The sequence below is a fragment of the Hylobates moloch genome, unplaced genomic scaffold, assembly GCF_009828535.3.
Source record: "Hylobates moloch isolate HMO894 unplaced genomic scaffold, HMol_V3 SCAFFOLD_13, whole genome shotgun sequence".
NCBI lineage: Eukaryota > Metazoa > Chordata > Mammalia > Primates > Hylobatidae > Hylobates > Hylobates moloch.
In genome coordinates this window covers 101,050,187-101,122,275 of record NW_026652288.1, presented here as the reverse complement: position 1 = coordinate 101,122,275, position 72,089 = coordinate 101,050,187, and the positions used below count along the sequence as shown (strand labels likewise).

At 36.9% G+C, this 72,089-nt stretch overlaps 2 long non-coding RNA genes and 1 pseudogene across 2 annotated transcripts in view; all 3 read right to left on the bottom strand.

Moving 5' to 3' along the window:
* Positions 1-10,701: 10,701 nt before the first annotated feature.
* LOC131381007 (uncharacterized) lies at positions 10,702-11,785 on the bottom strand (annotated as a pseudogene).
* An 8,957-nt stretch (positions 11,786-20,742) lies between these two features.
* On the bottom strand, positions 20,743-56,517 carry LOC116480355 (uncharacterized). The gene is made up of 3 exons (XR_004251265.2): positions 56,326-56,517; positions 33,227-33,317; positions 20,743-22,271 (listed from the first exon to the last, which is right to left on the bottom strand). It is a non-coding gene; the product is annotated as an uncharacterized LOC116480355 (long non-coding RNA).
* Positions 56,518-69,607: 13,090 nt separating this feature from the next.
* Positions 69,608-72,089, bottom strand: part of LOC131381061 (uncharacterized) — a 12,743-nt gene continuing 10,261 nt past the window's right edge. Inside the window, exon 5 of the long non-coding RNA XR_009209495.1 lies at positions 69,608-70,205. This is a non-coding gene — a long non-coding RNA (uncharacterized LOC131381061). The remainder of the gene's footprint in view (positions 70,206-72,089) is intronic.

Here is a 72,089-nt window from a genome sequence, read left to right as displayed (position 1 = left end):
ACAAACAAACAAAAAACTTAAAATATAGGGGAAGAGGCATTCAATATTCTTTCTCCAAGGCAAAGGTCTACTGCTTCTGATGGAAGGGTAAAAACAAAATCTGTTGAAGAATAGGGATTCTTCCAATCTATATCCCGGAAATAGGCAAAGATCCACTACTTCTGAAGAGATTTGTTGAAGCAAAAGTGCTCCGCTCTAGAAAGGAACTGAAAATCACCTGCTACAAGAATAATGCACTAGCACAATTTAGAAATCTGGCACTAGTGATGGAAGAAAAGGACGCTCCCCAGCCAAAGTCCTGCCACAAATATAAGGCAGAGTTTGGCTGACAAGGGTGTCAATTTATCACGAAGATATTATAATCCTTTTGTATTGATCCAACTGCATAGCTTCAAAGAACATTTTTAAAAAATGGTAGAAATGAGAAATAGACAGATCCACAATTACAACTGGAATCTTTAATACTCCTCTCTCAGTACTTGATGGGAAAAGTAGACAGGAAGTATTTAAGACTATTAATGACTTGAAAAACATTATGAAGATATTTGACTTAATAGACATCTATAGGACATTCTACCTATCTACAATTGCACATGGAATACTCACAAAGATAGATGATATTCTGTGTCAGAAAAACAAACCACAACAAATTTAAAATAATGGAAACAATACAAAATGCTTTTTTAACCATAACATAATTAAACTAGATACCAAGTATAAAAAGACATCTGGAAAATATCCAAATATTTATAAACACTGACAAAAAAAAGCACCAACACTTCAAAAAATTTTTCTGAGAATTAAATAATTGGGAAAGTTTTTTAGTGAATTTTACGAGGCAAGCATTAGCTTGATTCCCAAACTAGCCAGAGACACTTAAGAAAAGGAATCTGCGGACCAATATCCCTCATAAATATGGAAATATAAACCATAATAAGACATTAGTAAGTCAAAGGCTGGTATACACAGACAGAATGATCCATCATGAACAATTAGTGTTATCCAAAAAGTCAAAGTTAAATATAGCATTAAAAAATCAGTGGAATTCACCATGTGAACACACCAAAAAGAACAGCCAAATGATCACCTCAAGGAATGCAGAAAAAGAGGTATTTAATATCCACCATTCATTCCTGAATAAAACTCTCGGTAAGCTGGCAATAGAAGGGAACACCTTCCATGACAAAGAGTATATATGAAAAACCTGCAACTAACATCATATTTAGTGGTGAAAGACTGAATACTTTCTCCCTAAGATAGGGGAAAATGCAAGAATGCATTATCTGGCTGGGCACAAGGCTCATGCCTGTATCCTAACACTTTGGGAGGCTGAGGTGGGAAGATCGCTTGAGCCTAGGAGTTTGACACCAGCCTGGACAACATAGAAATACCCCATCTCTATCTTTGTTAAAAACTAAATTTAAAAAAATGGGCCAGGCACAGTGGCTCACACTTGTAATCCCAACTTTGGGAGGCCAAGGCAGGAGGACAGCTTGAGTTCAGGAGCTCAAGACTAGCATGGGCAACATAGAGAACCTGACTAAAAAAAATTTTTTAAATTAGCCAGGTGTGGTGGCACACTTGTGTAGTCCCAGCTACTTGGGAGGCTTAGGCAGGAGAATTGCTTGAGCCCAGAAAGTTGAGGTTGCCATGAGCTGTGATCACACCACTGCACTCTACTCTGGGTAGGTGACAGAGTGAGACTTTCTCTCAAAAAAAGGAAATAAGGCCAGGCGCGGTGGCTCACGCTTGTAATCCCAGCACTTTGGGAGGCCGAGGCGGGTGGATCATGAGGTCAGGAGATCGAGACCACGGTGAAACCCCGTCTCTACTAAAAATACAAAAAAAAATTAGCCGGGCGTGGTGGCGGGCGCCTGTAGTCCCAGCTACTTGGAGAGGCTGAGGCAGGAGAATGGCGTGAACCCGGGAGGCGGAGCTTGCAGTGAGCCGAGATTGCGCCACTGCACTCCAGCCTGCACGACAGAGCGAGACTCCGTCTCAACAAAAAAAAAAAAAAAAAAAAAAGGAAATAAATATATAAAGTATCATCTTATCACTCCTATTATCTGGCATCACACTAAAGTCCTATCCAGTGCAATAAGGCAAAAGAAAACAAAACAAAACCTACACACCTAAACAACAACAAAAAGTGGTTAAGACAAACAAAACTATCTCTATTCACACATGATATGTCTACATAGAAAACTCTAAGGAATCTATAAAAGAAGCTACTGAATCCATTGTCTGATCTTAGTGGTTAACAGAATACAAAGCCAATATACTAAATCTAGTTGTTTTGCTAATTACTAGAAATAAAAAGTTTGAAGATTAAATTTAAAAATATAATTTATTCCAGACACAATGGCTCACACCTGTAATCCTGGTGCTTCAGGAGGCTGATGCAGGAAGATCACTTGAGGCCAGAAGTTTGAAAATAGCCTGGACAATACAGTGAGACATCATCTTTACAAATAATTTAAAAATTAACAAGGCATGGTGGCATATGCATGTAGTTCTAGCTACTCAGGTGCCTGAGGCAGTGGGATCACTTAAGCTCAAGAGTTGAAGGCTGCAGTGAGCTATGATTGTGCCACTGTACTCTAGTTTGGGTGACAGAGTGAAATCCTGTCCTCCCAAATATATATATATATACATATATATACATACATATATATGTATATATATATACACATACATATACACAGATAGATGGATACAGATATATAATTTCAGTACATATATCACTATATATGTAAATTATATATATATACTGTATATATGATATATATACTGCAATTATATGTAGATATATACTGATTATTATATATACTATATATAGAGAACAATTATATACATAATTACATATGATCTATAGAAAGAGAACAATTACATATATAATTGCAGTATACTATATATAATTGTATACTGTATATACTGCAATTATATAAAGATATATACTGTAAATTATATGGTTTATAACTCGATTATAGAGATATAGTATATATAATTACAGTATATATGATTTACAATAGCATCACATCTATAAATACTTAATAATAAATATAAGAAAATATGTGAAATATTTGTGTGCTGAAAACTACAAAGCATCGATTAAAGAAATTTGAGGAACTTTAAAAGACATAAATTAGTGCAGAGATATGCCATGAATAAAGGTCCAAAGGCCCGTTATTGTTAAAATGTGAATTCTTCTCAAATTGATCTATAGATTCAAAACAATCTCTATCATAATCTCATCTGTTTCATTTTTGGGAGAAATTGACAAGCTTACTCTAAAATTTATGTGGGAAATGTAATGATCTTGAACAGGAAAAGTCATATTGAAAGAGATAAACAAAGTTGGAGAACTCACACCGCCTGATGCCAAAATTAACTGCAGTAAATGGTATAGTCATCAAGGGAATATGATCTTACTGTGAAAACATTAATATATATCAATGGAATATAATAGAGGGTATAAAAATAGACTCACATCTATGTGCTTAATTGGTGTTTGACAGAGGTACAAATCAATTCAATGGAAAAAAGATAGCCCTCCAACAAAAAAATTCCTGGAAATTTTTGACCGCGTATTTAATGATAAAAATATTGTTGAATCATCTCTCTTACCATATTAAAAAAATTTTGAAATAAGTCATTGACCTAAATATAAAGAGTTAAAATCATAAAAGTCCTAGAAGAAAGCAAAGAAGAAAATACTTGTGTCAGGGTTAAGCAAAAATTTTTAGGACACAAAAATCATGAATCATAGAAGAAAAAATAGATGAATTGGGTTTCATCAAAATTATAATCTTATGCCCTACAGAGATATGTAGAAAATGTAAGGAGAAGCTACATATTGGAAGAAAATATTTGCAAGACAAGTATATAGTAAAGAAATAAAGACATAGTTCAAAAAGGATCCTTATAATTCAATGCTAACATTATAAACTAATAAATAGGTAAAGGATTATGATTTGAACAACTATTTTAATAAAGATGGATACAAATGACAAGCACATTTGAAGAGATGCTCAATATAATTAGTCATCAGGGAAACGTAAATTAAATTTAAACTAAAATGAGATACCTGATAGAGTAAACTGAAAAAGAAAAGACAGTATAAAGTGCTGAGAAAGATACACAGCACTTTGACTTTTCATACGTGACTTGTGGGAATGCAGCATCTTTGGAAAACAGTTTGGCAAGTTTTTATAAAGTTAAATCCTAGGATGCAACAATGCTGCTTCTTAATATGTACCCAGGAGATATGAAAACATAGGTTCATGCAAAGGGCTGTACAAAACTTTTATAGCAGTTTTATTCATAATAGCTGAAACCTACAAAAACAAAACAGAACAAATAGCAAAAACTCAAAGTTCATCAACTGATGAATGGATAGATTGAGGTGCATTCTTACAATGAAATACTGTTCCTCGTGTAAAAGAATTGAATTACTGACACGTGCAACACCTTCATTAATATAAAAAAGAATTCCACTAAATGAGAGAAACTAGATACCAAGGGATACATAATGTGTGAAGCCTATGGCATTCTGAAGAAGGTAAAACTATAGGCATAAAAACAAGATCAGAGATTGCCTAGGGCCAGATGGAGAACAGAGCATAGTGGAACTCTCCAGTGTTGTAAATATTCTGTATCTTGATTGTGGTGGTGGTTACATGACTGTATATGCTTGTCAAAACTCTGCACTGAGCATTTAACTAAAAAAGAGTGAATGCTAATGTATTTAAGTTCTACATCAATACACATGACCTATAAATGAAATGTGGATTTAAGTTGTTTTCTTTTATGTAGCTATCTGACCCTGGGAAATCTATTACATTTTTTTTAAAGTCTCTGAATCTTAGATTCTTCACAAGTAAAATAATGGTTTTAAACTAAGTATGCCTAAATGTTCCATCTGATAATGGCAATTACATTAACTCTTACTCAGTGAATCAGCCGGATTAATTAAGCACACTTCACTGCTTTTTAACTTATTGATTGAATGTTTTTATCCAAAATTTCCATAGCCCTTGTAGTTCAGAGACAATATGCAAAGGAAATACCTTGAAGGTACATCCCCAATTGCTCAATTACTGAGAACAAGAAACACTCTTATCTTAAAGTCTAGATCCAAAAACAAACTGGCTTTACTCTAAAGACTATTGTTGGCCGGGCGCGGTGGCTCACGCCTGTAATCCCAGCACTTTGGGAGGCGGAGACGTGCGGATCACGAGGTCAGGACATCGAGACCATCCTGGCTAACACGGTGAAACCCCGTCTCTACTAAAAATACAAAAAAATTAGCGGGGCATGGTGGCGGGCGCCTGTAGTCCCAGCTACTGGGGAGGCTGAGGCAGGAGAATGGCGGGAACCCAGGAGGTGGAGCTTGCAGTGAGCCGAGATCGCACCACTGCACTCCAGCCTGGGCGACAGCGAGACTGTCTCAAAAAAAAAAAAAAAAAAGAAGAAAAAAATAAAAGACTATTGTCAAAGAGATTGAATCACATCCTTATCATGAAGAGAAAGTGCTCAGAACTTGGCTAAGTACACATCTTTCTAGTTTGGGAATGTTCCACAAAAATATAGTAAGAGAATGAAACATTATAAAGAAAATACATAAATTGGTCTTACTCTGGTTACTGGCAGCAGTGATTTCTATTAACATATAAAATCATATTTCATGTCACATGAATAATTCAAAAATTGATAATTGAAAATACTAAAAGAAATAAAACTTTCAAGGGGATGCAGACTGTTATCTAAGCAATAGCATATTTCTGAGGATAAATTTGTATTTTATGGTTAGATGTGGGTGAAAACATACTATTTTCTGTGAGGAGCAAAATCATAGCATCTCATAGAAAGTATTTTTTAATATAATAAATCATCCCTGTTTAATCTGTGCAGCAAACCACCATGGCACACATTTACCTATGTAACAAACCTGCACATCCAGCACATGTACCCCTGAACTTCAAATAAAATAAAATAAATCACCCACCTTTAAAAATCCACCTTTCAGCTAAAACAACTCTTTGTCATCAGGGATTGTATATTTATTTCTTCTCTGCCTCCTCAGCATATAGCACAGTGTCTAACACTGTGTATACTGTATGTATACTATATACTGTATAGATTCATATTGACATTCTTAAATAGTAAAGTGTGGACTGTTTAAATAACTATTAATCACTTACTAACATCACATTCACCTATCTTAAGCATACAGCAGCCCTTGTATTTAAAGGCAAATGAAAGCAATAGGCTACATTTGTAGGTAAAACTAAAAATGAGTTTTTAATATAAAAGAGCTTCAGACAGGACTGTGATGCTTAATTTTGATGAAGGTAATATTTCCGAACATTAACTATCTTCTTCATTGCTTAAAAGATCTGAAATTTTGCCCTGGCTTTAAATTGCTCTGTGGTAATTGTCTTGATTTCTGGAAGTACCAAGCTTCTTTTCTCCTGACTGATGATACTAATTTCTAGTTCATGTATTAAATTTGAAGTATAGAAGATAATTTTGCACAGTCATTCACCTCATCTCCCAAGATGTCAGTAGGGGGCTTATCCTCGTCCCTCCCATTTCCAAATAACCATGTAGCTCTGATTTTATTGACTAAATATCATATTTCCCAAATCTATTTCCTCCTCTCATTTCCTATCATCATTCTCATTATCATTCACGTGCTTACTGCAAATGTTCTGAAGGCTTTCAGTCTTGTCCATTTCAAGCCATTCTCCATATCCCTTCCAGAATTATCTGTCTATAGTCCAACATTTAACTATTTGACTCTACCACTGATTGCTCATCAGTGACTCTAAATTGGCTACAAGTTCAGGAAAAGGTTGTAATATACATTGTAGGCTCTACCTAATCTGGCCTTGCCTATTGCTAGCCTTATTCCTACCTGCTCTCTGCCTCGAATGATACACACCAACAGGTGATTATATGTACAATTCTTTGCACAAACTTTGTATTTTCTTGCCTCTTTGCCACTGTTTATACTATTCTTCTTCTTGGAACACCTTTCGCCTATAATGCATAATCTATGAAAGAGCTTGAACTTATTTACTTTTTTTTTTTTTTTTTTTTGCAGTTGCAAGATTTAATAGAGTGAAATAGAGTGAAAACAGCTCCCATACAAGGGAATGGGACCCAAAGGGGGTTGCCGGCTGGAATGCCTGGGTTTATATCCCAATCCTTGTCCCTCCCGCTGTACTCTCAGGCAATAGATGATTGGCTATTTCTTTACCTCCTGTTTTTGCCTAATTAGCATTTTAGTGAGCTCTCTGATTGGTTGGGTGTGAGCTAAGTTGCAAGCCCCGTGTTTAAAGGTGGATGTGGTCACCTTCTCAGCTAGCCTTAGGGCTTCTTAGTTGGCCTAGGAAATCCAGCTAGTCCTGTCTCTCAGTCCCCCCTCTCAACAGGAAAACCCAAGTGCTGTTGGGGAGGTTGGCCAATGACCGCTGTAACTGCTTCCTGCTGAATTGGGGCATAGTAGGGGTTGTGCAGTTGAGATTTCCTCGGGAGGGGTGCCTTTGATGTCATTAACATCGGAGCATTGGCTAGCAGGCCAGTCCAGGAGTCCATGGTGGATCTTAGTCATGGACTGCATCTGGGGCTCCATTTGAAGAATCATATGTAGTTTTACAGTTTTGATTCTGGAGGAGACAAACTTAACAAGGAGGTAAAAGATACAGGGATTGAAATGTATGGCCTGCAGTGTAGGGGATTATTTCTTTGGCACACTTCACAGGCCCAGACTATCTGCTTGATAGTTTTGAAAAGGCCTGGTCCAGTAAATAATAATTTGGCCATCTGATGGGTGCTATCAATGCCTAATGGAAGGTTTGGCAAAGGGTTTTAACTAATTTCTATTTGTTAGCTGCAGGCAAAACTATTTTTCGTTCTTCGGTGGCTAGCCATCTGGAGGGGAGGGAAGTATGTCCTTGTGAGGTTCCCTATTCTATTTTTTCTGCTGAGTACTGGGGCTTGGTTTCCTGGAAGGGATTACCCTATACTAGGGGTCCTTCTATTAGCATTTCTAATGAAGGGTCCTGCCTTGCGGCTTTTTTGACTTCAATATCCCCTTGGCGGTTCCCTTCTATTTTCCTTTCCTTTCCTTTTTGATGACCCTGGCAGTGTAAGACTGTCACCTCTTTAGGTTTCTGTACAGCCAATAATAATCTCCTAATGGCTTCCTGATGTTTGATAGGTGTTCCCTCGGAAGTTAGGAATTCCATTTCTCTCCATATTGCTGCATGGGCATGGAGGACTAGGTAAGCACACTTAGAGTCTGTATATATATTTACCCTTTTTCCTTCTCCTAATTCTAGTGCCCGAATGAGAGCTATTAGTTCTGCCAGCTGACCACTAGTTCCTGGAGTGAGGCGATTACTTTAAATATTCCATTATCACTGACCACTGGCATACCCCACTTTTTGAGGTCCTTTTTCTACAAAGGAGCTTCCATCGGTATACAAGTTGAGGTCGGGATCAGTCAAGGGAACCTCTAAAATGTCCCCTCTAGTGGCACAGGTTTGAGCAATTACTTGTTGACAGTTATGTTCTATCTTTTCTTCATTGTCTGAAAGAAACGTGGCTGGGTTAAGAGTTGCACAAGTGTGCAGTTGCCGCACTGGCCCTTCAAGTAATAGAGCCTGATATTTAAGTAAACGGTTGTCTGACAGCCACAAGTCTCCTTTAGTACTGAGTATGCCATTCACATCGTGAGATGTCCACACAGTAAGATTTCTTCCCTGTATTATCTTAACTGCTTCAGATACTAAGACTGCTGCTGCAGCCACTACCTGTAAACAATGAGGCCAACGTTTTATCACTACATCTATTTCCTTACTCTGGTATGCCACAGGTTGCAAGCTCATCCTTTGGACCTGTGTAAGGACTCCTAGAGCTATTCCTGTTTTTTTTCTGTGACACATAAAGAAAAGTCTTGCCCCGTTGGCAAGCTTAACACTGGGGCTTGGGTTAGGGCCTTCTTTAGGGCCTGGAAAGCCACTTCTGCTTCAGGTGTCCATCTTACTAAATGGGTATTTGCTTTCTGAGTTTCCTTAATTAGTGTGTATAATGGCCTGGCTATTTCACCATACCCGGGCATCCTTATTTGGCAGAAGCCTGTTATGCCAAGGAACTCTCTTAGTTGCTTTGGAGTTTTGGGATGAGGATAAGCCAGTATAGGCTGGATATGTTCCTCACTGATGGCCCTGGTGGCTTTGGATAATTTTAGCTCTAAGTATTTAACCTGCTGTGAGCAGCGCTGAGCCTTTCCTTTGGAAACCTTGTAGCCACATGTAGCGAGGAAATTTAAGACTGCTTGGGTGGCTTGATGGCACAAGGTTTCTGAACGGGTGGCTAAAATTAAATCATCCCCGTACTGAAGGACAAGAGTGTCCAGGTATGAGAACTGGCTCAAGTCTTGGGCTAATGCCTGGCCAAATAGATGGGGGCTATCCTTGAACCCTTGGGGTAAAACAGTCCAGGTGACTTGAGATGTTAGGTTAGAAGGATCTTCAAAGGCGAACAAGAATTGAGAGTCAGGATGTACAGGGATACAGAAAAAGGCACCCTTAAGGTTGAGGACTGTAAACCACTGCTTCCTCTGGTATTTGGAAAAGCAGAGTATAAGGGTTAGGTACAGCTGGCTATAGAGGAACAACAGTCTCATTGATAATCCTGAGATCTTGTACTAAGCTCCACTGTCCGTTGGGTCTCTGTACTCCTAAAATTGGAGGATTGCAGGGGCTACTGCATGGTTTTACTAGGCTTTGGGCTTTTAGGTCCCTAACAGTCTTTTGGAGTCCTCAGATCTAAGGGGGTACTACCTTCGGTGGGGAAAGGAGGCGGAATCCTTTAACTTGAACAGGATGGGCATTTTTTGCTCATCTATATTGTCCTTCCATTGCCTAGACTTTAGGATTAATTCCTTCCTCACGCAGGGGACAACAAACAGGTGTTCCTTCTCCTATGTTCAGGTATATAATGGCCCCTGCTTTTGCTAGAATGTCCCTCCCTAACAAGGTAGTGGGGCTTTCAGGCATAATTAAAAAAGCATGTGAAAAGAGTAAAGCTCCCCAGTCACAGCTTCGTGGCTGGGAGAAGTATCTAGTGACTGGGTGTTCTAGGACCCCTTGGATAGTGACAGATCTGGAGGACAGTTGTCTGGAACAGGAGAGTAAGACTGAGAAGGCTGCACCAGTGTCCAGGAGACAGTTAGCCTCCTGGCCCTCAATGGTCAACCATATCTGGGGCTCTGTGAGGGTGATGGCATGGGCTGGCACTTGCCCTGGGCACCCTCAGTCCTGCTGCTGGATCATCTGGTTAGTGGCTTCTGACTCAGAGGACCTTCGTCCCCTGGGGCAGTGGGCCTTCCAGTGATTCCCTTGACATAAGGGACATGGACGAGGGGGCAGCTTACTTCGACTTGGACAATCTTTTTTAAAGTGTCCTTGTAGACCACACTGGAAGAAAGCCCTATTAGGCATTTGATTTGCCCAGCTTTTCCCTTTTCCAGAGCCTCCAAAGTCTGCTTGCCTGAGGGCCATGACTAAGGCGGTGCCCCCCCCCTTTTTTTTTAATCCCATTTGTCCCATTCCGCCTGCTCCTCCTGATCTCTATTATAAAAAACCGAGGTTGCCAAGTTCAATAGGGTTTCTAAGTTTTGCTCCAGGCCTAAGGTGGACTTCTGAAGTTTTTTCTAATGTCTGCAGCTGACTGAGTGATAAACTTATCCTTTAAGATTAGTTGGCCTTCAATAGAGTCAGATGACAGAGAGGTTTGCTTCCTCAATGCCCCCCTTTGTCTCTCCAGAAAGGCAGTAGGATTTTCTTCCTTTCCTTGTGTTAAAGTGGACATCATTGAATAATTCATAGGCTTCTTCCTAGTTTTCCTTAGTACTTCTAGCACGCAAGTTAGCAAATGTCTGCAGCACCAATCTCTATGTTCTGATTCTGTGTCCCAGTGAGGGTCTACAATGGGAACTGCATGCTGGCCTGTGGGGAATCGTTCTCTTTCCTCTGTTGTCATCCTATCATTGACCTGACTGAGACACCAGAGATCGCCAAACTCTCGGGCTGCAGTTATGGCAGCACTTCTCTCATTTGGGGTTAGTGTCTGATTTAGCAGTAACATTATATCTCTCCATGTCAGATCAAGGATTGTCCTAACACCTGTAAAACATCAATATAGCCATCAGGGTTACCTGAGAATTTACCTAGGTCTATTTTAATTTGCTTTAAGTCTGAGAGAGAAAAAGGTACATACACTCTGGCTGGGCCGAATTTTCCTCCTCCCACTGCTTGGAAGGGGCATAATCGCGGAATACTGGCATCTTTGGTTCATTGTTTACCCCTTTGTCTACTCCTTTTGGACCGTTTGCGTTGAAGGGGGGGTCCTTATTAGTTGGGGTCAGGGGGGCTGGGGTAGGGAGGTAGACTCTGAGGGCTTTCTGTAGGGCATAAATCACACGCTTTACATAATTACGAGTTGTCTCTTAATGAAAAAAAAGTTTGAACATATGGCGCTTCCCTCCATTTGCCTTTTTTTTTTTTTTTTTTTTACAAATTCTAGTTGTAAGATGGCGTTATAATTTATACTTCCCTCAGGAGGCCAGGTTTCTCCCCTTTGAAGAGAATATTGTGGCCAGGTGGTACTGCAGAAGTACTCATTTCTTTCTTAGCATCTGAGGGTCAAATTGGTCCCAGTTCTCCAGAATACATCTTAGGGGCGTTTTTGCCTTGGGGGCAACATTTCCCATCTAAAAAAAGAACATAGGGATGCCGGCACCCCTAGTCATTTTCCGATGAGCATTAGTCCTAGAGCGCCCCTACGGTCCTAATGCTTATTCTTTTCCAGGGTGTGTAACCACCCATGGACCTCTGCTTATCGGATTAGTTATGCTCACTTATGTAGCAGTCCTGCACCTGTTTTCCCGCCTCTCTTGACCACAGAGAAAGGGGTCTGGGCTGCTGGATTCTAGTGGTCCTTTACCAGCGTGCCCAACATTGCCTTTGCGCTCAGAGGTGAGTTCCTTTCCCGGGTGCGTAACCACCCACAGACCTCTGCTTATCGGATTAGTTACGCTCACCGATGTAGCAGTCCTGCATCTGTTTTCCCGCCTCTCTTGACCACAGAGAAAGGGGTCCAGCCTGCTGAATTCTAATCCTTTACCAGTGTGCCCAACATTGCCTTTGCGCTCAGGTGTGAGTCCTAGAGCTGGGCTGGGTTCCTGAGTATTTCATAACAACCCAGCTACCCCATTAAGATGCATTCCTATAAAAGCAGTTCTTATGCAAATTCATTTCAGAGAGCGTGTAGGTAACCTTTTGAGTCAGGATTGAGAGTCTTTTTGATTCTGTAAGTACTTTAAGGCTTGGCTGAGTGCAAACAGCTCGCACATTTAAGAAGACCAGTTATTTGGCAGTTTTTCTAACTGCTTCCACAAGAGTCTCCATATCAATTACTGAATACCCACTGTGGTTTTTTCCTCAATCACCTAGGAGGAACCATCTATCGTCCTGTCCTGAAGGGAGTTCCTCCTAGCTCTAGTCAGACCTTTGTATGGTAATTAAATTTTAAATCCCCTCTTAGGAAATCTGCTGGGTTAAGGGAATTATCAGTGGTTGGAGTTACATTACCCTTTTCTAACAGAATAGCCCCATACTTTAAGATTTTTGAGTTAGTAAGCTACCTTTTTGCCTTTTTTTTTTTTTTGACTTAAAATAACTCTGAACTGGTGAGGTGTGCTCACAATGAGATTTCCTCTAAAAGTTACTTTTCTACTTATAGTAAAGCAGTTGTCACTACAGACTGAATGCATTTGGCCCATCCATGGGTTACTGGGTTAAGGATTTGCTACACCCTTATTTACACTGACAACAAAGTGGCAATTACCAATTACAAGTTGTAAATTTACCCTGGCTTTTAAAGGAATAGGGCACACTTTTTTTTTTAACCATTTCTATCTTTTCCTTTCTCTCTTTGACTCCCTCTTTGTCTCTCTCTCCGTCTCTGTCTCTCTCCATCTCTCTTAGCCATTACAAACTTGGGGCCCTGGCAAGAGTGATAGGGGACAGGTCCTACGTAACTGCCCATGTCAATAGCCTCACACTCAGATAGCCTCACACCTGTCAGAAATCCGGCGGCCACACTAATCGTTTTTAACTGGCTGACAAGTGCCCGGTATTTTCCTCCATTTCTAAGGAAGGATAGGACAGAATAGCAAGTGAAAGTGATCCAATATTACTCACCGCTTTGGATGTCCCTTCGTGGTCGCCAAAATGTTACTGGGGGGTCCTTGCTCCCAGAGCTCCCAAGATGGTGGTGGGCCACTTCCAAAATGGCGGCGGGCTACTTCCAAGATGGCGGCAAGCCTCGTTTTCTCTGACTTGGGGTTCTTGGCCTCACGGATTCCAAGGAATGGAATCTTGGGCCATGCAGTGAGTGTTATAGCTCTATTAGAAGTCATGGGTCACGGAAGAGAACCATGGAACCCAGTGACTAGTGTTCAGCTCAATTAGGACGAACCCAGGCACTTAGCCGTACAGGAACAATGGCAAGCCTTTAGCCCAATTAGGAGCGGCAATGGGTGCCTCGCTGGATCACAAGCACAGCAGACACCCTGCTGGATCCGGAGGGACGGAAGTCAGCAGCGGGTCTGCAATGGTGGCAAAACAGCAGTGGTGGACTGCGAGCAAAAGCTCAGCTAAAGCCGTAACAAACAAGGACCAGAAGAGTGCAGCTGCAAGATTTAATAGAGTGAAATAGAGTGAAAACAGAGCTACCATATAACGGGAGGGGACCCAAAGGGGGTTTCCCTTATTTAAAATTTTCAAGAATTCTCTTCTACAAATTTCTCTTGCTAGCCATAACCTCCAAATTTGGATTAGCTATTTGACCATTCTATTTCTATAATATTCTGTGCTGATCTTTATCATTACATTTTCCAGAGTGTAGTACAATCATCTTTCTATTATTGTTTCCCTCATTCTGTTTAGACTGATGGAATCTCAAGGTTATACACTTCATTTTACTTCCCTTATATTCACAGTGCCTAGAATAAAGTTTGGCACGTGACAAGTACCCAATAAATGCTTATAGAAGAAATGAATACACCAGTGTTTAAAGTGCCAGTTAACCACTTGGGAAATCAATTTCTTCACATCTTTATGAATTCATCTTAACTAGAACACATTAAAAAGAGTGACATTTAGATATCTGGAACAACGCAATAGAATGTACTGATTTCTAATTTATAGAACAGCCTCCTATGACATAAGGCAGCAATTATATTTAAATCCATATAATAGCCTAGAATGACTGCAATAATCTACGTTTGTAAAATAAATTTGATTTTTTTCTAATATACTAGATCCTCAGCCAGAATTTTAATGCTTACTTTGGATAAAATTGTTAATCAACCTAAAATTAACTACCTGCTTAATTACCTAAAAGATCTGAAACTTTTCCTTGACTTTAAATCAATTTCTATTGGAATGTATCATGTTGATTTCAGAAAATGGTTTAGTTTTTTGTTTATTTTTGGTAAAGCAAAGAAAACAAACAGAAACTAACTGTGTAGAAATACACGATTAAATGTGCTCCTAATTCAGAAGTTACTGGGCCACTCCCCCAAAATTGTGCTATTCAAGGTTAAATTATATATAAAGAAGAGAAATATTGCAAGTAATTTTTAAAGGTAGAAATTAGATATAACATGTACTGTGTTAATTACATCTAAAAATATTCCAAGGATTTTTCCTTTAACACATAAACATCTCTTGGCATGTGCATAGATTCTCTTGGATTCCACAAAAAATTAAATGTTTTCCTTGAAGAGGGTCTAGAATATGACAATAGACTACTAAGATAGTTGTTTAAAAAATGTTAATATCTGCCAGCAAATTGCTTTGGTATTTATCAATGCTTTAGCATTTGTATTTTTTGTCTTGACATCAATATTTATTTTTATGACCTCTAAATGAAAGATACAGACTATCAATAAAAAATTGTTTAAAATCTAACTTTAATATCAACCATCCACACACTGACCAAAATTATTTTGTGGTGCTAATGCACCACAAAAGACCAGATTCTTTCAAAGAGATATGTGGCATTAACATAAGTATAACTATATAATTATCTGTCTTCTTAATTGCTGTATATTGAAAAGTAGTTTACTAAGAAACCATCTATAATATCAGAGCAATAGATTATGTTACAGTCAATCATCATAACACATAATTTAGTTTCTTCAAACTACTCCTATCTACTATTGCCAGGCACTGTGCTAAACAGTAAAGGAAGATAAATAATTAGAATGCGATCTTTGCTCAAAGAAACTCAGTTTTGCAAACCAATAGATTTAGAAGAAAGAATTTTGAAGAATATTAATTTTAATTCAGCCAACACAGACTAAGCATTCAGAGCAATTACAATAATAAAGGTAACCATATAATAGTAGGAGAAAGAAAAAAGCACAAAAACCTATACTACAATGTGTTTTTAGAATGTAAAAATATTTCAAAAGTTTATCATTAATCAAATATGTAACAAAAATGATCAATTGTACTGTGTATCAGTTTGGCAGGAGTAACCTTACTATTTGTGAGGCAGGCATACTTAAATGTAAGTGAAATAGGCATATCTGTGTAGTCCTATTTGATAAACCCCTAAAAAGGCCCGTCCTCCTTGTCGGACCCCCAACTTCCTGAGTTTCAGCCTTAAAGATATATTCCCCAGGACAAACGTTGCTACTTCACCTGAACTTTTGTAAACTACACGCACAAGAGGGAGAAGGAGAGAAGGAGCACTACAAATTTGTCTTCCAATTTTTTGTGTGTTTTATTGAGATGTAAATTATTTTCCCTCATTGTTGAATATAGAGGTTGGCCATACTCCCTGAGAGTAGTTTATTAATGGTAAAAGTAGGAATAGACTACCAGTTCTTTTTTTTTTTTTTTTTTTTTTTTTTGAGACGGAGTCTCGCTCTGTCGCCCAGGCTGGAGTGCAGTGGCGCGATCTCGGCTCACTGCAAGCTCCGCCTCCCGGGTTCACGCCATTCTCCTGCCTCAGCCTCTCCAAGTAGCTGGGACTACAGGCGCCCGCCACCACGCCCGGCTAATTTTTTGTATTTTTAGTAGAGACGGGGTTTCACCGTGGTCTCGATCTCCTGACCTCGTGATCCGCCCGCCTCGGCCTCCCAAAGTGCTGGGATTACAAGCGTGAGCCACCGCACCCAGCCTAGACTACCAGTTCTGTATGAATTGATTATCCTACCTCATAGAGAAGGCACAGTATCTTTGTACCAATTGTTGGGTTTCAATTTTAAGAAATTGTTGATTTAGACAACATACTGAAGCTCTGATATAAATTTTTAGGCTCTTACTTCCTAAGCTGGCATCATGCATCTAAATGTGGGGAAATTATTATTTCTTCCTTTCTTGTATTTATATGGAAATATTTGAGAAAACTTTGGAAAAGCTGGAGTTTAACAGGCAGAAATCATTTTGAACTGGAGGTAATTGATTTGATTTTGCACACTAACAATTTTGTCTGTTATTCAGTTTATCCATATCCTTATGCCTTTTTTCTGCAATTGATAGAGATGCTGAAATTTCCTATTGATTGTTGATAAGTCTATTTCAATTTTATTTCTGTTCATTTTATGAAGCTATCTTTTTAAGTACATGAAATTTTAAATTATTATATTTTCTTGAGGGATTTAATCTTCTATCATTATGTAGCATCCCTGTTTATCTCTGGTAATGCTTCTTTTTTATAGGATACATTGTATAGTATAGTTACACCAGATTTTTAGAGGTCAGTTTTTCTATAATATATCTTTTCACTTTCAATTTTTTTGTTTTTGCTTGTAAGAAACATAGAGTGGATAGTTTTAAAATTAACATGACAATTGTTTTCTTTTAATTATATGTTCCATTTACATTTAATGCAGTTACTGATCTATTTTAATTTATATCTACCATCTTGCTATTTTTTATCCCATGTATTTTCTGTCTTGCCATCTATAGAAATAATCAATATTCCATTTTAGCCTAATTTGTTATTTATATTTTTTACTAAACATTTAGTGAATATACAAAGAATACCAATATCATTCTTGACTTATCACAGTCTAATAAAAGATTAGTACTAGTTTATAAAATACTTTGCAAACAATGCTAAGACCTTAATGCTTCAATTTTATTTATGAATTCTCACCTTTTGAGTTACTGTAGTCAGGCATTTAAATTTTATATATAACTGAAAACACATATGACATTATCATGCTTGAGTTTTAAAAAATCTTAATATTTACTTTTGCCTATATTTTTGTATTTCTATTGTTCATATGTACTTTCTATATTTCTGTGATGCTACCTGGGATCACTTTCTATTGTCTGAAATGCTCCCTTTAGTATTTTATTTTAATGCAGCTTTCCTAGTGACAAATTCTCTTAGTTATTTGCCTAGAAATCTCATTAATTTGCCCTCTTTTATGAAACATTATGTTTGCTTAGTATAAAATTTAGGGTTGACAGTTACATTTTCGGCAATTTAAAGATGCCATTCCATTGCATTGTAGCGTCCATTATTTATGTTGAGAAGTGAACCATAAGTCTATTGTGGCTTAAAGTCTTTTTATTTTACCTGCTTATAACTGTTGATTCTATAAATTTGAGAAAATACTTAGCCATCATCTATTCAAGTAATACTTCTACATCATTCTTCTCTCTCTTCCTTGAAGATATCCAATTATATGCATTTTTGACATGTATTTCCTGTCGAGCAGTGCTGCCCAGTACTACTGCAGTGTCAGTGGCAGAGGGCCTATCAGTTGCCTCTAAGAACTCCACCCCAGAGTGACAGAGAGCTGTTGCCAATGGGAATGTTCAACTAGGGGGAAAGTTGCTGTGCTCTGGGACCAATGGACATGGCGACAAGGGCCTGTGTGTTGAAGGGCAGAAGGTGGGGGCTCACAGGCAAGAGGGACTGCCCCTCTCTGTATGGTGGCTGTAGCATGCTGGAGGTGCCAGCAAAGTGATGAGGATCTTTATTCTTTTCCAAGCCCAACGGCCAGAAAGAGCGGTACCACCGCAGAAGCAATGGCAGAGGGTCTGTGGGTTGTCTCTGGAATTTCCTTCCCAAAGAAACGCAGAGCCATCACTGACTGAACTGACCAGGCGGGCTCAGGGCAACTGTGCCGGGGACCCAGGTTAGGAGGCCTTGTCTAGAGAGGAAAGCAGAGTCAGGGACTCACGTGAATAACAATTTGGCTGCTTTTCTACATGGCAGCTGTGGTGTGCTGGAGGCCCACAATAGTTCTTGGGCTCTCTGCTCCCTCCCTAGCCTGAGGACAGTAGGGGCAGAAGCGGCAAAAGCTGTGGGTCTGTCAGTTACCTCTAGGTGCTCCATCCTAGAGAAATGCAGAGCTGCATCTGGCCCAAGCGCTCTGTCAGAGAAGGGGTGGCTGCACTGGGGTCCCAGGCTTGTGGGGTTTGCCTGATGAATTGTAGTGGAGGTGAGGCCAGTAGTCTGACCACTCCTCAGCACATGGATGGGGCTTCTATTCTGGGGGCATGCAAGAGAACCTGGCCTCCCTTGGAGAATCTACAACAGGTAGTGACAGTGTGCTCAGGAGTCCAAAGCCCTTGGGCTTCATGTGAGCCTGAGTGGCGGCTCTGGTCAGGCCCCATGCAGCTCTCTGTGTTAGTTTGGAGGCCCCAGAGGGATGGATCGGGGAGATCACCAGTGCTCAGAATTGCAAAGCTCTGTAGCAAAAGTGTAGGACCCCAGGCGCTCTTGCCCACTCACCATTTCCTTGTGATGGGGAGCCTCCCTTGCTTTCATGCCAATCCTGAGTGCGCAGCTGTCCTGCCTCACTCTTCTCTGCTCTCCACGGGTCATGGTGCTTCCTTTATGAATACCAACCAGTGTGTCTTCCTGGATAATCCAGTTGAAGAGTTACTGTTTACTGCCCACTGTGTCTCCTCTCCATGAGAGTAGCATGCACCAGCTGCTTCTAGTCAGGCATTTTGGCATCTCCCTCTCCTATGTATTTACGTAATATATATAATAATATTTACTGTGTCTAGTCCAGTTGCAGTGGTGATTCCAACTGATTAGTCGCAACGAGTTACAGATTTCTTTGTTCTTTCTCCACTCTCAATGCTTCACTTGACATTTTATATATATATATAATATATATGCACACACATATATATATTGTTCATCATATATAAAGTTCATCACATATATAATATTCGTCATATATTATATATATATATCTATAATGCTCATCAAGTGAAGAAGTGAGAGTGGAGAAGTAACAAAGAAATCTGTAACTGGCTGTGACTAATCAGTTGTAAACACCACTGCATTTGGAGGAGACACAGTAAATATTATTGAAATCAAATGTAAAACATTGTATTTTTAGCACTCTTATTTCAGCCACTAGTTGACTACAGTGTTCATTTCTCCTCTTCCCTCATTCAGTTTTAAATATTTGTTAAAATAATGTGGGATTTAAAATTCTTTTGTAAATGTTTTGTCTGTAAGTTGCACATGTACACACCATTGTTATTAGCGATTACACCATCCCTATCTTGGGCTCTTAAATTTGCTTTGTTAGTTATTTGGAGTGCATTTTCTGGTTTGTTTAAGAAGGACATGCAATTGTCATTTTTTTCTGGTGAATACATTTTTCAGTCGTTCTGTTTCCTTAATTCCAAAAGAACTACTTGGCAGCATATGAAAAATCTAGGATGACAATAGTTTTCCTCAAAACTGATTATTTCGCCTAGATGTTATTAATATTGCTGAAAATCAGAGGATACACTTACACATTTCTAATTTCATTCTTTTAAAATTATGAATGTATATAAAATTTTTATGTATTGGCATAAACAGCTTTCCCATTGTTTAACCTTCAAGATATTATTATTTTTTGATCTGCATTGTCAGATCTTAGGTCAAAGAAACTACTTTTCTGCTATTGTTTTCAATTCATTTATTTCAGACTTTCATTCAAAAATTACCAAAATCTGTGCATTAGTTTTCCAAAATAAAATTTCTACAATTGTGATCTTCTTTTTCATAACTTTAATATCACTTTTTCAGTATATTCTGAAATCCCCAAATTTGCCCTTCATGCTGTTGATACATATGCCCTCAGAATAAATTTTGATTTTTTTTTACCATGTCCAATACTAGCTTATTTCTTTTACTACATTTTACTTTCTTTTCAAGCCGTTTCCTATGTCATCCATTTATCTTTTGTGTAACATTGAGGTGCCCTTTTAGTTCAGACCTTTTTTTATGTCTGTTTCTAATTCATGGAGTTATATATCCTAGTGCTATATTCTGAAAACCACAATGAGATACCATCTTACGCCAGTTTGAATGGTGATTATTAAAGGGTCAAGAATCAACAGATGCTGGTGAAGCTGTGGAGAGATAGGAACACTTTTTTTGTTTGTTTGTTCTCATTTTTTATTTTATTATTATTATACTTTAAGTTTTAGGGTACATGTGCACAATGTGCAGGTTTGTTACATATGTATACATGTGCCATGTTGGTGTGCTGCACCCATTAACTCGTCATTTAGCATTAGGTGTATCTCCAAATGCTATCCCTCCCCCCTCCCCTCACCCCACAGCAGTCCCCGGAGTGTGATGTTCCCCTTCCTGTGTCCATGTGTTCTCATTGTTCAATTCCCACCTATGAGTGAGAACATGTGGTGGTTGGTTTTTTGTCCTTGTGATAGTTTGCTGAGAATGATGGTTTCCAGTTTCATTCATGTCCCTACAAAGGACACGAACTCATCATTTTTTATGGCTGCATAGTATTCCATGGTGTATATGTGCCACATTTTCTTAATCCAGTCTATTGTTGTTGGACATTTGGGTTGGTTCCAAGTCTTTGCTATTGTGAATAGTGCCACAATAAACATAAGTGTGCATGTGTCTTTATAGCAGCATGATTTATAGTCCTTTGGGTATATACCCAGTAATGGGATGGCTGGGTCAAATGGTATTTCTAGTTCGAGATCCCTGAGGAATCGCCACACTGACTTCCACAATGGTTGAACTAGTTTACAGTCCCACCAACAATGTAAAAATGTTCCTATTTCTCCACATCCTCTCCAGCACCTGTTGTTTCCTGACTTTTTAATGATGGCCATTCTAATTGGTGTGAGATGGTATCTCATTGTGGTTTTGATTTGCATTTCTCTGATGGCCAGTGATGATGAGCATTTTTTCATGTGTTTTTTGGCTGCATAAATGTCTTCTTTTGAAAAGTGTCTGCTCGTATACTTCGCCCACTTTTTGATGGGGTTGTTTGTTTTTTTCTTGTAAATTTGTTTGAGTTCATTGTAGATTCTGGATATTTGCCCTTTGTCAGATGAGTAGGTTGTGAACATTTTCTTCCATTTTGTAGGTTGCCTGTTCACTCTGATGGTAGTTTCTTTTGCTGTGCAGAAGCTCTTTAGTTTAATTAGATCCCATTTGTCAATTTTGGCTTTTGTTGCCATTGCTTTTGGTGTTTTAGACATGAAGTCCTTGCCCATGCCTGTGTCCTGAATGGTATTGCCTAGGTTTTATTCTAGGGTTTTTATGGTTTTAGGTCTAACATGTAAGTCTTTAATCCATCTTGAATTAATTTTTGTATAAGGTGTAAGGAAGGAATCCAGTTTCAGCTTTCTACATATGGCTAGCCAGTTTCCCCAGCACCATTTATTAAATAGGGAATCCTTTCCCCATTTCTTGTTTTTGTCAGGTTTTTCAAAGATCAGATGGTTGTAGAAGTGTGGTATTATTTCTGAGGGCTCTGTTCTGTTCCGTTGATCTATATCTCTGTTTTGGTACCAGTACCATGCTGTTTTGGTTACTGTAGCCTTGTAGTATAGTTTGAAGTGTTTGTTTGTTTGTTTGTTTGTTTGTTTTGAGATGGAGGCTCCCTCTGTCACCCAGGCTGGAGTGCAGTGGTGCGATCTTGGCTCACTGCAAGCTTCGCCTCTGGGGTTCACGCCATTCTTCTGCCTCAGCCTCCCAAGTAGCTGGGACTACAGGCACCTGCCACCACGCTTGGCTAATTTTTTGTATTTTTAGTAGAGATGGGGTTTCACCGTGTGAACCAGGATGGTCTGGAACTCCTGACTTCGTGATCCGTCCTCCTCGGCCTCCCAAAGTGCTGGGATTACAGGTGTGAGCCACCACGCTGGGCCAGGAATGCTTTTACACTGTTGGTGGAAATGTAAATTAGCTCAACCATTGTGGAAGACAGTGGGACAATTCCTCAAAGACCTAGAACCAGAAATACCATTTGACTCAGCAATCCCATTACTGGGTATATGCCCAAAGGAATATAAATCATTCTATTATAAAGATACATGCACACATATTCATTGTCACACTATTCACAATAGCAAAGACATGGAATCAACCCAAATGTCCATCAGTGATAGACTGGTAGACTGGATAAAGAAAATATGGTGCATATACACCATGGAATACTACGCAGTCATAAAAAGGAATTAGATCATGTCCTTTGCAGGGACATGGATGGAGTCGGAAGCTGTTATCCTCAGCAAACTATTGCAGGAACAGAAAAACAAACACTGCATCTTTTCATCTTAAATGGGAGCTGAACAATGAGAACACATGGACACAAGGAGGGGAACAACACACACTGGGGCCTGTTGCAGGGGCAGGGGAAGGGAGAGCATCAGTGAAAAATAACTAATTCATGCTGGGCTTACTACCTAGGTGATGGGTTGATAGGTGCAGCAAACCACTATGGCACACGTTTATCTATGCAACAAACCTACATATTCTGCACATGTACCCCAGAACTAAAGTAAAATAAAATAAATTTTGTTTAGCTTATAAATTATTTTCAGAAGAATTCTGTAATTGTGAATCTTCATTTTTCTTGTTCTGTAGTTTTTAATTGACCCCTTTAAAAAAATCTTTATATATCCTCAGAGAATATGGAATCTGTACGGATGTCCTATTTTTAAACAAATGGGGTAGTGGATTGCTTTTGTCTCACTCTCGGTCTATTGATATGGCTGCTAAATGCAATTTACAGATCTCCAATGGAGAACAGATTAAAATGTACACCTCCAAGTTTCCAGCAGCCTTCTATCCAGGTTATGTCTGCTCTTCGGTAGTACTATCTTCCTCTTGTCTTCACAGCATGACTTTCTAGTACTCTGGAACAGCCCTAATTCCTAGTGGCTATTCCTGCCAGGGCTCTTTCTGTTTCTGCCTTTCCCTATAGTGCTTGTTTGATACCCAATAAATATTCCACAAATATATAATTTAATTGTCTACTGTGTGCCAAGTATTCTGCTTGGTGCCAACATATAGTGGTGATCAAAATAAACACAGAGTACATCATGTCCATAACCCCATAAAGAATACTGACCAAAGGGGGATGTAATCAAATAACTACACATAGAAACATAAACACAACTAATAAGGCTCTGATGAATGCCATGTAATCATTAATTCATTTAGTCAATGAATATTCACTAAATGCCTTCTTAAAGATAACCACTCTTCCGGGTTTCGTGGCTAGATTACTGAAGAAACACAAGTTTCCTGCTCCCATTATAAGGGTTTTCTTTTTGGACTAGCTCATTGTTAAAACATAAAAAGTTATCCGATCTACTTTAGTCCTTAGCAAAGGCTTCTCTAAGGATATGACTTTTGTACCTAGATATGAAGAATCAAATCAGTCAAACCATCAATCTGTTGAAAGTGAGTAGGGTAAAAGGAAGAATATTCCAGGCAGGAAAACAACAAATGCAAAGGTCGTGAGGAAGATTGGAGCAGAAAGCTATGTAGCAATATTTTTTTTATTCTGAGTTGAAATATCTATTATTTCCTCTCAGATTCAATAGTTTCTTATCAATCTTTGTTTTCAGCATTATAAAAATAGTTATTTATAAACTTTTCAGTAAAAAATTGAGCAAAATCTATTAAGGTTCTTCTAGCCAGATGACATTTTAAACCACAGATGCTAAGCCCCTTTGTGATAGCAATTTTAGTTTCTTCACAGTGTTTCTTATCTCATGTGGTTCTCTCTTTATTTCTGCCTCTCAGCCAGCTGCCTTTTCATCTCAGTCTGTTTTCTCAGATTGTTGTTTTATCTCATCTTTGAACTCGTTTCATAGATTCTATGCTTATTGAATTATATTGGCAGCAAAAACCAGAAGTTGTGTTAAATTGATTTGTTTCCTAATGTAAATCTACAAATAAATGCTCTTCTTCTATCTCCCTTTAGTATTACATGTGTCTCATTCTTTTAGATTGCAGAATTTTTTCATAAATGCCTATCAGTTGTACCAGTTCAATCAATCTCTAACCATTTAGAAAAACAAATAATTCAACCTGGAATTGAATAATTGAGGACCAGAGAATCTGATTCTCTTGGAATCTGAGTTTTAGGCTAGCTCTAGATCCCACACCATGAGCTAAAGTAAAACAAGCAAACAAGGGGATTCACATACCCCCCTGAAATTGAAATTGATACACACACACATACACACACACACACACAAACACACACAGAAAAGATTTTATTTATGTATATCTGCCAAGTGGTTACAACTCTAGGCACTGCAAAGAGGTATTTAAAATTTCACTTCATTTGATGTTGCATGTGTTAAGCCACATCAAACCATTTTTAACAAAAACAAAACAACAAATAATATGTATAAACGCAGATAACAAAGTATGTGTGCATAATGTATCTATATGGGAAGAAGCCTCATTCTTGTCCATCTACCAAACCTAGAAAGATAATTTTCAAGTCATCCGAATACTCTGATCAACTCTCAAAAAGTAGATATTAAGATGAGTAATCTTATTTCCCAGGTACCTCAAATACCAAATCTTGAATACCAAAATATAACCTTCTAGTCATTGAAAAGTTAATTTCCCACATATACTTGGCTTCTCTCAATTTCAACTAATTATGATTAATGTGAATCAATTTCCAAAAACTGATAGCTTTTGATGGAGCCCATAGATAAACTATTTGCACTTGTAAAATTAGAAGTAAAACTCTGGGCCATCATGACCTCAGAGAAGAATTGCTCCTGAGAGGAAAACCAGACTTGTTCTCCTTATCATCCTTTTAGCTATAATACCTCTAGCCAGAGCCAGCTTAAGCACTGCTAAAATCTGCAGCATTGCTAAAATCTGCAGCTCCCGACACATTGACAACCCTTTAACTCCCAAATATCTTTCTCTCTAAAATCACCATTGTGCTCAAAATGCCACTTTTCAAAACTAATTGATTTTTCTCCCAAGAAATCTCCATTAAAAAAAAAAAAGAATAGATCTGGAAACTATGTTCCTACTTTAAATCAATCTCAGTTAATAATGGGAGCACATGCACTCAGTAATTCCAATGAGTAATAAGATGCTTAACTCAAAATAATAGTCACTTATCATAGAATTTTAGGAAAGGTGTAGTAATATTTTAATATATGTCTAAAAATGTTTGTTGAATGAATTTTAGGAGAAGCAGTATTTTGGTTCCAGGCCAGACATATTCAGGCAGAAGGAACAGAATCGATAATTCCACACATAAGCAGCTTTTGTTCAAGTAGATAAAATATATGGATTTCTAAATAATCATATTAAGATAGTAACAACTTATTTTAATAAATTATAATCTGTTGGTTCCTACCTTAAGATGTTGAATATTAATTTATAGGTGATAAACAAGCCCTGTTTTCATTCATGGAAGAAGTAATATTAGGAAGGGATCTGATTTCTTATAATTGAATTATGTTCCAATGAAAGTTAAAAGTATACTATTTACAGATGCCTGTAAATTTTTATATTACATTTTTCACAGTCATATTCCATTCGATGTATCTTTTATGTCCATGACATTCCACTCTACAATGTAATAAAATTGCTATGAAAAATTAAGTAATCACATTTATCTATTTTATGACTAAATATACTATAAATTAGATTTTATTAAAATTCCCCCTTTTAGGTCTTTAAAAATATGAATATTTTGTTGCTGTAAGAATGATTAATTTGGTTTGGGTGTTTATAAGAATATTCTTATGCACAAATAAAAGACTTCAGGTTTATATTCATTGCATTCTTTCCTTTAAACGTTTACAAAAATATAAACTTGGTTTTACAAATCTTTTAATTAATAGAAGTCTAAATTTAAAACTGTATGCTTTTCATTTTCATAATCGAAATATCAGGAACAAAAAAATGCGGTATCTTCTTCTATTTCACAAGGTTTGCATTAAAAAGGGAAAATATAAGAATGCAGCATCCTATTTTGTTTAACGAGCACATGATACGTTCAATGAACTCTGCTGATATTCTCAGTCACAAAACTGGGAGCAAGGGACTAAAAGAAAGATGAGGGGATTTCATCAGAGGAAAGAATCTCTCTTCATCACAGCTGTCAGCCTAGGTGATCTTTTGAATTCTATTTAGTAATTCCCTCCTGAAACACCCTCACTCCAAATGACTTCAGTAAAATTTCTCATCAAGCTGTTTTGCCTTGACGAGATTCTCCTGCAGCGTGAAGGCGTCTTGCTGCTACACTACCTGGGGCGGCCACTTCTTTGTCATACTTCAAAGCTGCAGTGAGGAGGGTTTGCTTGGATGGCTGCCCAGGAAACCAAATAGGAATTATGCTTCTTTCTCTCTTTCTCTCCGAATCACATTTCTGCTTGACCCTTAAAGTCGGGCTGGGTTGTAGGTGGGGGAAATATAAAGTCTAAATTTCCAATTACTTGCACAGATACATAAGAGATTTTAGTCTTTGGTACGTCATCAATAAGATGTAAAAAGTAGCTTTCATATTAGATTCCATAGGCAATAATTACTGGATTACTGCTCAGTTTCCTAAAACTTAATAAGTCATCAATATGGCCAACACTTTCATCACTGCTTATCTGCCACTAAAGACCATACAATATTAATATTTATCTCTTCTCATTTTAATGATATACTCATTTTACTTGGTACTATTATCTTGATTGGGCTTGCTTATCACAACCAGCTTTGGAAAACCAAAACAATTAGCCGTAATGCAATAGAATAAACATAGAGGGACACTTTATTAGAGCATGTAGATGCATCCAGTTAGGACAGAATGGCTAAACAAATGAACAAGCAAAACAATAAATTGCATACTGAAATGCTAAAATTGTACATTACTGATACATATTGCCCTGTGCTGAACAAATGTACAACCACCACTACAGGTAGTTAAGAATGCATGCTCAATGTGTCTGTGTGTATGTGTCAGTATTTCTATGCTCCTTAACACTTAAATCTGCCTAATATTAGATCTTGCATGATCCAGTGTTTCAGCTCATTACTTTCGCAGGCAGAGGAAGACATGGAAGTTAAACATTTTCACAAAGAACATCAAATGAAATTTTTCAATTATGGCAAAATAACCAGAGGAAGAAAAATAGGACTGGATTAACTTATTATTATTTTTATTAGCACTGTGTAAGAAAGGCAGGGAAAATCTTTGTATGTGTTATTAATACACAAGGTACACCAATGGTGAACCTTTGATGGAACAAATAAATATTGTATTTTCAGTTTCATAATCACTTCAAATAGAAAATGCTTCTGGCTATAAAGGCCTGCTCAGCTCCGACAGCTCCAGTTCTTCTTGGTAGATATTACTTTCTCTATCATAAGATCTAGAACATTAGCTTCATAAAAAGGAGTAGTGTCCACCAGTGGGGATTTATCCATGCTGCCTTGTTGTGCTCTACCTTGTTAGGAATCTGCTAGTTTTCTGTTAAAAACAAAAAGTCTGTGAGAGTTGACCCAGCTTTCTTAACAGCAGAGGTACCAGAAATCTTTTGATGACTCTCACTAATTTAATGGATCCATAACCCTAAAAGTTTGGTGATTTTCTCCCATTAAATTTGAACTGGAACCAAGATCTCCCCAACTAATACTATTTCATTTATATCTTGCAGCATCTTCCAGAAAAAACTTTTGAGTCGGGAATAGAGATCTAACACATTGTGATTCTGATAACCATAGATTTAAAATCTTAAATCCTGGGAGATTCTAAGAGACAGGAGTGCTATGATATGGCGAAATGATCAGGGAAATAAGTTCCAACCAAAAGTCTCAGCTTCTCTACTTATTTATGGCAGATCATTTTATCATTCTCTAAATTTGTTTCCTCACCTATATAATGGAAATAAAAATCTGTGTTTTACAATCCTCCAGGATTGTTGAAAGGATTAAGTAAAGTAATCACATGAAGACATTTTGCACATCTATGAAACACTAAGTACGATGAACTGTTGCCTTGTAGGAAACACTACAAACTATTAGTGACTGTTTTATTAGCAGATTTTTTTCTCTGCATAAAAACAAATCATCTTCATTAAAAAATAAATAAATAAATAAGGAAGGGCCGGCGCGATGGCTCACGCCTGTAATCCCAGCACTTTGGGAGGCCAAGGCAGATGGATCACGAGGTCAGGAGATTGAGACCATCCTGGCTAACATGGTGAAACCCTGTCTCCACTAAAAATACAAAAAATTAGCCGGGCGGGGTGCCGGGCGCCTGTAGTGCCAGCTACTCGGGAGGCTGAGGCAGGAGAATGGCGTGAACCCGGGAGGCAGAGCTTACAGTGAGCCGAGATTGCGCCACGGCACTCCAGCCTGGGCAACAGAGCGAGAAAACAAAAGGAAAAAACTACCTATTGAAAATAAACTTGATTCACCACCATCCTTTCAAATTCATGATGCTCAAAGGTAATTGTAAAATGATAATACTCTGTTTGTCTGCATTAATGTTCTTTTCATTCTGCTGTGCTACAGTGCCTGTTAATACGGTTGATGTATCAATTAACTTTTAGCCCAAGGCTTATTTTTTTGAAAATATTATTAAAAAGAAAAGATTCTTTTTCAAGCTTAATCATGAGGATATGTCTAATGATTCAGTACACCCATTATAAAGTGACAGCCGTATGAAGATCTGGACCATTAGAAGTAACAGCACAAAGAAAGGCCCCGAGGGGCCTATAATTTATGTCTGTAATTAAATTTCTAAAGAACTAGAAAAACAGTTCTCCTATTTTTCATGAAAAAATCCTGACGTTTCTGTTATCTCATGAGATAAAATTTAATATCTATAGAATAACTAATATCTGTATTTTAATAGGATTTGTTTCCATGAAGAATTTTTAAGTATTTCATCCTTTACTGAAATATAGACTATGGCATTCTGATATTCAATTTCTGAAGAAAATGAACACTTTCTTTTTGTTTTTTTTGTTGTTGTTGTTTGTTTGTTTTTTTGAGATGGATTCTCGTTCTGTCCCCAGGCTGGAGTGCAATGGCACAAGCTCAGCTAACTGTAACCTCTACCTCCTGGGTTCAAGTGATTCTCCTACCTCAGCCTCCCAAGTAGCTGGGACTACAGGTGTGTGCCACAATGCCCAGCTAATTTTTTTTTTTTTGTACTTTGTTGTTGTTGTTGTTGTTGTTGTTGTTGTTGTTGTTTTTTGAGATGGAGTCTGGCTCTGTCGCCCAGGCTGGAGTGCAGTGGCGCGTTGTCGGCTCACTGCAAGCCCCCCCTCCCGGGTTCATGCCATTTTCCTGCCTCAGCCTCCCGAGTAGCTGGGACTACAGGCACCCGCCAACACGCCCGGCTAATTTTTTTGTATTTTTAGTAGAGACGGGGTTTCACTGTGTTAGCCAGGATGGTCTCGATCTCCTGACCTCGTGATCTGCCCGCCTCGGCCTCCCAAAGTGCTGGGATTACAGGTGTGAGCCACCGCGCCCGGCCTGTACTTTTTTAGTAGAGACAGGATTTCACTGTGTTGGCCAGGAAGGTCTCGATCTCCTGACCTCGTGATCTGCCTGCCTCGGCCTCCCAAAGTGCTGGGATTACAGGCTTGAGCCACCACGCCTGGCTGAAAATGAAGACTTTCTAAGGAAAAAGGGGAATCAGGGAAAATGAGCCTTATGAACAGTAGCAGAGCTGATTCTTATCCTGACATATCACCAGCTTGCTATGGGACCTTGAGAAGTCCCTTATTTCTGGATATTAGTTGCCTCATTTGTAAAATGGGCAGCTTAAAATGCATGATTCTAAGTTAAGTGAGTTCTAAAGCCAGTTAAAGTTCTAAGTTTTACTTCATGTCTTTTATGATTCTAAAGTATTTGAGGAAAAGTATGCAAAAAGCAAAATTATTCTGCATATATTGTGCGAAGTGCAGAAGAAACACTTTTTTCTTCCTCTTTTAGACAACTATCTTGTGGTTTCAGTAGTTTCTTTTCAACCGTCAGCATTTAAGTATGAAAATTAATAGTTGCATTATTTTTATGTGCAAGAGCTAATAGCCTCTTAGTTGTTTTTAATGGAACATTTTAGAAGCGCTCTATGTTTTCTACATTGTAGTATATTTTTCACCATAGGACCTCTGATTTAACACAGTGCAGCGTCAGCCAGAAAAAAAGAGATTACTTTTAAAATACTGAACTATTTAAATCAAGCAAATGTGTAATTATTTCACCATGTATTAGGTTGGTGCAAACGTAGTTCCAAAAACTGCAACCAGGTTTGCACCAGCCTAACAACTTTGACTCAACTGTGGATGACATTCAGACTGCAGTTGATAGACTTGTGTTCTTCCCAAAGGGACGGTTTCATACCAGGACTGGGTAAGACTTTTCTAAGTAGGTAGGCCAAAATATTGCTACCTTATTTTTAGTGAATAGCCTGTAATGTGGAAAGAAAGGCACTAAAATCTACTGAAAATTCAAGATGATCAGAGAAGATTGGTAAAAATGTCATTTATTTTATGCATTTCTAAACGTAAGTAGCCTCTCTGAATGAGCCACAGCATCAATAAGGGCCAGAAAGCATAATGGAGAGACCTGGGAAAGCTTTAGTTAACCATAATGAGGATTGTGTTGGGAATAGAATAGACCTGAAAATTAGGTTGCCTCATTTCCATCCCTTTTTCATTTATACAAAGAGTTGTATGGAAAATCACCTCCTTTATTAATGCTGTTTCCTCAACTGGTAAGAAAAATATTGACTTCCTACATCTTATCCCATAGCCTTACCACCAGAATCTACTCTCCAGCAAGCATTTAGCATCTCAGGAAACAACACAACCATGTACAATTACCAGGCACGACAAGGCCCTATGTCCTGTGACCCTCTATCACCTCCTTGCTATCCACCTGCCTATGTCTTGCATTTGTTATGCCAACCTCAGCACCATCATTTCCATTTCTTGAACTTCCTAATCTGACTCTAATCTCAAAGCTTTATCGCTTGTTCTTTTTGCTTAGAACACTCTTCCCTAGTAGAAAACATCACTGCCATCTTCTTATTATTTTGGTTTTAATTCAAATATCTCTTATTTTATTTTATTTATTTATTTATTTATTTATTTTGAGATGGAGTCTCGCTCTGTCGCCAAGGCTAGAGTGCAGTGGCGCGATCTCGGCTCACTGCAAGCTCCGCCTCCCAGATTCTCGCCATTCTCCTGCCTCAGCTTCCCAAGTAGCTGGGACTACAGGTGCCTGCCACCATGCCCAGCTTATTTTTTGTATTTTTAGTAGAGACGGGGTTTCACCATGTTAGCCAGGATGGTCTCAATCTCCTGACCTCATGATCCGCCTGCCTCGGCCTCCCAAAATGCTGAGATTACAGGCATGAGCCACCGTGCCTGGCCTCAAATGTCTCTTATTAAAGAAGCTTTTTTAGCCTAATTTAACTACTTCTTCAGGATTAAAAGTTACATGCAATTATTTATTTTAAAAACCTGTTTGGTGTCTCTCTGCACTCAAAAAGTATAAACCCCATAGGAACTAGAACTCTCCCTATCTTGTTCACTACCGGATATCAATATCAAAAAACACCACCCAACACATAGTAGAAAATCAATAAATATTTTTGATTGACTAAGGAAGATGAGCTGAGTAACCTGTAAGGTTTTATCTGGATCTGACATTTTGTAAATGCTTGACATTTATGTAAAAAGGGGAACTCATGTAAATGGCAATGCTTTTTCTACACATATCCACTCCTTGAGGCGTCATTCAGGTCTCCAATTCTATAATTGTGAAAACTTGCAATTGTTCTTTGGTTGTGTTTTTTTTTTTTTTTTTGAGACAGAGTCTCGCTGTTGCCCAGGCTGGAGTGCAGTGGCGCCATCTTGGCTCACTGCAACCTCTGCCTCCCGAATTCAAACCGATTCTTCTGCCTCAGCCTCCCAAGTAGCTGGGACTACAGGTGCCCGCCACCATGCCCGGCTAGTTTTTTGTATTTTTAGTAGAGACGGGGTTTCACCGTGTTAGCCAGGATGGTCTCGATCTCCTGACCTCGTGATCTGCCTGCCTCGGCCTCTCAAAATGCTGGGATTACAGGCGTGAGCCACCACGCCCAGCTGGTTGTCTTTTTTACTGTCATTATGCTTATCCCATTTTATTGCTGTTTTAATAATGAATCCAACAAATACTGTAGTAGAAATTGCAGGAATACCAAGAGGAAGAAAGGCCATAAAAAGATAAAGTGAGGATGGGAATCACTTCCTTTCTGAAGAAGGGAAGGACATCAGAAAAGAAAGTGGAATTCCAAACCACAATAAGGTAGCAGCCACTGGTGAAAGGACTTAAGAGAGTTGATATAATTCTATTAAGCCTACAATTGCTATGCCTTGGAAGACCAGAGGAAACTAAGTATGGCTGCTAGCTTTCACAAGGTAAAACTGAATCCAAAACAGTCCAGGGAAGCTAAAAGGCAGAAGTAAAATTGACTATTTGACTGGAATAGAGCTTCAGGATGCATTCTACCTCCCTCCAAGTCACACTTCAAAACATAGTGTGCTGAAGAAAATATATAAATCCTAAGCCATGAATCTAATGCATCTCAGAATGTTATGTGCCATATAGGAAAAATAAATAAAATGATTTAGCTGAATAGATTCACAGCCAAAGTTTACCCTGGATCATCACTCTCCATATGCAAACTACATAATTAAAATTGATGTTTGTGACTATCCTGTTCATCAAAGGATTATATCATTAAGTGAACACATTCAGAAGTTTAGAAAAAGGGGACAACACTGCCTGGCAACATCTCAGGGAACAGTTTCCTGGAAGGAATTATGAAATATGACAGGACTTAGTACACTACCTTGTTAAAGAAATCTTAAAGAGAATGCAAGTCACAAGGCTGCCGGCAGATCCACAGACAGATCATCAAACACTAATCATGGAGGGTTTTCCTGAGAAAAGAACAAAATAACAGTTTACTGAGGAGTGAAAAGAAATATGGGTCACATCTTATCTTTTAGGCTTAAGGTTCCATTTTAAGCTTGAGAGCTTTCATGTTCCCACTCACTGTCAAAATGTTCTATGCTTTGTATAGAAACATCTTTGTCATCCAGAAGCTTATACCTTTATAACCCATTAGAGGTCCAGAAACAATTACAATGCTGAATGCTTATATATTTCTCATATGAACTAGCAGTTTCTGAGAGGTAACTATATATGGATACTCTTTTAAGTAATATACACATATGAACCTATTTAATTCTTTAAAAAAACTCTTATATGTAGGAATATTATTTTTCCCACATTGTGGATGAGAACACTTAAGCTCAAAATGTGAATTACCTATTATTTACAAAGCTCTCTAAGGCTTTCCGTGTAACTCTTTAACACTTGTCAGAGTTTCTAGCTCATTTTTATACGAGAATATGACAATATTTTCCCATAATCCTTACAATATTCCTATGAGGGAACCAAAGTGGGTTTGATGCAGGGCAGGCAAGACCCAAGACTGGGCAAGCAGTGGTGTTATCAGCAACTTTTATGGAAGTAGCAGTGCTCAGCCAGCAGAGGTACCGTTCCTTGTGGAGTAGGACTATCCCATAAGCAGGGTGCCCAGAGAAGCAGCTCAGGGGTGGTTCTGCACTCATATTTATACCCACTTTTAATTACATACAAATTAAGGGGTGGATTATGCAAAACTCTTTAGAAAAAGAGAGGTAACTTCTGGGTTGTTGCCATGGAAAGAGGCAGTAACTTCCAGACGTTGCCATGGCAATGGTAAACTGCTATGGCACTGATGGGTGTGTCTTACGGAAAGGTGCTTTCACCTCTTTCCTGTTCCAGCTAGTCTTCAATGTGGTACAGAGTCTGAGCCTCACCTCTGGAGTTGAGTCCCATCTCTTACCTTGGGTGTATTCCCATTTCACAGCTGAGAAGATAAATTCATAGACTGGAGAACAATATTACTCCCTCCTTCCCGAGGTATGTTTACTGGTATAGCTAGAAATCAGAAGTTTTAACTGAATAGTTTAAATTTTCTTTTTTCACTACATTCAGTTATAACATCTAGAAACCTGCTTTTCCTATTAAGAAAGTCAGCTAGGTCAATGTCATGGAATTCAGTGAGGAAAACTAATAGGGTATGATTGTAAAATCCCAGAGAATTGCTGAACGATGCAGTCTGCAGTGCTTTCCCTTCCTGGCATGCATTATAGAAATAAATAAATCAAAGAGGCATCCTGTGTTTGCGGAGGGGAGAGAGAGAGAGAGGCAGAAGTGGTGATCCATTATGCATTGTTTCCCAGAGTGGGACACGGATCAGCCAGCAGTGCCAGAGCCAGAACGTAAATATTCATGAGGATGTGGGTGGCTACCCAGAATAGGTCGCACTCCAGGGAAAGCCATCCCACAGCTTCTTGTCACAAGATGCACTATGCAGTCACAGAGAACAGAACACCCTCCGAAGGGGAAAACCCTGGGTCCTCTTAGAACAATCTTTGGTAGCTTCTACTCAGGCATAGTAGCAAAGTCTGGGAGAGATGGTCTGATGGAATCTGCAAAGAAATTTCCTTTGCAGAAAGCTGGAGAAATGATGGAATTAGTGTTTCACATGGGCTTTATGCCTATGATTCTCATCATTCGCTTTGCCTCTAAATCTGATACGGCTCTTACAAAACAGCTTCAGTAATAGAGCCAACATTCATGACAGTTTCTCAACCATAACAGTAGAAAATACAGTCTGTGATTATTGTGATCTTGTTATTTTAAAAAAGAAATTACATCTCTAAAATCATGCACTTGGGTCCAAATACCAATATTTATGATTTCATGAGAAAAAGACATAATTATTTTATAGGAACTCAGAGAATTCCAATTTTCTCAAATAAGGTTGATTGGGCTTAAATAAACACATATTCTAAGACATGTGAATAAGGAAGAAGATTACAAAATAATCCTGTAATATACTATTAATAGCTGTCCAAAGGCATATTAAATATCTTACATTTGTTTTTACATTTGTTGTGTACAACAAACAGTTTTAAAATCACTTAAATCTAAACGAAAGAGAGAGAAAGAGAAAAGACCACAGAGAGAGAGAAAAAAAGAGAGGGAGAGAGAAATAGGCAGAGGGAAGGGAAGGGAGAGAAGAAAATACATTTTTTTTCACCAAACAATACTACTATTATTAAGTGTAATGCATGCTGATGTTTTCTACTCTATTCCATTTTGTTCTATTTGATTCTATTTCCTAAAATATGATTCATGACACCTTAAACTGACCATATGACCCACCATTCAGTACCTTTACATCTCAGTAAAGAGATATGAAAAACTCTCTCAACTAAAATGATTAAATTGCTGAATCACATATTAAACATATGTCTATATTTCTTTATGTGATATATATTCCTGAAAAAGTAGCAAGTGCCAAAGTTTGCCTCCATTTTGAATACATCTGTGTAACTATGGAGAATTGAGATTTCATTTATGCAACTGTTCAGTGTGTGGATTTCAGGAAATAAAGCTATGTGCCAGAAAAGGGTATCATATAATAGGAAATGCCCACAATTAGATGAGACTGCAAGAAGTTATAAGCAAAATAATGGTGACTGAGAACTAAGCAATGGAGCTCAGTAAAGCAAAGCAAGACATATTCATCAGTTACTAGAACAAAAAAATCTTCCTTGAAAAGTCAGAATCATAGACAATCCTCAATCAGTATTCCAGTCTGAATTCAGGTACTCACATAGATAAATAAGCCTCTAAAAGATGATTTAAAGTGTTTTAGGTTTTTAATTACTCTCTCCTCACAAGCAACCGGCAAATGCAACTGTAATTCTTAACTTCAATCTACGACTCAAATCATTTCCTCAGAAAAAATTCCTAGGTAAATAAACAGCTCAAGAGTCAAGAATTACGAAACACAATACAAAGAAACAAGCCACTATAGGTGAAAACAGAAAAGCAAACAAACAAATAATACACAGCTAAAATAAACCCAAAAGATCCTAAAATACTGACTTTTTTTTTTTCAAATAACATGGAAGACAGAATTAGCTAACTAAATGTTATATCCAAAGAGACAGGATCCGGAATGCAGCCAGAGAGTAAAAAATTGCACAGAAATTATGATAAATTAAGAGCTATGGAGGTTAGAGTAAGGGAATCTAATGAATATAATCAGAATTTCAGAAAAAAAAGATGAATGAAAGAATGGGAAAGAGGCAAAACTGAAAGAATTAGTGGCTGATTATTTTCCACTGATGAAAAACACCAATAGATCCAAGAACCCCAAGAAAGATATATAAAATGAAATCCACACCTAAATACAGCAAAGTAAAATTATACATACATAAAAATATATACATATACATAATGGAAATAATTGGTTATATAATTGGTTGTATCAAATTATGGTTATATTGTTTAATTTTGAGGAAAAGCAGGCTAAAACCAAAATTCTTAATAATGGCAGAATGTAAATTGGAAAAGGGTAATTGAACTTGCAGTTTCCTTGGGCATTTAATATGTTTACAAGGACTGGCTTTATCTTTGCTAAATCTGATAGATACATGGAAAGGACTGAAGTAATTTCTAAGATAATAAGCAGGAAGTGAAATTTCTAAAAATAGACAAGGATTCAAGCATTTCAAGCAAGAAAAAAGGTAGAAAAAGAATTCAAAGTAAGACATGTAAGAATAGTATGTGGAAATTTGGTATAAATTAATCCAGATATATGAGAATTATTATACATTTAAACCAGTTTGTGGTGGATAAAATATTACTGCAAATTCTTTATTACTCTCCTTTTGAAAGGTAGCATTTATTTCCTTTCTTATTAAATCTGGGCTGGCTCTGAGGCTGCTTAATAAATAGAATGCAGTAGAAATGACACTGGGAAATTTCCAAGCTTAGCCTTTAAGAGGACCATCAGCTTTCACTTTCTTCTCCTTGGAATATTCACAATTGGAATGTTCCCGGGCAGAGCCCAGCAACTGCATGGAGAGGCCCCACGTAGGCAACAGTGGTTGAGAGTCCCAAAAAATTCCTGCCTGACAATCATGTCAAAGAGTCATTTTGGATATTACAGCCCAGTGGTGTCCCCAAGTGATCGTGTACAATCAATGCCATACAGAACAGAAGAGCTGCCTAGCTGAGCCCAGTAAACCCAGGCAATCATAAAAGATGATAAAATGTTAACTCATTAGATTTCAGCATGATTTGTTTCACATCACAGATAATTGAAATAGGACCAAAATCTCCAGTTATTATACCAAGATTATAACATTGAAGTAATAAAAGCAACTCCAAAAATAGACAATATTTTAAAAACAAGTTTAAAACTATACACTATTCTTAACACTTATTTGTATCATTCATTCCACACAGCACCTCTATGGTGTAAAGGTATTATTATTCTGTTTTACCGACGAGAAAAACAAGAACTGAAAACTTGTTTAACTTGTCCAAGATCACCTGGATCACAGTTTCAAAGCAACATTTGAAAGCCAGGGCCTGTAATTCTATATCCTGAGCTTAACCTCTATGTATGCTACATCTTAACACTTATTGAGCACTTAATATGTCTCAGCCTGTGTTCTAAATTATTTACAGTCTTTTTTAAGATGCATATGATGTTCATTTATTTATTTTTATATACTTTAAGTTCTGGGATACATGTGCAGAACATGCAGATTTGTTACATAGGTATACATGTGCCATGGTACTTTGCTGCACCCATCAACTCATCATCTACATTAGGTATTTCTCCTAATGCTATCCCTCCTCTATCCCCCAACCCTCTGACAGGCCCCAGTGTGTGATGTTCCCCTCCATGTGTCCATGTGTTCTCATTGTTCAACTCCAACTTATAAGTGAGAAAATGCAGTGTTTGCTCTTCTGTTCCTGTGTTAGTTTGCTGAGAATTATGGTTTCCAGCTTCATCCATATACCTGCAAAGGACATAAATTCATCTTTTTTTATGGCTGCATAGTATTCCATGGTGTATATGTGCCACATTTTCTTTATCCAGTCTATCATTGATGGGCATTTGGGTTGGTTCCAAGTCTTTGCTGTTGTGAAAATAGTACTACAATAAACATACGTGTGCATGTGTCTTTATAGTAGAATGATTTATAATCCTTGGAGTATATATCCAGTAATAAGATTGCTGGGTCAAATGGTATTTCTGGTTCCAGATCCTTGAGGAATCACCACACTGTCTTCCACAATGGTTTAACTAATTTACACTCCTACCAACAGTGTAAAAGCATTCCTATTTCTCCACATCCTCTCCAGCATGTGTTGTTTCCTGACTTTGTAATGATCGCCATTCTAACCGGAGAGAGATGGTATCTCATTGTGGTTTTGATTTGCATTTCTCTAATGACCAGTGATAATGAGCTTTTTTTTTCATATGTTTGTTGGCCGCATGCAAAAAACTGAAACTGGACCCCTTCCTTACACCTTATACAAAAATTAAGTCAAGATGGATTAAAGACTTAAACGTAAGACCTAAAACCATAAAAACCCTAGAAGAAAACCTAGGTAATGCCATTCAGGGCATAGGCATGGGCAAAGACTTCATGACTAAAATAACAAAAGCAATGGCAACAAAAACCAAAATTGGCAAATGAGCTCTAATTAAAGAGCTTCGGCACAGCAAAAGAAACTATCATCAGAGTGAACACGCAACCTACAGAATGGGAGAAAATTTTTGTAATCTATCCACCTGACAAAGGGCTAATATCCAGAATCTACAAGGAACTTAAACAAATTTACAAGAAATAAACAAACAACCCCATCAAAAATTGGGCAAAGGGTATGAAGAGATACTTCTCAAAAGATATTTACACTCTTAACCGCACACCTGACTACCTTTTTTAAAACAACGAAAATTTTAACATAGAAAAATATATATTATGCCAATGCTACTCAAAAGCATGCTGGAGTAGCCTGAATAATGTCTACCAAAACAGACTGTAAAAACAATTACTAGAGGCGAAATAAATCATTTGAAATGATAAAAGTTTCAATAAATCAGGAAAATACAATAATTCTAAATTTATGCTCACCTAATAACACAGACTGTAAATATAACAGTAATTTATAGGTTATATTGAGAAATTTTAAAACCCAACATTACAGTATTTTAACGTTAGTTATTTCAATAATTTATACCTTAAACAGAGAGTAATTCAGTAAAGCAACAGATTGGAAGAGTACAATTAAAGAAATTAAATTTTGCATAATTCACATATCTAGAACATTACACTAAAAATTAGAAATTATGCATTCTTTTCATGCCTATATTAAATATAATAAAGATTGGTCAAATTTGGTGTTAGCCAGCAAATTCCAAGAAGTTGGTGGATTTCAGATAATCTTCTTTTTTTTTTTTTTTTACCACAATGCAATTAAGACAGAAATCAATAGCATAAACATAACTAGAGAAAAACTGCATGCATTTAGCCAGTCTTACTCATGAGCAGGGAAGCAAAATCCTTTATAAAAATGAGCAGACTGAACCCAACAATATACTGAAAAGTTAATTCATTAAGACCAATCTAGATTAATCGCAACAATAGAAAATTGATTACACATACTATGTCATTCTACTAGGTTAATGTAACCATTATATATATAAGCTTATAAAAATGACAAATTCTCTTAATCATCTGTCTTCTGAGTTGTAAAATGGTGATAATTATCCCTGTTCTATCTCTTTCTAAGATGATCAAGATGAGCAAATGAAAATAGGTTTAATGGTTGTAAATGTGGTTGGTAAACTAAAACACACTAGTATTCACGTAAGTTATTTTACTATGCGCAAAAATTGTTACTAACATTTCCTTTTTTACTTCTCAACCCCTGTTATATAGTTAATGAGCTATATAGAACAGCATTGTTTATATAAGGAGCTTAGTGTGCTCTTAAGATGAAATTGTTTTGAACGATGCTGCATTTACCCTTGCTGTCCATATCTCATTGTGTCTGAGTGTACATGCACAAGAGTTTATCTGGATTTTACACCTAAAACTTAAATATTTGTGTCAAAAGTTGCCACATTTAAAATATACTAAGAAATTCCCGACTCTTTCCTGAAGCGTTTGTACCTATATATATCCCCATTAGAAACCAGTGAGTGTTCTCGTTATACTACATCATCAAAATTGAAGATATCACCCAACTTCTCAGTTGTTACTTTGATGGATTTGAAATGGTTTCTTATTGAGGTTTTACTTTGTATTTCCTTATTCACCAATAAGGTTAAGTATATTTCCTTTTTTAATTGGTCATTTATTTTCTCTTCTGTGAAATGCCTCAATGTCTTCGGCCCATTTTATTTATAATCACTTATTAAAGAAAGGTGCACTCTCTGCACTCAAAAAGTATAAACTCCATAGGAACTAGAACAGCCAAATTCTAGTTCCTATAGGGTTTATACTTTTTGAGTGCAGAGACACTAGACAGATTTTTAAAATAAATAATTGCATGTAACTTTTAATCCTGAAGAAGTAGTTAAATTAGGCTAGAAAAGCTTCTTTAATAAGAGATATTTGAGGCTGGGCACAGTGGCTCATGCCTGTAATCCCAGCACTTTGGGGGGCCAAGGCAGGCGGATCACGAGGTCAAGAGATCCAGACCATCCTGGCTGACACGGTGAAACCTCGTCTCTACTAAAAATACAAAAAAAATTAGCCGGGCGTGGTGGTGGGCGCCTGTAGTCCCAGCTACTTGGGAGGCTGAGGCAGGAGAATAGCGTGAACCCAGGAGCGGAGGTTGCAGTGAGCTGAGATCGCACCACTGCACTGCAGCCTGGGCGACAGAGTGAGACTCCATCTCGAAAAAATTTAAAAAATAAAAAATAAAATAAAGGTACAAAATAATAATTAAACAACATGCCTAAGATATGAAGAATGACAATAAAATAAGCACCCCAATACTTTAAACAAATTGTCCCCGAATTTGCCATGTGTCCTGTATATCCTTCCTGATCCCATTCTCCTTCCTCACCCAGAAATGTAACCACAACACTAAATTGTGTCCTTTGGTTTTTGTTTTTAGCTTTTCACTCTTCTGTATTTTTTAAATTTTGTTTTACTATATATATGTGAATAATAAACTTTTCTCCCCATCTTCATGCTTAATAACACTTTTATTTTCTGTTAGCATTAGCTGGACTAGTCAGAATTACTCAGGAGAGTGATTAAACAGCATTAAATAAAATGCTGCTGCTACTTACCCTTCAGTCAATTACATAGATCTGCTGATGTGAGCAGCTGCTTAATTGCAAATCATTGCCAACAATTCAATCCCCAGCTCTTTTGACTTTCAATTTGGGGGTTATGTTTGAACTGAGTAGGTTTTTTATTCTTTCTCCCCTTTGTATTTAATGTGACGTTAACCTTCACGTCTGTCTTTTGATTGGCATACGCTCAGGACTTAGACACATCTGAACAATCAATATTGAAGGTCGTATATATTCTCTTCATGTTTTTCTAATACTAAGGTTGAATATATGTTCTCCAAAACAACACGCAATATTGGTTTATTAATTTCTGTAATTTAAGTACAAATTTTCATGAAATACATATTTTATTATTTATAGAATGTTACTATTTAATAGGTATATAGGCAGCGTATTTATTTGAAATTTTGCTTTTTACTATATTACTACCACAATCTATTACATTTTCACTCAGTAGACATTTTAAAAATGTAGCTGGCCAGGCGCGGTGGCTCACGCCTGTAATCCCAGCACTTTGGGAGGCCGAGGCAGGGGGATCACTTGAGGTCAGGAGATCGAGACCAGCCTGGCCGACATGGTGAAACCCCGTCTCTACTAAAAATACAAAAACTAGCTGAGCGTGGTGGCTATATAGAAAATGCTGTTCTATATAGCTCATTAACTATATAACAGGGGTTGAGAAGTAAAAAAGGAAATGTTGGTAACAATTTTTGCGCATAGTAAAATAACATGCAGGTTTGTTACATAGGTGTACACATGCCACAGTGGTTTGCTACACACATCAACCCATCATCTACATTAGGTATTTCTCCTAATGCTATCCCTCCCAAAGTGCTGGGATTACAGGCGTGAGCCACCGCGCCCGGCCTCACGATGTTTTTCTCTCATGGCTTTGCCCTGAATTTGAGGCCCCCTCCCAGAACTGTGCAGGGGCACTGGAGGCTAAAACTCAGATAGAAACTTGACAACTTCCTAGCCAGAGGAAACAGAGAAAGGAGTTTTCCTGAGCCAGAGACTGGGAGGAGAATGCCAGAGGGAATATTTTTTTTTTTCACTACAATTTAATTCATAATTGTGTTGTTTTAAAGAGGAATTTCACATACTTGGAGATGTGGAAGCTTGAAATTTTAGTAACATACTTTTTTGAAGTTTCCTGTGTACTTCTGCTGGGACCTTATTTATTTCATTCATGCAATAGTTATGCTCAATTCTCAGCTTGAGATTTCTGTAACTAGGTGCATACCACACATTTAGACTTCACCCTCACATATATTAGAGGTTGTGTGCCACTGGTGATGATGATTCTTTTTCCATCCATGTTTCCCCCGCCCCCTCTTCTCTGTCTCTCCTTTCCTGTCTCCCCCTTCTCAAATATTTTGCTTTCCTCCATTCTCTCTTTCCCTGATTCCAAGCTTTATTTATTTTATGTGATAATTTAGTGCATGTGTTACCTCTCCTAGTGGGAAATAAATGGTTTGTGTTTTGGTTGTTGAGTTGTGTTTTTGTTGTTGAGTTTTGTTGTTGAGTTTATATATTCTGGATACAAGTTCCTTATTTGAAACAGGATTTCCAAATATCTTTGCCTTTTCCATGGACCGTCCTTTCCTTTTTTTGATGGTATCATCTGAAGCATAAATGTTTAAAATTTGGTGTAGCTCAATTTATCTTTTTTAAAAAACTCATTTGCACTTTGGAGTCATTTCTAAGTAGTCATTACCTAATACAGGGTCACGACAATTTACTCCAGTGTTTTCTTCTAGGAATTTTAGCTTTTACATCTAGGAATAGGATCCATTTTAAGTTCATTTTTTTATATTGTGTGAGATAAGGGTCTAACTTCATTCTTTCACAAATAGATGTCCTGTCATCCCAGCACACCATTTGTTGAAAAGACTGTCTTCTCTCCCTGTTGAATTGTCTTGGCACCCTTGTAAAAAAAGTGATTCTGCATGAATGTATGGCTCTATATTTCTGAGCTTTATTTCTGAACTTTAAATTATATTCCATTGATTCATATATTTGTCTTTATGTCAGTACCACATAGTGTCAACTACTGTAGCTTTGTAGTAAGTTTTGAAACCAGAAAGCATGAATATCTACTTTTATTCTTCAATATTCAAGATTGTTTTGACTATTCTGGGTCCATTGCATTTCCATATGAGATGAGAGGTTAGTGCCTTTTCAGGCCTTTCCTGAACAGATGAACAACTCTGCTCATTAATGTGGCCTTCTAGAGTCTAAAGAATATGGCAGAGATTTTGAAAGGTCCCCAAGGACATCTCTTTCCTCAGTTTTTTCTTTCAATGGTTTCAGTCAGCCCCTTGTTAGCCCCAGCTAGCAGCACCACCTCAGGCAGCTGCAATGTTAAAATCTTGCTACTGTTGTTTTTGAAAAATTGGCTGGAAATAGGGCTGCTCACTCAGAGTGAGTTCTGAACCAGGTCAAATAAGGAAAAGCTCTAGAATGAAGCTTTTCAGTGAGTTGCCTGAGAGATCAAATAGCGACATTTCCTTCTCTGTGGGCAAGGCTTTTGGGAATCTTCAAATCTGTTCTTCCCCCTCCAGTGGCTGCTTGGCTGCTGGATTCACAGCCATGCTGTTTATTTTCAAGCCTGCTATGGAGCTGGGGAGAGGATAGGGAATTAGGGCAAGTTACAATGTCACAAAGCCCAGTGCTATTACCGAGATCCAGCTGTTTTTCTCAATAACACTCTTTGGATTGTTTCAAGTCTTCGGTTAATTTTCAGAGTTCTGAAAAAGTTTATTTTGTTACTGCTCTCATTGCTTTTATGGAGAAGCAGATTTCCTAAGGTCTTCATTCCATCATTTCAGAAATGCTTCTATCCCTGGTAATAGAATTTAAAATCCTCATACCCGGGTAGCTGGGTCTATATTTAATCTCGATTCCTTACAGGCTCTTTCCCATAGAAATTAGCATTTCTACTTGCTAATCTTATACCTGTTCATTTGGAGATTTTCTTTTTATTGTTATTATACTTTAGGTTCTGGGATACATGTGCAGAACATGCAGGTTTGTTACATAGGTGTACACATGCCACAGTGGTTTGATACACACATCAACCCATCATCTACATTAGGTATTTCTCCTAATGCTATCCCTCCCCTAGGCCCCCCAACCCCCAACAGGCCCTGGTGTGTGATGTTCCCCCCCCGTGTCCATGTGTTTTCACCGTTCAACTTCCACTTTTGAGTGAGAACATGCAGTGTTTGGTGTTCTGTTCCTGTGTTAGTTTGCTGAGAATTATGGTTTCCAGCTTCATGTCCCTGAAAAGGACAAGAACTCATCCTTTTTATGGCTGCATAGTATTCCATGGTGTATATGTGCCACATTTTCTTTATCCAGTCTATCATTGATGGGCATTTGGGTTGGTTCCAACTCTTTGCTATTGTGAATAGTGCTGCAATAAACATACATGTGCATGTGTCTTTATAGTAGAATGATTTATAATCCTTTGGGTGTATATCCAGTAATGGGATTGCTGGGTCAAATGGTATTTCTGGTTCTAGATCCTTGAGGAATTGCCACACTGTCTTCCACAATGGTTGAACTAATTTACACTAACCAACAGTGTAAAAGCATTCTTATTTCTCCACATCCTCTCCAGCATCTGTTGTTTCCTGACTTTCTAATGATCACCATTCTAACTGGCATGAGATAGTATCTCATTGTGGTTTTGATTTGCATTTCTCTAATGACCAGTGATGATGAGCTTTTGTTCATATGTTTGTTGGCCACAGAAATGTCTTCTTCTCAGAAGTGTCTGTTCATATCATTTGCCCACTTTTTAATGGGGTTGTTTGTTTTTTTCTTGTAAATTTCTTTAAGTTCCTTGTAGATTCTGGATATTAGCCCTTTGTTAAATGGATAGATTGCAAACATTTTCTCCCATTCTGTAGGTTGTGTGTTCACTCTAATGATAGTTTCTTTTGCTGTGCAGAAGCTCTTTAGTTTAATTAGATCCCATTTATTTTGGCTTTTGTTGCCATTGCTTTTGGTGTTTTAGTTATGAACTCTTTGCCCATGCCTATGTCCTGAATGGTATTGCCTAGGTTTTCTTCTAGGGTTTTTATGGTTTTAGGTCTTACATTTAAGTCTTTAATCCATCTTGAGTTAAGTTTTGTATAAGGTGTAAGGATGGGGTCCAGTTTCAGTTTTCTGCATATAGCTAGCCAGTTTTCCCAACACCATTTATTAAATAGGGAATTATCTCTCCGTTGCTTGTTTTTGTCAGGTTTGTTAAAGATCAAATGGTTGTTGATGTGTGGTATTATTTCTGAGGTCTTTGTTCTGTTCCATTGGTCTATATGTCTGTTTTGGTATCAGTATTATGCTTTTTTGGTTACTCTAGCCTTGTTTTATAGTTTGAAGTCAGGTAGTGTGCTGCCTCCAGCTTTGTTTTTTTTGCTTAGGATGAAGGGATCAACATAACAAGAAGAGCTAACTATCCTAAATATATATGCATCCAATACAGGAGCACCCAGATTCATAAAGCAAGTCCTTAGAGACCTACAAAGAGACTTAGACTCCCACACAATAATAGTGGGAGACTTTAACACCCCACTGTCAATATTAGACAGATTAATGAGACAGAAAATTAACAAGGATATTCAAGACTCGAACTCAGCTCTGGACCTAGCGACCTAATAGACATCCACAGAGCTCTACACCATAAATCAACAGAATATACATTCTTTTCAGCATCACATTGCACTTATTCTAAAATTGACCACATAATTGGAAGTAAAACACTCCTCAGCAAATGCAAAAGAACAGAAATCATAACAAACTGTCTCTCAGACTACAGTGCAATCAAACTAGAACTCAGGATTAAGAAACTCACTCACAACAGCACCACTACATGGAAACTGAACAACTTGCTCCTGAATGACTACTGGGTAAATAACGAAATGAAGGCAGAAGTAAATAAGTTCTTTGAAACCAATGAGAACAAAGACACAACATACCAGAATCTCTGGGACACAGCTAAAGCAGTGTTTAGATGGAAATTTATAGCACTAAATGCCCACAGGAGAAAGCAGGAAAGATCTAAAATCGGCACCCTAACATCACAATTAAAAGAATTAAAGAAGCAAAAGCAAACAAATTCAAAAGCTAGCAGGAGATTTTCTTTTGTTTGTGTCAAGGTGAAAAATATTTTTTAATGTGTACATTTCTGTATTTGAGATGGAGCTAGATACATTTTTACATAACATCTATCCACGATTTTAAATAAAATAGTGAAAACACTTTTTTAAGTGATGGCAAGAATTTGGTAAAGTGAGATGATTTAATGATCAAGAAAAAAATGTAATGTTTACAAAGTAATGGGAGGAGATGGGATCTGTAGTAAAGGTGATAGCATAACTCTTAATCACGTAAAAGGCCAACTCTTCTAAAATAGACAGAAATAAGAATACAAATGGTAGAATACCAGAAAGTCAAATGTTGGTGGGAGAAGCAGTTAAGTAAATTTTTGTCTTATGTCATATTTTCTATGTGAATAAAAGGTAGACTTTTTTTTCTCAGAAAAAGGTTAAAAATGATAGAATATGTTCGTGGCAAAATGGATACATATTAAAAGAACAAATGTGGAAGATGGAGGGAGAGACCTAAGGATTCAGAGAATAATTTCTGTCAGCTTTGGGAACTTGGTAGAGATCATAAATCAGCAGCAGCAATAATGTGCAGCATTGTGTGATTTAATATAACACTGCAGCTCCAGTAACTGCAGCTACAGCCCTGTGGAATCACTTTTATTTTCATAAATACATCATGTTCTTTCATTCCTTCATTCCTTGCTCAATACCACTGTGCAGTTTTTCACAAAACAGAGCATCTTATCTCACGTATTCTCTCATGTGCATCTCTCCAAGGGAAACATGTATTTTTAGTAGACATGGGGTTTCACCATGTTGGCCAGGATGGGTCTCAATCTCTTGACCTCATGATCTGCCCACCTTGGCCTCCCAAAGTGCTGAGATTACAGGCATTAGCTACCACACCCGGCCTCCAGTTTTAAAAATAAATAAGGAATAACTTTACATACTTCTATGCTGTGATCTCTAGGATATATTGAAAGTGAATACATGAAGGTGGAGAAAATTTGTATAATATGCTAATGTTTATGTAAGAAGTCAGAAATATGAATATACATAAGCATAGGCTTTTAGTAACAATATATGTAGTAAGTACTTAGAAGGTAAACATGTAGTAATTAGCCTCCAATTATAACTTATAAAGGTGAAATTTTCCTTACCTTTTGTAATAGATATATCCTTTGGGCATTTTTTTCAAGTTCATACCTTCCTTTAAAAAACACTTGAAAACGTCACCTTTTCTGATCACATTATTATCTGCAATGAATGTGTGATGTTCTCTTCAAAGAGTGCAGGTGTTTGCATGTGAGATATGACACTTGTGTTAATAGGGTGACAGTCTACTTCTTGGTAATGGAAAATGTAATATTAGAGCAAAAAGATGTGCGTATAGACCAGCTACAAAGTCTATTTGAAAAAGAAAATGGCTTGTTCCAGTATTAAATGAAACACAGGCAAACCAGGAAATGTGAACTCTCAGACTCACATTTTTTCGGCTAATCTCTGCATCTGAGGGAGCTTCTCCTACCTCCTTACCCATGTTCCTAATATTCTCTTGCATTTTCCTTCATTCCTCAGTTAAGCTTCCTCCTTTATTTGCTTAAGGTGTGAATAATTGTCTGCAGCTTCTAAAGTGTAACACTTCCTTAAAAATAATTCACTTCTACTCTAAAAAGGTAAAAGAAACCTCCACCCCTTTCCAATCTAGGACTTTCCAAGAGACACTGACGTGACAGCACTTAAATGCTCTTTCCTCAAGCCAGACACTTAATTCATTGGCCTCATGATATTATTGCATGAATATAACTATCTCAAAATCACTCATTCTGAGTTGGGAATATAAATTTTGAAATCCAGAAAATAATTACCAGAGACACGTGAAAAGTAATTCAAAAAATAAATCAACTGTCTTAGTATTTTATATTTATTATTAATGACTTATCTAACTAAGGACAAACCAGTACTCCCAAAATTCAGTTCTATCTCTTTAAAATGAGATAGAACAATAAGATTCCATCTGAGAGCCAAATCAAGAACACAATCCCATTTAAAATAGCCACATACAAAAAATAAAATGCCTATAAATACATCGAATCAAGGAGGTGAAAATTCTCTTCAAGGAAAACTACAGGACATTGCTGAAAGAAGTCATAGATGACACAAACAAATGGGGAGACATTCTAAGCTCATTGATTGGAAGAATGAATATTGTTAAAATGATCATACTGCTCAATCTACAAGTTCAATGCTATTCCTATCAAACTACCGTCATTTTTCACAGAACTAGAAAAAAAAAACTGTTCCAAAATTCATATGGAACCAAAAAAGAGCCCAATTAGCCAAAGCAATCCTAAGCAAAAAGAAGAAAGCTGGAGGCATCACATTAACCAACTTCAAAATATACTACAATGCTACAGTAACTAAAACAGCATAGTAGTGGCACAAACACAGACACATAGACCAATGGAACAGGTTTGAGAGCCGAGAAATAAAGCAACACACCTACAGCCATCTGGTCTTCAACAAAGTTGACAAAAATAAGCAGTGCAGAAAGGATTCCCTATTCAATAAATGGTGCTGGGTAGCTGACTAGCTGTATGCAGAAGAATTAAACTGGACTATTACCTTTCACCGTATAGAAAAACCAAATCAAGATGGATTAAAGATTTACATGTAAGATCACAAACTGTAAGAATCTTAGAAGAAAATTAGGAAACACTATTGTCCTTTGCAGCAACATGGATGGACCTGGGTGTCATTATCCTAAGCAAACTAACACAGGAACAGAAAACCAAATGCTGCATGTTCTCTCTCTTACAAGTGGGAGCCAAATTTTGAGTGCACATGGACCAAAAGAAGGGAACACTAGACACTGGGGCCTACTTGAGAGTGGAGGGTGGGAGGAGGGTGAGGATCAAAAAACTATGCATCAGGTACTATGTTTATTACCTAGGTAATGAAATAATCACTACACCAAACCCCCATGACATGTATTTTAACCATATTACAAACCTGCACATGTAATACTGAAACTGAAATAAAAGTTTAAAAAAAGAAAGAAAAGGAAGCCAGATAAACTCACTGGCTTTACCACTAATGTTGGATATTCTGTATTTGACACATTTTATGTCCTATTGTAAATACATGTTTTCTTTAGCATCGTCATTGCAAAAGGAATCGGCATTCTCATTCCTGACTATTGAGGAAGGATTATGATATAATAAAGTTTGACTGTATGACTAGTGGGCATAAAACCATATTGTTTCTCCTGCCGAGCTCTTACAAAAAGCCAATTTAATTGCATAAATAAAAATTGGCAAAAATTTAAAAATGTTAAAAGTGTTTATCAAATGACTGCTAAGTTACCTGTTTTGTTATCTGCCAGGAGGTCTAGATGAAAGATTTGATTTCTTGTCAAGGAAAAGTGCTATGCTTCCACTGATCATAAAGTCTTTTGTAGATAATAGACATTAATTTTTAAAATCAGATAAAGACATATGATTAGAAAATGTGATTTAAAAAAACTATGCAGAAAAGCTACAAGGAGCTTAGATAATGTATAACAGAGTTTCTACTCCAATGTAAAGATAAATTTGAGAAAATTTTCCCTGAGGGAAGTGTATGTGAAATGAGACCCGAAGCATATAAGAGTAAAGCAGATGAAGAGCAGAGCAAAGAAACCAAACTTGCAAGTGGGAAGAATGGCATGCATGGAAAACTGGAGATGGTAAAGGACTTGGTGTTCACAGGAGTGAGAAGAGGGCTTATGTGGCTGGAACTAGGGGTGGAGGTTAGATCTTGCAAGGCCTTTAGGCAAGATGAAGAATTTGGATCATATTCCATTCTATGCCGACTGTAATTAGGAATAGGTAGAAAAGGTGGGAAATGTTTCGGGCAAAGGAATTGGCCTGTACAAAGGTCCAGGGTCATCACAAAGCATGACCTGGATGTGAAATTGCACAGTGCACAAAATTGGAGGGACAGGAGTCAAAATGGGAAAAGATGAAGCTAGGTGGTAAGAGAGAGCCAGATCATGTAGGGCTTCTAGTCCATGTTAAAGAGTCAGAGTTTTAACTCATAGATAATGGAAAGACTAGAGAATTTCAGCATGATCTGTTATGTTAATGTCATCATATCTCATGCATTTTAGATGTTACCTGATGCAGTGTGCACTGCACATTACAGAAGGAAGAGAGCTGAGGTAAGTAGGCTGAACAAGTTAGTAAGATAATGCAAGAATCCCTAGGTACATTTTTTAAAGATACAACATTTACTGAGCATTGTTACAAGAAATATAGAAACACCGAAGGATTGCCTTTTAATGGGTACATAACGTTTATTAAAATACTATATTTGAAATGAAACCAGAAGTTGGTTTTTTGAAAAGATAAACAAATTTAGCAAACCTTTAGCTAGACTAAGAAAAAAAGAGAAGACTCAATGAAAATTGTAATAGAAAGAATGGACACTACAATTGATACCACAGAAATACAAAGGTTTATAAGAGATTACTATCAAAAATTATAAGCCAACAAGTTGGACAACATAAAAGAAATGGATAAATTCTTAGAAATACATAACAAGACTATAAGATCACAAACTATAGGAATCCAGGAAGAAAATCTACAAAACACCATTGTTCTTTGCAACAACACTGATGGAACTGGAGGCCATTATCCTAAGCAAAGTAATGCAGGAACAGAAAACCAAATAGAAAATCTGTACTCCTCCCATCCTTTCCATGGGAGCCCCCTAAGTCCCTTGTATCATTCTTAGGTTTTTGAATTCTAAAGTAACTGAATTCAATTTCTGCATTGAAATTTTGCTGCATTGAGCCATCTGAACTTTCTCAAACTAACATCACACCTTCTATATTATTTGATCTTTTAAATATATTTTAATATTAGGACAAATCACATTGTAATACTTTTTATTCAAAAAAGACATTTTTGTAAAGAGTAAATTACCAAATACTAAAACAGAAAATAACTGGGAAAGAACAAGTTCATATTATCTAAATGAAAATTTGAGTGAGATGAGTGAGAGAACTTAAATTGTCTAAGAAAGTGGATGTGATTACCACATTGTGTGAATTACAATCAAATTTCTCCATCTCCTACCTCATTTTGTTTATTTTTTAAATAATTACAACTTTATTTTATATTCAGGGGGTACATGTGCAGGATTTTTACATGAGCATATTGTGTGATGCTGAGGTTTGGTATATAAATGATTCCATGACCCAGGTAGTGAGCACAGTATCCAATAGATAGTTTTTCAACCCTTGCTCCCCAATCCTTCACCCCTCTAGTAGTTCCCATTGTCTATTGTTGTCATCTTTAGGTCCATGAGTACCCAGTGTTTAGCTCCCACTTATGAGTGAGAACATGTGATATTTGTTTTTCTGTTCCTATGTTAATTCACTTAGGATAATGGTCTCCAGCTCCATCCGTATTGCTGCATAGGACATGATTTTGTTCTCTTTTACAACTGCATAGTATTTTATGGTGTATATGTACCACATTTTCTTTATCCAGTCTGTTGCGGATGGGCATCTAGGTTGATTCCATGTCTTTGTTAGTGTGAACAGCACAGCAATAAACATGCACATGTATGTGTCTTTATGATAAAATGATATCTATTCCTTTATATACCTGATAATGGGATTGTTGGGTCAAATGGTAGTTCTGTTTTAAGTTCTTTGAGAAATCACCAAATTGCTTTCCACAGTGGCTGGACTAATTTGCATTCCCACCAGCAGTGTATAAGTGTTCCCTTTTCTGTGCAACCTCGCCAGCATCTGTTATTTCTTGACCTTTTAATAATAGCCATTCTCACTGGTGTGACATGATATCTCATAGTGGTTTTAATTTACATTTTTCTGATGATTAGTGATGTTGAGCATTTTTTATATGCTTGTTGGTCACATGTATGTCTTCTTTTGAAATGCAACTGTTCATGTCCTTTGCCCACTTTTTAATGGGGTTGTTAGATTTTGCTTGTTACTTTACTTAAGTTCCTTATAGGTTCTGGTTATTAGCCCTTTGACTGGATGCATAGTTTGCAAATATTTTCCCCCATTCTGTGGACTGTCCATTTACTCTGTTGATAGTTTCTTTTGCTGCACAGACGCTCATAAGTTTAATTAGATTTGACAATTTTTGCTTGTGTTGCCATTGTTTTTGGCTTCTTTGTCATGAAATCTTTACCAGGGCCTATGTCCAGAATGGTATTGCCTGGGTTTTCTTTGAGGGTTTTTATAGTTTGGGGATTTACATTTAGGTATTTAATCTATCTTGAATTGATATTTGTATATGGTATAAATAGGGGTCCAGTTTCAGTCTTCTGCATATGGCTAGCTGGTTATCCCAGCACCATTTATTGAATAGAGAATCCTTTTGCCTTTGTTTGTTTTTGTTAATTTTGTCAAAGATCAGGTGGTTGTCAAAGATCAGCTTTATTTCTGGGCTCTCTATTCTGTTCCATTGGACTATGTGTTTGTTTTCATACTAGTACCATGCTGTTTTAGTTACTGTAGACTTCTAGTATAGTTTCAAGTTGGGTAATGTGATGCCTGCAGCTTTGTTCTTTTTGCTTAGGATTGCTTTGGCTAATAGGTCTCTTTTTTGGTTCCATATGAATTTTAGAATTTTTTTTTTATAATTCTGTGAAGAATGTCATTGGTAGTTTTTCAGTGAGTTGTATTAATAACTTGCAGTTAAGGACATCACCTAATGAGAAAAAAAGTTCCTGTACTTTTTATCTTCTTATCACAAAAATATACAGTAGGTCAATATGCCCCAAAATTTGCACACTTGTTTTAAACAGAAACTCAGTGACAGATTAAATGAGCAACACATTTCGGCAGCTTGATTGGCTCAGTATTTAGCACATCATTGGAATTCAGTTCTCATCACTTATCTTGAATCATCTTCTCTCATACAATGTAAAATGATGAAGATTTAAATAAAATAGTCCCTTTTTCATTGTAATTGCATATAAAGTGTTGTTGGTAAGAGATTTAAGAAAGAATAATAAAAAGCATTCAGTATTTGTTTCTTTGAAAAAGAAAAAATCATGTTCAGAAAGTGATGAAAATTAGAATTTTGGCCTCCAGAGCAACTGAATACAATTTTAGCAAACAATCTTTGTATGGATATCAATTTCTGCTGTACTTTAAGGGTGATCAAATCTGTGGTCTTTTTATTGCCTACATGTAATTGTTCTCTGCTCAAGGATGTGTTGATATATGCACAGAGCCTTAGGGTTTCTTTTATACAAGTGCATGTTTTCTTTTGCCATATTTTAGTGGAAGTTTTGCATATTTGAATGTGCAACAAACACATTCTCCATGTAAAATGCAAACAACTATTTCATTTTCAAGGACAGAATGGCTCTCCCTAGTATCAGTGTTGTTGAAGAGTATATCTTTTTAATTTCATACAACAAAATTTGCATATTGATGTAAATCTTATAAAATATTTTGACATTTCATATCTTTTTGGATCTTCGAAAAATCCTTAAGGATTGTTATACAGGGTATATATTTCGGTTTGACTGATGAAGAATCTGAAGCCCAGAGAGACCTGATTTGCAAAAGGTTGTTCTTACAGTATGGAACATAAGGCTGAGCTGTAGTCTTACTTTCTGCTCCTGCATAGAATCTAGCATGATATAGATCTTGAATTGTATTGCAAATTATAAGGATGTGCACATATATTTCAAATAGCACAGACTCTCTTCCCTAAAAAGTGTGGGTCTGAGTGTGCCATATTTCAAACAGAACAAACCCTCACTTTTAAAGAGTGTGGGTCTTGGCCGGGCATGCAGGCTCACGCCTGTAATCCCAATATTTTGGGAGGCTGAGGCAGGTGGATCACCTGAGGTCAGGAGTTTGAGACCAGCCTGGCCACCATGGTGAAATCCCATCTCTACTAAAAATACAAAAATTAGCCAGGCATGCTGGTGGAAGCCTGTAATCCCAGGTACTCAGGAGGCTGGGGCAGGAGAATTGTTTGAAACCTGGAGGCAGAGGTTGCAGTGAGCAGACATCATACCACTGCACTCCAGCCTGGGCAACAGAGCAAGCCTCCATCTCAAAAAAAACAAAACAAAACAAAACACAAAACAACAACAACAAAAACAATAAAAATAAAAATAAGTCCAGGCACAGTGGCTCATGCCTGTAATCCCAGCACTTTGGGAGGCCAAGGCAGGCGAATCACCTGAGGTCGGGAGTTCAAGAGCAGCCTGAGCAACATGGAGAAACCTCATCTCTCCTAAAAATACAAAAATCAGCCGGGCATGGTGGCGCACGCCTGTAATCCCAGCTACCTGGGAGGCTGAGGCAGTAGAATCGCTTGAACCTGGGAGGTAGAACTTGCAGTGAGCCAAGATTGCGCCACTGCACTCCAGCCTGGGGAACAGAGCAAGACTCTGTCTCAAAATAAATAAATAAATAAACAAATAAATAAAAATAAAAGAGTGTGCAGCTTTAAAAATCTTGCTTTCAATTGAATCTTGCTCTCTACTCAAATATAAGCAGGGAAATGGTGGTTTTGTGGTTAGAACACTTCTCTTCTTCGTACCTTTTTAAAAAGCGAAATGTTTATTTCTCATTACACTGACATGTTTCATCTGTGCTTTACTCTAGTCTGTGGATGTGTTTTATCTCTGACCTTCGAGTTTTTGTATTCTGAGATCTATACAAAAAGTGCACCTCCCATGTGGGCCCTGTACATTCTTATGACCAAAGACTGAGGGGCAAGAGAGCAGGCAGGAACTTGAAATGCCTTTAAGAGCTTTGATTATCTGTGGAATACACCATGTTTACTAGTAATCTTAACCAAAACATGTTACAAGGCTATACTCCATGTCAGTGTATGGTAGATGTAAATTCCTCCCATAGGCCAGGCACAGTGGCTCATGCCTGTAATCCTAGCACTTTGGGAGGCAAAGGCAGGCGGATCACCTGAGGTCAGGAGTTTGAGACTGGCCTGGCCAACATGGTGAAACCCCATCTCTATTGAATATACAAAAATTAGCCAGGTGTGGTGGCAGCCACCTGCAATTCCAGCTACTTGGGAGGCTGAGGCAGGAGAATCACTTGAGCCTGGGAGGCGGAGGTTGCAGTGAGCCGAGATCTTGCCACTGCACTCCAGCCTGGGCGACAGAGCCAGATTCCGTTTCAAAAAAACTAAAAAAATTCCTCCCATAGGTGCCATTGACAAGTAACACAGCAATTAATGAGCAAGTATAAACCTCTCACAGAGAAGGAGACGTTAATAGTTGTGAAAAATAATGTGACCTACCAAGGACTTCTCTCTTGATCACAAATATTTACATCTCTCTTCTGCGCATAAAATATTCTATTTCTTTCCTCAATGAATATACTGCAAAATTTTACCAATACCCCAAATCCCGTTAGAGCTCCTCTCAATCAGAGTCCTATATGCTAAAAAGACAAATTTTGCATCCACATACACACTAATATACAAACCATTTTGACATGTGGAAAATGGGAAGCATCAAGAATAACTTGACTATAAAAGTTCTTAATTTCTTTTGGGCAAACATGAGGCAATTTCTTACCTTAAAGATTGGTAATGTGTATTGATGGAACCCAAGTTCCACTTCCCATAACAGGCTCCAATTCATTATTCTCTATGAATCTTTATTTAATCCTCTGAGAGTACCTTTCTTTTCCATTGTCCTTTTCCAAATGTGAGGAGAGCAACGCAGAACATGGCTTCCTTGGGAACTGAGAAATTTCCTCAGCCTCCTTTATTCCTATAGATATTTGGAAAACAATAATTGTTTCACATTCCAACAGTCACAATCTCTTTTAATTTAGGATACACCTGCATGTGTATATTATATATTTTATATAAAATATTTTTATGTAGCTATACATTGAAATACAATGTGTAAGTGTATAATGATATATATTTAATGCAGTCAACTACATTTGTTATTATCTACCCCTACAATACTTTTTAAATTCTGCATTTCTCTATACTGAAGAAAGCACTTTTAATCTCTTCTTCTTGAGCCTTTGAGTCCAACTAAAAAGATTCACTGGGGTCAGTGTTAATTCATGCAGACATTTTAACAAAATAAACCAGAGCCACATCCTTGATTCTGATTTATGCCTTGAGACTGAGTATGATTCTTTGTGTAGTTTCTCAGTTTTTTCTTTTACATATTGGACAGGAGGAGTTGCAACTCTCAGCCCTGAAAGTTTGAGAATTTCTGGATTCTTTACTTTTCCTTATTGCCCTGCTTGCATGTGGGTCAATTCTTTTCTGAGTACATACAATGGTACTTGTCTTGTAGTACTTGCTTAATGTGACTAATAAACAAAAACTCAGAAAATGTTGCTTCTCAAAATCTATCCCTTAGATCTCACAAGCTTATTAGGTACATTGCTTGCCTTTCAGGTTCTTAAAACCTTCAGTTTTTTAAGGTCTACTTTTAACCAAATGTTTACCAATGCATGATATCTAGTGCCATTTTTCCATTCTCCAATAAAATGTCATCGCTGGCATGTTACACATTTCTAATGATATAGCTTAGGTATTTTGTTAGGGCAGCACCTATTTCTGATACTACGTTTTGTGTAGCAATTAGTTTTGCTGTATAAAAAATAGCACTAAAACTTCAGTAGTTCACAGTAATTAACTTTCTTATTCATGTTACATGTAGGCTGACTCTGGTTGCTATAGGTTTATTTATTGCTGCTCCATAAGAGTTTTCATACTGGAAAATCATCTTTAGGAGCAGCATCTATATAGAACGTACTCATTCTCATGTCAGAGAGGAATAGGAAGAGGTATGAGAGCATTTTTAAGCAGAAGTGAATTTCTCAGTTCTATGATTTGGATATGTCTCCCAGAATGTTGGAAATGTACGCATATGTTGGATACTTAATACCCTTTGTGACAGTGTTAAAAGGTGGAGTCTTTAAAAGTTGATTAGGCTCTTCTCTCTTAAAGGGATTAATGCTGTTATTGCTGGAATGAGTTTGTTATTGCAAGTGTGGGCTTCTAATAAAAGGATACGTTTGGCCCCATTTCTTTCTGTCTTGCACACTTACTCTTCACGTGATGCGTTCCTCCATTAAATGACCTTCCACGTCATGCTCCTGGACTTTCCAGCCTCAAGAACTGTGAGAAATAATTTATTTTCTTCATAAATTACCCAGTCTCTGGTATTCTGTTATAACAGCAGAAAATAGAGTAAGACAGTTTCCAGGATAGGGTGCCAGGTTTGTTTTGTTGACAATCTTGTTTTGCTGTACAAGAAGTCCTTGTGGCATTACTCTGAGTGTTCTTCTGCTGAGAGAAGCTCTACAATCAAATCTTAGATTTGTCAGAGTTAGTAGATCTCCAGAGATTAAGTAGGCAACATTATTATTATACAAATGAGTACATCAAAGGGTAAAGAAGTAAAGGGCTTTCAAAGAGTAAGAGTAATGCCATGAATTAGTATCTAAACAAGGGATAGAATTTGGCTCATCTCACTATTAGTATAGAGTTTTGTCTACTATTCCACCTCATGTTTCTTCAGAAGAAATATAAACTTCTTTAGTGAAACTATTGCTTTTTACTGTTATTGCTGTTTGTGTTGTTAATACATAGAATGAGCAACTCCATCTCCTCTTCTTCAATCTCATGCTTACACATAACTATCTGTCTGCTTAGACTAAGTTACACAGCATGTCTGAGCCAGTTAACTTAGGCTATGTTATAATAACAAATTATCTCGGAATCTTAGACTTAAAACAACAAAGACATCTCTCAGTCATATTCACATACATTGGAGAGCGTTTGTGGCTTCGCTCCATGTTCATTGTTCTTCCAGAATGAAGGATAAAAAGAAGATTCTATCTGAGACATAATTGCTTCATGGCAATAAGAAAGTAAGATGGTAGGGCCACGCAATAGCTGTAATTTATTTTACTGGGCGGTCACCCAAATCACTTCTGCCAATGTATTATTGGTGTATTAGTCCATTTTCACACTACTATACAGAACTACCTGAGACTGGGTAATTTATAAAGAAAAGAGGTTTAATTGGCTCATGGTTCTGCATGGCTGAGGAGGCTTCACGAAACTTACAATCATGGTTGAAGGGGAAGGGGAAGCAAGGCACATCTTACATGGTGGCAGGAGAGAGCGAGCTATGAGGGAACTTCCCCATACCTTTAAACCATCAGATCTCATAAGAACTCACTCACTATCACAAGAATAGCATGGGGGAAACTGCCCCCATCCAATCACCTTTCACCAGGTCCCTTCTCTGACATGTGGGGATTACAGCTGGCCATGAGATTTGGGTGGGGACACAGAGCCAAACCACATCAAGTGGCTAAGCCTGATGTCAGTGTAATTAACTTAGTAGTCCTTCTATAGGTAAGGATTCAGAGCAGAAGGGAGGGCAGCAAATATTTTCACTGTAATACAATGTGCATGTACATACAATATCTCAGAGGAAATGATGTGTCCATCTTCATTATTTCATCGGAACAATAGATTTTAAAGAATGTTTGATCAAAAAGGGCTGAAAATATGTAGAAAATGGAGTTTCAATTGGCTTTATCATGACATACGTAAGAGGATTTCTGATTGAGGCATAGAGGAGTGGGCTCCTAATAAATTAATCTTCCCACAAATAAGAGCTATTGACTCTCAAAAAAGAACTACCTGAAGGCACCGGACACTGGAGATGGAAGCTGAGCAAGAATTTCTTGAAACGGAATTGAAACTTGGAGCCTGTAACCAGCGTGGGAATTGAAATTTGGAGTTTGTACGTTATTTTTTAACTGCTCTACACAGAAGGCAATCACAGCAGTGGTATTGGGCATGAGGTGGCTATAGCTCTGACAGAAAATAATTCATCCTCTTTTTGGCAGAGGAATCAAAGAAGAGAGTTAAAATACAAAAACAGCTTCTGAAAAGGAAGAATCCAGAGAAGAAGAAACCTAACACCTAAAATGTTGACATCTGATGAATGCATGAATAAGCAAGCTGAAGCAATCAGGAGTTAAGATTTAAAGAACTAAACTGTACTCTGAGCCACTGCCATCACAGATATATAGTCTTTAATCTGAGTTTAAGTCATTTTTCTGCTAAACAAAAGCATCAACACTTTTTAAAGTGATATGAAAAAAGCCAAAGCCTAGATTTTCATTCATAGTTACATTCATAATGTCCACAATTCAATCCGAAAACTGCTTCATATACAAAGATCCAGGAAACAATGACTCATTTTTAAGAGGAAAAAGGACCAAATGTTGAAATTATCAGACACTAACTTTGAACAGAGTTATAACTATGCTCAATCAGTTAAAGAAATATACACATGGAAGGAATAAAAAAATTAGAAAATACTAGCATAATTGTAGAAAACATAGAAAGGCATAAAAGTAATTTTTAAATTGATAAAAACACAAAATCTGAAATATAAATTTCCTGGGTAGGCCAAATTATTAAAATAAAGGTGTCAAAAGAATCTAAGTAAAACCAAATATAAATCAATAGAAATCATACAATTTGAAAAAGAGACAAAAAGTTTATGAAAAAATATAAACTGAGCCAGGCGCAGTGGCTCATGCCTGTAATCCCAGCAGTTTGGGAGGCCGAGGCGGGCAGATTACGAGGTCAGGAGCTCAAGACCAGCCTGGCAAACATGGTGAAACCCCATCTCTACTAAAAATACAAAAATTAGCTGGGCATGGTGGCATGTGCCTGTAATCCCAGCTATTTGGGAGGCTGAGGCAGGAGAATCGCTTGAACCCAGGAGGCGGAGGTTGCAGTGAGCCAAGACTGCGCCACTGCACTCCAGCCTGGTGATAGAGTGAGAATCCATCTCAAAAAGAAAAGAAAAAGTACAAACTGAGCCCCAGAGAACAGTGGAACATTTCAAAAGGTCTAACACCTTGATTAGGTAATTGGAGTCCTAGAAAGAAAGGAAAAATTTGGGACAAAAAATATTTGAAGAAATGATGACCAAAACTTTCCAAATCTGGTGAAAGGCCTATATTTATAGATTACTAAAGGTCAGCAAACTCCAAATAGGACACATTTGAAAGAAGCATCTGCACAGGTATAGGTACCTCATAGTAAAATGGCTGAAAGACAAAAGGAACAAGAAAATCTTAAAAACACCCAGAAATTAATACTTTACATATGGTGGGACAATGGTTCAAATGATGGTGGATATGACATCAGACCATTAAGGACAGATGACAGTAGAGCAACATATTTAAAATGCTGAAAGAAAAAGAAAATAATGGTTAACCCAGAATTTTATATTTAGTGAAAATAGAACAAAGTTAAAATAAAGACATTTTCAGACAAAGTAAAACTATGGGAAATAGAAATAAAATTATTCAGGCTTGAAGAAGGAATTGATATAGAAAAATTCACATCTTAGGAATGAATAAAGTTTAAATGGATAAAGATGAAGGATAGTGACTGTATGGTTAAGTATAAACATAATAATTTTCTTATAATTTTTAAAAATAGAAGATTAAAACAAAATTAATTGCATATTATATACTTTCAGCAAAGACATAGAAAATAAAATTTTAAGAATTTAATATACATTTACCCCCCCCAAAAAAAATTATGAAATGCTTACATAAAAACTTAACAAAATATTCACAGGACTTTTACACTATAAAATAGAGAATAAAAGAAATTGACAAAAACCTAAATAAATGGGAGAATATTACTCATTCATGCATTGGAACAATCAATATTATTAAAATGTAAATTCTCTTCAAAATGATCTATGAATTCCCTGCGATCTCAACAAAATGTCTAGAAAGTTCTTTTATAGAAAGTGACAAGTTGATTTTAAAATGTACGGGGAAATAAAAATGATGTAGAATAGTAAGATCAATGTTACACAAAAGAAAATGTAGAAAAAATACACTACCAGACTTCAAAAATTACAGTAACACTGTAGTAATCACAACAACATTATATTGGCATAAGCATAAATATGTATATTGCTGGAGCAGAATAGAGTATCCAGAAATAGACCCAAACATATATGATGAAATCATTTTTGACAAAAATGCCAAGGCAATTCAATAGGGGAAAAAGTACTTTCCAAAGCATGCCACTGGAAGAGGTGCAATGACTCACATCTGTAATTCTAGTGCTTTGAGCTCAGGTCAAAGCAGGGACATCACCAGTCTGCACAACATAAGAAGACCCCATCTCTACAAAAAATAAAATAAATTAGCTGGGCATGGTGGCACACACCTGTAATACTAGGTATTCAGGAGGCTGAGGCAGGAGGATCTTCTGAGCTGAGTAATTTGAGGTTGTGGAGTTATGATCGCACCACTGCACTCCAACTTGGGTGACAGAGCAAGAATCTGTCTCTAAAAAGAAACGAAAAAGGCATTGGAACAACTTGATATCAGTAAAAAAATAAAAATATCTGAATCTTAATTCACATAAAATTACTCTAAATGGATTATTCCCTTAAATATAAAAGCTGAGACCATGTAACTACTACTTAAAAACAAAGCTAAACTAATCTTGGAGACTTAGGGATAGGGAAGCATTTCTTAAATCAAACTCTGAAGGAAAAATCACAGGAGAAAATTTCATAATTGGGCTTTATAAAATTTTAACACTTTTGCTCTTCAAGAAACTATTAAGAAAACAAAAAGCAATACAAAGAGAGAGAAAATACTGAAAACACATATATTTTATAAAGAACTGTGCCTAGAGTATATCAACAACTCTTATATCTTAATAGTAAGAAGACAATCCAACTTTTTAATGTTCAAAATATTTGAATAGGCATTTACAAGAGAAAACATATGAATAGCCAATAAATACATTAAAAAATACCCAACATCATTAGTCATCAGGGAACTGCAATTAAAACACAATGAACTACTACTAACCACCCATAAAATGGAAAAAAAATTAAAAAGACTTATAAAGTATTATTAATCAATAAAGTACAAAGTAAATGTACACATTCAATGGGAAACTAATCAGCAATTCAAACGAATAAACTACTGATACATACAACAATATACATGAATTTCAAAATATTTTGCTGAGATAAAGATGCTAGACACAAAAGATGATCATATGATATTATTCTCATTACAAAACATGCAAACTAATCTATAGTAACAAAAATCTAGTAGATTTTTGCTTGCAGTTGAGGGTCAACGGAACTGACTGCAAAGATATAGTAAGGATCTTTGAGAAATGATGAAAAATGTTACTTTTTTTATTGTGATGGTAGCTTTATGGGTGTATACAGCTGTCAAACTCATTGATTTTACATCTTAAATAAATGAAGTTTCTTGCATAGGCTTTTCTCTGAAGATATTTGGTATATTTTCATATACCACTGATTTTTGCTTTGTTTTGCTATCATAAAATCTAACAGTAATATTTTTTGTTCTTGTCAATGATAGTCTAGCATATTGCAGATCAGCCATTCTTCTGAGTCAGCTATAAAACATGAAAATAATATTTAAAAGGATTTATGGGAAGATATTCAATATCTTCTAAGGCCATCATCCGACTTGGCAGTCCGGGATGTCAGAGAAAAGTCTAGAAAGGTAAATGCAATATTCAGTACACTGATGCTTTTTCTTGGTGAATTTGAAGATTTACAAGCTACATCTAAGAGGCTAAGAAGACAAGCAAAATTTCTGGCATTCTAATGGAAGCCACTGAAAAAAATGAACACATGAACCACCAAGTAGGTGGGTCTCTGGTGAATGCCCTTGGTTTGCCTGTGGTCCAGGACAATTTCCATGTATACACGCAGCAAAGATAACAGTATTGAGAAAGAAACAATAATTCTTCTTGGAGGCAAAATACATACGATATGTAATAATGATGCTAAGCTTTGAAAATAAGTTGTATGTTTTTCACTGAAAGAGTGGAATGGGTCTTTTTAAGCAGAAATCTTTTAACATCTAGTCCTTCAAAAGGTTTCTGAGAGAGCTTTCTTTTCTCAGTACACAGGAGGGGGAAAAGACAAGGGAGATTCAGGGAGTTACAGAAGAGGTTCTACGCTTGTCTCAGAATACGTAATTAATGCTTTTGCTTCCTCAGTTTCTTTCCCATAGTCAGTCTATATTCTTCCAAAGAAGAGTAAGTCCCAAAGACTGTCCTTCTCACTATTTAATAGCTGTCAGAAAGAAATTTAAATACCAGGAGGATGAGAATGCCTCTTTTAGACCTCTGTCTCCAATATCATTCTTCAAAATGAACTAATTTTGTGACAAATATTGTGCAGGAAAAATGTCATTAGCTGGCTTTAAACAACCTCTATGCTGACCTTGGGGTCAAAAAAAATCATGTTTTTATCCTTTTTCTGTTTATGCAAGACTGTGACCAGTTACTTCACCTCTGAACTTTTGATTCTGACAATGCCATCAGACTAGGATATCATGTCATTGAATTACACGCTTACAATGGCAGAAGAAACACTATAAATGGCAATCTATTTACTATATACTACACTGCCTTTAACAAAAGTAACATATATTCTGACTACTCTGTGGATAGTCTCATGCTAAGCCTCTTATTGGTGAGTAAGCCTATATAATGTTGCCTGTATCACAATAATTTCTGTGAATCTTAAAACACTGCTGACATTTTCTTGTATTAAACATTGGGAACAGGTCCAGAGGGAACTGTGCCTCATTATTCTTCTTTGAACGTTTCTTTCTTTCTTAAATTTCCTCATTAAATTAATCATTTTCTTCCCTGGATGTAAAAGTAGCTGACACAAAAGGGCCACATTTATAGTATAGTGATGAGTTTTACAGAATCAATTTTTAATTTTAAAACAACTAAATTGGAAGGGAGATGAAGCATGCAATTAAAACAAATTAAAATTGATAATGATTATCTGTAGAAAAAATTGTGTCCTGGTTTTTTCCAGTATTCCATACCTCTTACACAACTAATTCCAGTCCCTTCAAATTTACTTGTTATAGGTAGATATTTTTGTTGTTTTTAATACTCTCCTGTAACAGAAAAGTTGAATTCCTTGGCAAAGATCAATTGTATGATATGAGTTTTGAGCCATAGGCTATGGTTTATTTTTAATTGCATATTTCCAGAATTTTGTGAAATTTTTTACAAGTAATTTCTAAGTGATATTCACAAACACATGTGAACACACATATCCATACATAAGAATCCACAAACCACAAATGCATCTTGTAAGACGTGGTGAAAACTTGTGATTGTTATTTTTTAATGTTTTCAACTCTGTTCAGGTTGTAATTCAAATTTGCTCATACCAAAATCCTGAGCTAGTTTTAGTTCCCTTTTTTCTGAATTCTTATATTTAATCTAACATAATTGTTGGAATTATCCTTAAAATCTATCCAATCTGACTATTGTTCATTATCCCAATTTCTATCACTCTAGTCTAAGCCACTAGTATATCTGCTTTGATCCCTGTCATGTCTATCATTCCTGTCTGCTTTTATTGTGCTAAGTTGCATACCACACACAGGAGCTAAAATGATCCATTTAAAATATAAATCATGTCATGTTGCTTTCCTGCATAGACTTCAATGACATTTCACTGAACTTAGAATAAGGTGCAAACAATTACCATGGTCTATGAGGGACTATATAGTCAGACAACTACTCAAAACATCGCCTTTCTCTCCTTCCCCTCTTCTCTCATTCATTTGACTTCATTAGGACTGGACATGTTGGTATTCCTTGGAAATAACAGTTCTGTCCTGGCTCGGACCCTTTTGTGCTTGGTGTTTCCTCATCCTGGAGTATCCTTTGCCCACACCTTGGTCTGAATTGCTGCCTTTCTTCATTACGGGATCTACCTAAATATCTCAACAGAAAGAGTGTCCCTTAGTGATCCTATTTAAAGTGGCATGAGACAAGTAGAAAGTAGTCTATTTTGTTTAAAGTGCTACAAAATGTTGAAACTTGGTATTCTGCGGAAAAATCACTGAAGATTTTTGCATGGTACTTTTTCTCATCAGCTAGAAAAGTGGGAGAAAATAATGTATCTTCATAGAGTGCGGCAAAAATCTGAGGAAATATCTGCAGGATAATGGCTCCGTAACTACATAACACAGTAAAGATATAAAATTATATTTTATTGGTGATGGTAAATAATTGGGGGTAATATTTTTCTGACAGTGCTGATATGGCAAAACCATATATGCAGCACCTATATTTGTATGATGCTTTGGATTTTAGGGTTTCACAAATATTTGTAAGTTTTCTTCAAAATCATCCTGTGACAATAAAAAAATAGTACTACCTGTATTATTATCATTTATATATGAGAAACTGAGGCCCAAAATAGTGAAATGGCTTGTATTCACAGCCTACAAGTGTTAGATTTTGTATCTTATACCAACTTTTATAACTATAAATTTAGTATTTTTTCATAACACTATATAACAGAAGATCTAAATGCCAGAGAAAAATATATAAACCCAAATAGTCAATCTAATTAGATCCATGTTGATGAATTATCTAGTATCTATTAATTCTGATTAATTATCTATTAATGTGTTGATACAAATACTGAACTATTTCTGCTTATGCAAGAAAAGATACTTTTTCTATTGCTGCAGTTATAAAAGCAAAAAAGAAATTACAAAATGGTTGGAGAGAGTTAACAGTAGTCTTTGAGTTCCTGAGTTTGTCACCACAAATGGAAAGCTTTCATAGACCTTAAAATTAACTTCCTCCATTGCCAAATGACCAGCTGCACAAGACAGTCTACAGATCTTCATTAACTGGATTAAACAAGCTTGCTATGTTTTTCTTTCTAGCAACATGAGCTATATGAAAATCTCCAAAGATAATGCCCTTCTTGACAAGATTTATTCCTGACAAGCTGTCAAAGCAGCATAAAGCCAAGACTCCAGTGAATGAATATAAATGAAGATTGCCACCCTAATAATGTAATGAAAGAAATAAGCAAATTAATCAGAGATGGAGACTAATTGTAGGATAACTGTTGTAGCTAGTGTTTCAAGGAAGGCATCTCTGAGAATTTTATCTTTGAGCTGAAACCTGAAAGGTGAGGAGAACTCCAGGCAGAGGGAAGAACAACTTCAAGCACCCGGGGGTGAGAAGGACTGGATATATTCAAGAAACAGAAAAGACAGCTGCAGCCACACCATAATGAGTAGAAGAAGAAGTACAAGTATGGAGCTTAAGTAGGGAGCATAGTGTTTCAAGTCTTGAAGACAGCAGTTAAGTAACCTGGGGCTCAACTGAAGCTTAATGAGGTGCTTCTGACAGTGTATAGGCATAATCCTATTAATATTTCAAAAAGATAGCTCTCTTTCTTGTGTGGAGGGTCAACAGAAGAAGCAAGAAGATCATTAAGTAAATGATTTTAACCCATCAGACATGGGAGGACTGTAGCTGGGGGGTAAGGTGGTGGGTGTAAAAATAAATATAACTGGAAAGATTTAGAATGGCAGAGATAACCAGGGGATTTTCTGGATTTATTTAGAAGATGAGACAAAGGAGTGATCAAGATAATGTCTAGTTTTTAGTCTGTAGCAAATATGTGATAGTGATGGAGTTCCATATATAAAGATAAAACAACCGGGTAGAAAAGAGAATCAGGAATTTCTATTTTGCATTTATTGAGACATATAGATACCTAATAATATATATGTACAAAAAACCCTCAATAAGTCTACAAAACTACTGCTAGAACTAATGAATGAGTCTAACAAGGTTACAGGATAAAGGGTTAATATTAAAAATGTTTTGTACTTCTATGTGTTGGCAGTAAATAACTAGAAAATAATAATTGTTCAAAATCCATTCACAATAGCACTAAAATTCATAAAATACTTAGATAAATACAATAGAAAAAAACAAAGATGTCACACTAAATATTAGAAATATTCCTGTGAGAAATTAAAGGTCTAAATAAATGGGATGATATATTACATTCAAGGATTGAAAGTCTCAATATTGTTAAATGTCAATTACTCAAAAATTATCTATGCTTTCAATGCAGTTCCAATCAAAATCCCATAGGTTTTTTTGGCAAACTCTACAAGCTGATTCTACAATTTATATGGAAGTTCAAAGAACTTAGCATTACCTCGCTAAGCACTTTCTTTAAAAGAAGAACAAAGTTAGAATAATTACCATACTTGATTTCAAGACTAAATAAAGCTTACAGAAATCAAGACATTTTAGAAGTGGCAAAAGTTTAAAGACATAGAGGGATGAGACAAAGTCACAAGTTCAGAAATAGACCCACACATATTTAGTTAATTGATTTTTTTTTCACAAAGGCACTAAGACAATTCAATAATGAAAGAAAATACTTTTCAATAAATGTGGCTGGAACAATTAAATTTCTAAATGGAAGTAAGATAAGAGATTCGTATCTCATGCCATACACTGGAAATTGATTACAGACTTAGACGTAAATCCTAAAATTATAAAATTTCTAGAGAGGTTAAGAAACGCTTTCTTAGAACACGAATATTATTAACCATTATAAAAACATTAATAAATTGTTTAATCAAAATTTTTGCTCCTTGGAAGCACAGTTAATAAAATCAAAAGGCAACCCACAGACTGGGAGATAATATTCACAACACATATACCAGACGATATAAAGAACCCTTAAAATTCAAAAATGAAAAACGGAAACACTGTATAAGAGGTTCTGTCAATTGAAATATGGAAAGTAAAAGCAATAAAACATACAATGTTAGGAAATAAGAAGTAAAATTCTCCCTTAGGGAGACAAAATTTTGCATATGTAAAACATAAACCCAATAAGTTTACATACTCACCAACGCTTGATTTTTTTCAGTCTTTAATCCTTGTCATTCTGAAAATGTATAGCGCCATTCATTATGGCTTTAATTTGCATTTCACTGATGACTAATGATGTTCAGAATCCTTTCAAGTGCTTAGTGACCATTTGAATGTCTTCTTTTCTGATGTGTCTGTTCAAATCTTTTGCCCTCTAATATACTGCTACTGAGAATTACAGACAATTGTAAAGGTGGGGTCACTGTAGAAAGAGAAAGTGTTTGAAGCATCCAGGGTTTGTTTTTTTTTTTTTTTTTTTTTTTTTTTCCAAAAAAAAAAAAAAAAAAATATAAAAAAGGTAAAAAAAAGAAATTCCTTTATATCCCGGCTCAAATATAATCTTCTTTGTTTTCATCTCTTTGCCACTTATCTTTTTCACAAAATTAGAAAATGCATTCCCTGTTCTATCTTTTAAACACCTACTATGTGTCATCATCTTGCTAATCAACGTAGTTAAAAGCAGTAGCCAAGAGAGCAGGTCCTGGTTGTTTTGGGACTTAGAATCTGTATGTTTTCAAAACACATAGTTGATATTTCTATTAGAGCATATTTACGGTATTTTACGCTTAACATTTTTCTGTCTTCCCCATGAGGTTGCTAGTTGATTACTGAAAGGTTATGTTAACTTGTTTTATTCCACAACACCCAGCATAGTTCTTTGCACACACTAGGTACAGGGAAGGAAGAAGGAGGAAGGGAGGGAGGGAAGAGGAAAGAGGAAAATGATAATCCATTTGGTTTACTCTTTTATTTATTTGAATACTTCTCAGAATCTGAGAGAAACAATGTTTCTAAAAGATTATGAAGCCAGCACTGTTTAAAGAAAAATAAATCTCCCAAAAAGCTAATGTTGGACATTGAGTTCATATTGAGGTATAATTATCCAGTTAATTTGACATTTATCTGGAAGACTGGCTACCAAGCTGAAAGCCAGTTTAGACAATATTAGCAGCTATTTCATGGAGATTTTCACAAGTGCTCGTTTGTGCCTGCATGTGTGAAATTCCTGCTGTGAAGTTGACTTCAGGACCAGATTTCAAGATCAATCTGTTCTATGTGCAACATCCCAGCTGGAGTACTGTCTTCCGAAGCCAATCTTTCAGCCAAGTGCTTAAGTGAAGGACTAGGTTGAAGAATCTAGGTTGAACGCCTGACTTAGTCACCTCTCAGCCTCCAAAACTGGAGCTAGCAACATGGACTGCGTGTGGATTCCATACCATGGTTACACACAAAACCCAACCCCTGAGTCTGCTTTGTGAACCCTTCTTAATATTCCCAGAAATACTCTCTTTCGAGGTGAAGGAGTTTGCATATTTGTCCTCTCAAAATCTCATGTTGAAATTTGATCTCAGAATTAGAGGTGGGGCCTAGTGAGAGGTGTTTGAGTCATGGGGCACATCCCTTATGAATGGCTTGGTGCTGAGATCATGAGTTCTTGTTCTATCGGTTCCCTCGAGATCTGATTGTTAAAAATAGCTTGGCACCTTTCTCCTCCTGCCTCTTTCTCATGCTCCATCTCTTATCATGTGAAACGCAGGCTCCGCATTTCTTGGACCCCGATTGGAAGCTTCCTGCAGTCCTCACCAGAAGCAGATGCTGGCACCATGTTTCTTGTACAGGCTGTGGAAGCATAAGCCAAATATACCTCTTTTATTTATAAATTACCGGCCTTAGGTATTCCTTTATGGTAAGGCAAAATAGACTAAGACATTTAGTGTTCTGGAATTAATAAGAGAGGATCTGCTGCAGCACATTCCTGACCACTGATATTTGAGAGCTTTACAGTGTTGCCTTAAAATTAGAGTCATAACTGAAACAGAAAGAACCAGGTAGCCACAGCTTCAGAAATCAAAAAATACAGACAAAATACTACTACTAACAAAAATAACAACAATAATTTTTTTTACTTTATAATTTTCTAATCATATATATATAAATATAAATTCATAAGATAAAAGTGCTGCTAGGAGAGCAGAGAAGCATTTAAGTCATAGTAGTGCAGCAATTCAGAGCTAAAACAATCCTTTATTCCCGAGTTTAACTTCATTTTAAAGATGAAGAAAGAAGCTTGAAAGAGGTTACAAATTTTATTTTATTATATAAATCATTAAAAACACCATCTTTACTACAGAAACATTAATGGTGATTTCATCAGTAAAAGGGACAGGCTAAACTAGTTCTGCAAGAGAGGTTAACCTGGGTTATACTTATTTTTTTCTCTAAAACCTTTGCCATTACTGTTTCCTCTGCCTGGAAATACATATTTTTTTAGATATGTACATAGCTCAATACCTCACCTCTTTTATGTTCCTGCTCAACAAATGTCACTTTGCTGGTAAGACTTCTCTAATCATCTATTCTGAAATTGCAACCCCTGTCACTTTCTATTCCTTTTCTCCATTTTACTCACTTTATACTGCTTATCACATTCTAATCTCATACTTTGCATGTATTTCCTTACATGTTTATTTTCTATTTCCTCCTCTAGTATGTAAGTGTCCATGGTAGGAACTTTGTCTTCCTGGTGTCTTCTAACAGTGCCTGGCATGGATTAAGCTCTCAGTAATTGCATGGGGGATTGACGGATAGATGAGTTTTCTCAGAAGCTCATGAAAGTCAAGCTCCTTCTTGTACTCTATCACTATCTCCATATTGCCCCATGCAAACACACACACACACACACACACACACACACACACACAGCACCTACACTAACACACATGTACATGCAACCACTACACATACACAAGAATTTCTGTCTTTACCAAATTCAGCAAGCTCTAAGCCACAAGATCTCCACTAGGTTCTGCTCATTTGGGTGCAGTATGTTAAGGAAGGAAAATGGGCTCATGAATTGGTCATAGCCTTCAAAGAACCTATTGTCTGGTTATAATGAATTGGAGAAAAGTTCATCTGCCACATTGACTGTTTACAATGTTTGAAGACACAGAAATATAAACTATTATATTTTGCCTTATGGCACCTTGAAAGTCTGAAAAGCTTTCAGGAAAAAGGAAATGAGCAGCATTGCAACCAGTAAACAAAGATGTATAAAGGCATTCCAGATAACAGAATCTATGCAAAAAATGACATAAAGGAATGAGAATGCAAGGCACGTACAGAAACAATGTCCAACTTTCTAAAGGACTGAATACATAAGGGGCAAGTTCGCTGAATGAACATGTTGGTTCCAGTTTGTGGCATGATTAGAATGCCATTGGTAAACTTGTGCAATTTATTCTGTTGGTGATGGGAAGCTATTTATGGTTTTGCTTGGGGGAGAAACATTAAACAGCGATCTTAAAATGTTTATTTAATATCAGGCATCATGCTAAAATGTAATACGCATAACCTTGCTTAAACCTTGCAATAAGTCAGAGAATAAGATTTTAAAATTGAGGAAACAGATTTTCAAAAGAGATAAATAAGATGAAAAGGTAAAACAGCTTGAAAGTACAAGAAATAGTTTAAAAACAGCTTCATCCATGTCCCTACAAAGGACAT